Below are 56952 nucleotides of genomic sequence, written 5' to 3'. Positions count from 1 at the left end.
GGATGGAGGAAAGCCATTACAGTTGAAATGGCTCCTAACTGGCGTAATATATCTGATGTTCGGCCTTCCTCACATAGGAAGGAGGAGCAGGAAGATCACATTGCTCAAACACAGAATTCTCTATGCAGTAACCCACACAACCGCAATACTAACAGCAAGCTAAGTCTCTGAGTTTGGATCCATTTGTAACTGAAAAGGGATTCTGCAGTCAGTGGTGTAGCAAGGGGGGCACCAGGGTGGTTGCCCCAGGCACAAATTTGTTAGGGGCACAAAATTTTAGCACCCGGTGCTGCCTCAATACAGCCTTACCCTTCAGTCTCTGGGCTCCATTGAAAATGGCTTCTCCATGTTGAACCAGGAAGTGACCTCTCCAGACAACAGAATGACTCTTTTTTTCTTATCTCTGTGGCTGCCATCTCCTGGGTGATGCAGATGCCATAAAGCAGTTGGATGTGCATGTGTACATGCCCTTGGTCCTGAACGGGGCAACTGTGCCCCTGAAGGACCAGGTGCGCAGCCTGGGAGTCATTTTGGACTCACAGCTGTCCATGGAGATGCAGGTCAATTCTGTGTCCAGGGCAGCTGTCTACCAGCTCCACCTGGTACACAGGCTGAGACCCTATCTGGCTGCGGACTGTCTCACCAGAGTGGTGTATGCTCTAGTTATCTCCCGCTTGGACTACTGCAACGCGCTCTACATGGGGCTACCTTTGAAGGTGACCCGGAAAGTATAACTAATCCAGAATGTGGCTGCTACACTGGTGACTGGGAGCAGCCGCCAAGACCACATAAGACCGGTCTTGAAAGACCTAAATTGGCTCCCAGTACGTTTCCGAGCACAATTCAAAGTGTTGGTGCTGACCTTTAAAGCCCTAAACAGCCTCTGCCCAGTATACCTGAAGGAGCGTCTCCACCCCCATTGTTCTATCCAGACACTGAGGTCCAGCGCCGAGGGCCTTCTGGCGGTTCCCTCACTGCGAGAAGCCAAGTTACGGGGAAACAGGCAGAGGGCCTTCTCAGCAGTGGCGCCTGCTCTGTGGAATGCCCTTCCATCGGATGTCAAAGAAATAAACAACTATCTGATGTTTAGAAGACATCTGAATGGCTGGGGAAACCCAGCCAGATGGGCGGGGTGAAAATAATTGAAATATACTCAGAGTCGCAAAGTGATTTCATGCTCTTTATTCAGCTCATAGTGGTGAGGAGGAATGAATGAAAGTCCCCTCAAAGTATCTGCTTATATACATTATTTACACAATGGGCTGCACATGATTGGTTAATTCTGGAATTCTACTGTAAGCCAATCAGGTTGTGGATTCACTTATATCTGGAGCATGATTGGGTGGTTCCTGCCAACCAATCATACTGCTGCATTGTTCTTGGACCAATCAGACTGCTGCATTCTAAATCCTATTGTTCTAGGACCAATCAGACTGCTGCAATTTGGATCCTATTGTTCTAGGACCAATCAGACTGCTGCAGTTTGGATCCTAGTCAACTCAGTACATAACAATAATCAATTATTATTATTACTATTATTATTACTACTCTGTGTACCCTCCCTCCCACCGCTCCTTCCACGGAGCCCCGGGTGCTTGCAACCCATGCTACACCACTGTCTGCAAGTAGCAGCAGGATTGTGGGAGCCCAGCACTTTTAGTAGTATAACCCTCTTTAGAAAAACCGCTAAGGGATAGGGGACCCTCAAAATATTCTAACGAGGGCTGAGCGTGCTCCATGGTCCTAAGAAGTGCCTGCTGGATCAGGCCAATGGCTCATCTAGCCCAGCATCCTCTTCTCACAGTGTAGGAAACTTGCAGGCAGAAGCTGAGCACAAGAGCCTCTCCCCTCCTGTGGCTTCCAGCCACTGGAGTTCAGAAGAAAGGTCACAGAATCTGGAGTGTTTGTTGGTGGGGGAAGGATCAGAAAATCAGTGAGTAGGGGGAGGAGTGGGGGAACGGAATGGAGCATTGTGAAAGGGGGCATGGCTGGCTGGCTGGCTGGCACCTTGAACAGCAGCACTCCACTCTGTAACATTTTGTTTCTGCTCGCACCTTAAGTTCCAATCTAATGGGTACAGAGAAGCAACGTGAAACACTTGCCTTAAAAGATAACTGGCAGAGTAGCATTCCAGGAGATGTGTTCAGAATCAAGATAGGTTTTTGAGGTGTAAATCCCTGAATGGTCTAGGATCACAGTATCTGAAAACCTGCCTTCTCCTCCATAGAGCTTTTGTTCATTCATAGAGGGCATCATTTGAGCTCTTGCTCAAAGTGCTGCCCTCTTTAGAGGTCAGGTAGGTGGCTACTGGGCTTAGGGCGGCTTCCTCTGTAATAGTACCCCAATTATGAAGCATCCTTCCCAAGATTGCCCCCTTTCAAGATTGCATAGCGCTCGAGAGCAGCAGAAACAATCAATTCAGCTGCGCGGCTCTTTAGTATGTGTGAGGAGTAACTCAAGGTTACCCAGAACAGCTGTAATGGAGCCAGGCTTTTAAAAATTCTTCCCTATCCTGTCTTTGTGTCAGAACCAGCTCTGCCTAGATAGTCTCAGCAGCCTTGCAGGAGAAAGGGCTGGCCGTGTCACCAGACGGTGTGTCTTTATAATAAATCATCCATCATTGGTGCTTAGCTGGGAGCGCCCAATATGGCCAGAGATGAATGAACAGCACCACCAGTCGCAGCCGGGAGCCTGGCAGGCCTGAGCAGTTAGAGCCATGGAGATCATGGGGACCAGAATTGTTGGGTTCAACTCCCAGATTCTGCAAGATGGGGGGCCAAGAAGAAGCCACAAAATCTTTGGGTCCTGTCCATTTGGAGACCTATGCAAGAACATTTTTAGGGGGCAAGCCCAACCTCCCCTCCCCTGCTTAGCCTTGCAGAGCCAATACCCACCCCTGCTTTTCACACAGCCACTGTGGAAGTGTGTGTGTGTGTGATGGAGAGAGATCAGGCCCAATGTTGTTGCATGCCAGCGGAGAGGATGGCTTGAGATCCAGTGGATTCTGGGCTGGCTCTACCCTTGCCACACCCTTTATTTTGGCTTTCTGCTGGCTCTGACCACCCACCGGCTTGTTCAGCTTAGCAGGAGACTGAGGCAGAGGGTCATGACCACACTCTCCAACCTCTGCCCTCCCCAGCCTGGTGTAAGGGGTTTGGGGACTGCTTAGTCTGTGATAGCAAACACGGCTGGCCCAAGACATTTTGATGCTTGAACAAGGTGGCAACCACATTTCAGATACAGAAACTCTTATTGGTAGTGGAATTTTCATTTTGACCTCATGAGAGCAGCAGGCTAGATTAGGGGACATGGGCAGATTGTCTTCCAACACTTTGCCACCGCTCCTGGTCCCCACAAATCTGCCACCTGAGCCAGCCACTTCACGTCAGGGCCAAGAAGACACACACTTATTTTTATTGTATCTGCTGTTTAGTGCAAGTCTGCTAGGATGGGAAGCTTGTGTCCCAGCAAACAATGACATCAAAAATTGGCTGTGAGCACATAGGCAGGCACAGATTCCCACAATGGAGCTCAAGTTTCCAGACCTCAGGAAGGCTGGGGCAGTACTAATTGAGGCAGGTTAACAACACTCTGTTGTCTATTTTTGGTTGCCTGCTGAAAACCTTTATTTTTCAACAAGCAGAGGTCTTTTGCAGTCTGTTTCTGCACTGGAATTGTTCTTAAGATGTTCTGATTGTTTTATCACTTGCCTGTTTGCCACAATGGGAGGAAAGGTGGCATATAAATTTAATAAATCACATGCCATGCAAACACATCCCATCAAGCACCATCAGCTAATGTGGATGTGAAACACCGAACTGAAAGCGGTCATGTGTGGATGAACTTACACAAAAGCCCACACAGATCTGTGCTATCACCGGGGGGGGGGGCAGAATTGACACTCTGGCGTGTAGGACAGCCTTTATATTAGCAAAGCTGGAGATTCCTTCTGGGCGATGAACTGGGTAAAAGAGTCAAGTGAAGCCAAATTGCATCATAGCAGTTAGTCCCAGTGACCAGAGGGCGTGTAATTCCTTGTAAAATCAGGGGCTCTTGCTCCCTTCAATTCTTCTCAGGAGTTGCATAAGGGATCAGCCAAAAAAAAAGCAGGCTTATCTCTAGTGTATAAACAGAAAGTCAGCTGCCTACAAAGTTTTGCGGCCAATGTGAATAAACCAAGATAAGAAGCAAGGGGTGTATTGCTAAACCACACTGGCATTCCTTGTCCATGGTGCTGATTCAAAATAATAATCTTGAGCCATTAATTTCTATGTGCACCTTATGGGGTTGCTAGCCAGCTAGTTTACCTGAAACACCACGTGCAGTCAGGAAACCAGTTGTGTGTCTGAAAAGCCGGTGAACTCCAGGTCGTGTCACGTTCCACTCATGATGATCCACTGTATTCTGCTGAGCTCCACCCCATGGTCCATCAGGTGCTACCCTGATTGGGCACCTGATCCACTTGATTGCATTTCAGTTCCACTCCTGGGCTACTACATTCTATCCTGTCTTACTCCAATACCGCCACTTGGGAATGACACACAGAGATTGACAAGACTGCATAGGGTAACCATGTGGTAACAGCGGCAGGGCCAGCCCTACCATTAAGTAGAGTGAGGTGGCTGCTTCAGGCAGCAGATGCTGGGGAGCAGGCAACAGTGGTGAAGCATTGTAGGATGTGTAAAGCTGTGTGTGCCATACAACCTGCCTTGCATTTCTAAACTAGCCTGCTGCTGTCAGGTGCAGTGGGAGACACTGTCCATTTACCTGCACTGAAATAAAAGCCACCTACTCATCCAGTTGGCTTCTATGAACTGGGGGATGCTGCCATCTCCTTTTTGCTTCAGACAGCAAAATGTCCTGGTCTGGTTCTGAGCAGTGGCAACGGCGGGTTGGTTCTATTTCACACTGCAGGTTTGGCCTTTTAATAGAGCTGTGTGCTGTTTTTACTATCTGCATTGCAATAGATTTGTTTTTACATCTTTTTAATCCTACCAGAGATTAATTACTTTTCAACTAGTATCTTATGGTTTTAGCTATAGAGTGGAACCTCAGTTTTCGAGTGTCTTGGAAGCCAAACATTTCAGTTTTCAAATGCCGAAAATCTGGAAGTAATTGCTTCCATTTTCGAACGTGCCTTGGAATTCAAACAGCTTCCGAGGCATGTTTCTCAATTTTCTCCACTGAAATTCCTGGCCGCTCATTGTGCCTCAGTTGTCGAACATTTTGGAAGTCAAATGGTCTTCCGGAACAGATTACATTCAACAACCAAGTTTCCACTGTATCTGCATTTTATCCACGTGTGTTTTAATTTTTGTGAGCCTCCCTGAGTCCTGGTACTTGGGAAAAACTCTGGATGATGGTAATAATAATGATGATAGCCTTAAGAACATAAGGAACACAAGCGCCTTATACCGAGTCAGGTCCTTGGGTCCATCTGACTCAATAATGTCTACAGTGATGGGCAGAGTAGCTCAGTTGGTAGAACATGAGACTCCTAATAGGGTCAAGGGTTCAAGCCCCACTTGGGGCAAAAAAAATCCTGCATTGCAGGGGGGTTGGACTAGATGACCCTCGTGGTCCCTTCTAATTCTACGATTCTATGATTCCAGAAAGCTGACAGGGTTTCAGGCAGAAATCTCTCCTAGTTCTACCTGGAGATGCTGGGGATTGAACCTGCAGCCTTCTTCATTAGCCACGGCCCCTCTGATGATACGGTTCCTTTTCTGGATGGAGCCATTAAACCACACTTGTCTCCCACCCCCGTCCCCGTTTCTTTGCTAAGAAACTGAGGGTTAGAAGAAGCAACACCTCTCTGGAGCTGCTTTGCCATAGCCATCCATCAGCTTTTGCTCACTGGTGCCAAACAAGCCCTCCCAAAATGAAAGGCCTGTCTAGTCTGAACGGGGACACGGAAGGCATGACAGATCAGCAGAGGCTTTTAACCTTTCGGAAGGAGCCTCGCTTCTGCGGTGGGAGGTGCTCTCCGCAAGACAAATCAGTCTCCAAGTGAGACAAGACAAAAGGGCAGCTGGCCTGACATGGTGGCTTGACGGGAATGGCAATAAACACTGAAGGGAACGCAGCCCTCCCTTGTCACAAGCCTCTGTGGCTTGCCGTGGTGGCTGTAAGCCAGCGTAGGTTGGTTCCTCATTTCAAACGGAGGCATGGAAATGCAGGCCCTGTAGTCCTATATGGTGTCTGTGTCTTCTTGTGCAAGCGGACAGGATGCAGAAGGAACCGTTTCCTATGGTATTACCTGCCGCTGCAATGGTACTCTGGGCTCGCTTATCAAGATGCAGCCGTGGAGCTCGCAAGGTTGTTACTTGAGATGGCCACCTGTGTTGGCACAGAGGTGATGCTCCAGTGTATGTTTTGTGAGGGCAAAGGCGACATACGTGGTTCTCTTCCTCCCCGTTTCATCCTCCGAAGAAGCCTGTGAGGTAGGCTAAGCAGAACCTTGCAAGAACCCTCTGAGAGTTGCTGACCGCTCAAAGGCCACTCGGAGAGCTTTCACGCTGAGTGGGGATTTGAACCCAAGTCCTAGGCTCACCCTCTAACCATTATACCACACTGCCTCTCTGCTGCAATGACACTCTCTTGCTGTTTCTTTGTGAGCCAGAGGCAGTAACTTATTTTACATCAGATATGCCCATTTTTATTCTCTCTTCCTGCCCATTCCAAGCTCTCATATGTAGGTTTTGGCAAACAAATGCAAAAGCAATGGGATAGGCTGGTGGCTTTCCTTTGCAACAAGTTTTCCTGACATTGGGAATGCATCAAATCAGCACTGAGGAATCTTTTTTCTATTAAGGGTCGCAGTCCCTTGAGGGTCCCTCAAAAGGTGGTGGACTCTCCTTCATTGGAGATTTTTAAACAGATAGCCACCTGTTAGGGATTATTGAGCTGGGCAATAGGACTGTGGTGGGGGGCACTCTGAGTTCCTGAAGAGGAAGTTCTGGAATAGGTGGATTAATCACTTGATTCAATTCATACAAATACAGGAGAGGGAGAGAATGATTTTGATATTGGCAGAAGCTTTCAGCTCTCTTTGCACTCTCTCCAAATTCCAAGCCACCCCTCTGCTGCTAAACACATTTAGTTGTGCAACCAATCCCAACCCAATGTTGACTTATATTTGCCTATTTAACTATTTGTCCCTGCCTAATATTGACTTGAAAATCACCATGGTGGGTTAATGACAAGATGGATCGCAGCAAGGGTGACCCAAGGAAAAGGCCTGCCTCGGCCTTATTGACTTCAGACTAATTTTAGACTAATTATTGACCCCAGACTAATGTGGAAGGAGCAAGGCACCATCACTTTGTTAGTGATAATATAAAGGTGCACAGATCTCCATGCCCAGAAATGCAGAACAGTAAGTGAAGGGTTAAATGATAACTTCAGTCACAAGAGAATGTTTTGCTAACAGTAGCCCAGGCAAAGGAGCTGACCTCCACAGAGAGACTGAGCTAAGAAAGGTGTGTGTGTGTGTGTAGGGGGGCTGCATCAAGCCTATATTTATCCAACCGAAAGGCTGGCGCAAAGAAAAAAGGAAGCCACAAGGTATTTGGTGCATTGTCATCATGTTTAATCCAGGATTTAGTTCATAGCCAACCAGATTCTTTGGCCATCAAAATTCAGTTCTAACGCCATGCATTCCTCCACAAATACAAATGTGCCATTTTGCAAACCTACCTTTCTACAGTGCAGCCGGCGAGAATCCAGACGTTATTGCTTAGGTGCATGGGATCCCAGGTAGGGAATTGCGTGTGCTACGGGGACTCTGTACAACAAGGGTATCAAGAAAGAGTGTGTGTTTGTGTGTGTGTGTGTGTGTGTGTGTGTGTGTTCATAACCGGCCTCTCAGTCTACACAAGTTGGAGAGATGGTGGTGGGATAAAATGCTTTGATTTAGCATTAGCTTAAAGCCATGGTCCTGTAGCTGCAGCAAACTGGCCACATCCAAGCAGAAAGAGGCATGACAACTTAGGAGCCCCAGCAGTAAGCAGCTACACAAAATTCCTGGCGAAGTAGATGCTTCCCGTGATCTCACAAGTTTCCACATCAGTTTATCACATCTATTTATAGGTGAGTGAACATGTTTTGTTAAAAGTATCTGGTCATTTGCTTGCCCCATTCTCGCCAGTTTAGGTTGCAACCCCATAATACGTGCTTTCCTGGGAGTAAGCCCTGTTGAACTCAGAGGGGTTTACATCTGAGTAGGTAATGTCAAGCAGGAATCCTTAAAACATTTTTACAAGGGAAAAACCCCCAATGCTGTCATTTGTCGACAGTGCAAGAAACAAACACCATGTCCTTCAATACACTTGAGTGTCTTCCCTTTGACACTAAGGACTCTGAATACACCTTTGGAGAGCCGTACCAAGTCCACTAGAGTCAGCTTAGCAGCTGATATAAGAGACATTGTACTGTTGAGGGTGGGGGAGAGAAGGCTGTGTTATTGGAGCCAACGTCCCATTATGTAAGGAAAAGTAAACATAGAGATTATTATTATTAAGTCGTATGTAGTCTCTCATCCATGCTTGGTATACTGGGCTGGATCCAAAATAGTTAGTCACACTTTAGTTTCATTGGGTTTCAATGAGGCTAAAGTTAGCTTTCATGACTAACTTGTTCCACTGATTTCAACTGGATTAAAGCACAGCTACCCTAGGGCCCGTTCACATTTCCATTTTTCCTGTGCCTAGAAAGCACTGCTCTAAGCCATGGGTGTGATCAAGTAAATAATAATAATAATTAAAAAAACATGACCAAATGCATCACAGAGAACTCGGTTCTGCCTCCCTTGACATAAAGCCAGCCCCCCCCCCTAAAATAAACCCTGGCTTCGCCCATGGTCCAAGCAGTTTTCCATTTGCCTTGCTGCTTTCCCCAATAAAACCTACTCTGTACAGCTTTAATCCATGGAAAACCTGGTTGACATTTGCTCCGATTTAGCAGTAAAGAGCAGGTTTTCCCAGGGGGGAATCAGTAGGACAAGCAGAAGTGTGGAGGTGCCCTTGGTTGGGATCCAAACTCACTGCTCGCAAGGCTGCAGGTGTTGGGTATTTGGGGTTTGGCAAGCTGGATGACAATCTCAACAATCCCACTTGCAAACAATGAATATACCCTCTCAGATGGATTGAATGCACCGTGAATCTCAAGAATATGAGTGTCCTCCAAGACTATGGCTGAATGCCCAGGAACCAGCATGTGCTGAATGAGGCCTGAGATATCCCTAAGCCATTAGGAAAGGAAGGAAGCCATTAGGAAACAAGCAGTACTGTGCTGTGGAAAGTTCAGCACAAGGTGAATTTGTATTTGCATTTGTGCATGTGTGTGTATGTGCAAAAAATGACCATGGAAAACAACTCCCCACCTCAAGAAAACCCCTCGCATTTGAAATCACTTTACATTGTTTTTCAAAAAGAATTTGTTTTGGTTTATCCCAGAATTCTTCCATTATAGTCTGGAAACTTGGTGGTGGGTTCAGCCTTCTGAAAAAGCAAGGGAAACCTGCTTGATGTGGCTTATGTGAGCTATTCTCTCATTTACATCCCATGCCCTTTTAAAATGTGTTTTTGTGTGTGTGTGGGGGGGAGCTATTGGGTTGTTTTTATTATGTATTTTGTGGTTTTATATTTTGATTTTATTCTGTGAACCGCCCTGAGACCCCCCCAGGTATAGGGAAGTATATAAATTCTAATAATAATAATAATAATATTCTCAATACAGTAAGCCCACATTTTACATTCCAATTTTACATTACATTGTGCCCGAAGTCAAAATTGCATATACTCAAAACACATTAGGTGCAATGGCTGGTGAAATTGCCAAGGATTTTCCCTCCCCTGGATGCCCACCTCTCTCTCTATATATAGATATATAATGCAAAAAGCTGAATGTACACAAGTTTAAAGTGCGCAAGTTGTGGGCTTACTGTACATTACCGGGGCAATGTATCCACAGACCTGCCAAATAGGGTACTTGGAAAATACGACTGACGCAACATTCCTGTTTCTGTGTTTAAGGGACTACTTCTGTAAGTGAGCCAGTGCACTGAAAATGTTACACTGGAAGACACCCTGGTTGTGGTTTAGTGCCCTGGAATTATCAGTTCAATCCTGCTGTGCTCCTACTGCTCCAGAGCAGATTCCACCAGAATTTGAAAAGGTTCTTACCCCATGTTCTCTTTTTCTAGCCCTGCAAGCAATCACAGCACAATGGTAAAAAAGTATGCGAAATTAGAGGCTTGCTTGTTCAGACATGTATAAACATTGCTTGATTTCACTGGGCTCCTGGTGATTGAACTGACTTTGCTGAAGGGCGATACTGAAATTATGTCTGTGGACTTTGATCTGTGGCGGCTAATTCACACTTCAAAGGAGGTTTCAGGGTAGTGCGACTGATTCAGCTGCACTGGGCGCCTTCACCATCGAATGGAGAATGAGAGGCACGCGTGGGAATTTTAGCGTCGCACAGGGCACTGCTAAAATTTGAGAGCCCAATGCACACTTGCAAACCATCACTTGGTGTTGCAGAAATCCTGCAATGAGCATTGCATGTACGAATCAAAGCCAAAATTGTGGCTTCTTTCCTCAGCAGCTCTTTAAAGAGGATATGGTGCAGAAAATCAAATGCAGGTGGAAAGGTTCTCTGAGCAAACCCACTACCATTAAATAACAACTTTACATATGCCTGAAAGGAACAGGGGGAAATCCCATCACACAGAGTACCCTGGCTTCAAACACATGGCTGAAAGTTGTATTGGACTTCTGAAAGGGCAATGTTTTGGTGTATGTAAAGTAAAATGGTAAAGGACCCCTGGACGGTTAAGTCTAGTCAAAGGCAACTATGGGGTGCGGCGCTCATCTTGCTTCAGGCCAAGGGAGCCGGCGTTTGTCCAAAGACAGCTTTCTGGGTCATGTGGCCAGCATGACTAGACAGTTTCTGGCGCAATGGAACACCTTGACGGAAGCCAGAGTGCACAGAAACACCTTTTATGTTCCTGCTACAGTGGTAACTATTTATCTACTTGCACTGGCATGCTTTAGAACTGCCAGGTTGGCGGGAGCTGGGACAGAGCACTGGGAGCTTGCCCCATCATGCGGATTCAAACTGCTGACCTTCTGATTGGCAAGACCAAGAGGCTCAGTGGTTTAGACCACAGCGCCACCTGCGTATGTGGCAGGGAATGTATGACAACAGGAGGAAATGATGAACTGTTCCTGCTGGAGGACCACCAAACTAGAAGCATGTAACAACATAAACAGTGCACCAGCAAAAAGACCCCGATCTCTCTCTCTCTCCTTTTAATGGTGCCAGTGCCATCCTACTGGCTAGAGTATTGGACCTAAGCATGGAAGCCTCAGGCTCATCTACCACTTTTGCCATGGGTTGCAATGCTGGTTCCTTTTTGGCAAATCAAGGTATGGCCATTTCAAAGCATTTTGCATTCTGAAAGTGCTACAGAAATACTAAGAACGGCATTCTGATTACAACCGCAGTTCCTGATTTCCCACTTTGCAGATTGGAATGAGCTTTGAAATGGGGAAGATTGAGGATGCAATAGTCCAGGCTAATGGATTAGATCAAACAGAATGAGGATCAGCGTTTCGGTTTCCTGGAAGCAAAGAAATACCTATTGCTATGCTCCCATCAGGCTCAGGCCATTTTAGAAAAGGCAGAGGGGAAACTCTCAGCCAGGCCTGATTCATACATGGTGTGGGCTACAGACGAAAGTGTTTCCCTGTGTCCATGTTCTTTGTAAATGCAATGCCCATCATGCACTTACCATGAGCACTGGGTTATTTGCATGCAGTTAGCAGCTCAGGGACCCCTGACTTCTATGCCTATGGTGTGCTGAGCATGAATGGCTCAGTAGCACACAATGCATCTTAACAGGGCAGGGCACATGTGGCACATTGACACAGGCAAATGTTGTGCCTCGGAAACATTGGATTTGGCAGACGTGCTCCCTTCTCAACCATTTCACCCAGTGAGGAAAAATACCAGCTGAGTCAAACTGCAGATGCTGGACAATGAGGCTGTACTGATAACTCTCTCCATTGGCTGGGACTGAAGTCATCTTATCTTTCTTTCTTTTGTTGTTCTTTTTATATATATATATACAAAAGTACATTTACAAAGGACAAATAGCTGGAAGCATGCTGGAAAAGTGAGGGAAGATGGGATGGGTCAGGGTCTCTGAACTCCTCACATGAGCAATGCCGCGACATTCTCGGTGTAGGTCAGAAATGCATCCAGCTGAGGAAGTTCCCTGAGAAAATGGTCCACACGGCTGTCAGTCATGCAGTGGGGGTAGGCCACCACATGCTGGGGGAGGGGCGCAAATGGAGCTCAAGGAATAGCCGGGGAGCCAGGAACGAAGGCAGCACCTCACATCAAGGAGCCCACCCACCCACTCCGCATGTAACTATTGGTTTCCAGGAGCTCACTGTGGCTCAGGCTCTGCGGGGAAGACTTTGAGTACACGACAAACGAGAAGCCGCGTGGAACTGTCCCGCCTCTTTTTTCTTTTTCGGCGGGGGGCTGCCCCAATCCTGAGCGACAGCCACCTCCCAACACACATATATACACACACACACATAAATATACAGACAGCCCTGAAGGTTTTAAAACTGATACAGGGACAGACGGACGACAACACACTCAGGCGGCCTCTCCCTGCCCAGAGAAGGCCTTTTCACATGGGGGGGGGGGCGCATGCGACACAGAATTATCAGGGAGCATGTCTGAATGAGGGAGTGGTTTGGGCAGTGGGAGGGAGTGGTACGCCAAGATATAAAGAGTTCCCTTTGGGTCAGGCGAGCTGATGTCAACCAGCGTCTGTTGCCGTGGAAGTGTGACCCAGAGGCAAAGTGGGGGGGGGCAGAAAAGGGGCGTGAATTACAGCGGTGGAAATCTCCCTCACACTCAGCACCCATAAGAGCTGCCTGAAACGACCTTCGAAAGGGGTGGTGGAAAGCAAAAGCGGGCTTGAGCACATGTCCAAGCCCCGCTGGGGGCAAGCGAGAGATCACGCGGGTCCTGGCGCTCAAGCCAGTCCCTCCCCCCAGTCCTCTTCCCTTGTCCAAACCAAAGCCATATCCTCAGTCCATCTAGAAGATTCCATGAAATAGTGATTAGCCAGGTGCTCAGGGTTGGGATGGGCTGGAGAGTAAGGCAGGGCTGCCCCTGCCTTGATGCTGCTGACATCTCTGTTTTACTCTTCGGCCTTGCTTCGCGTGCCCATCCTGCCTTCAAATTTCTGTGAGTGCGTCGGCAGGCACCAGCCCTCGCTTTTTGCCACTCGTCACCTTGATGAAACCTTCGTTCTCCTTGGACTTCCCCACACCAACACAGATCTGGGAGGAGCAGAAGATGACGGAACGAAACGTAAGCAAACAGGTCAAGATTTTATAATGCAGAATGCAGCCGGAACAACAACAAAGTCAGTCCTTCCTTATTTATTAGGTGGTGCAGGAACTGGCATCCTCAAAATCTCAGGGTTTTTTTAATTGTATTCTTCTTTAAGAAAGCAAGTTTCTAGTCTCAATGGTTACAAAGAAAAGCTGGAGGCAAAAGGCTCACAACATACGGAGAGTGTGCATTGTGAAAACTCAGCTCCCTGAGTTATGACAGACAAAGTCCCCCTTGATATTCTTGTGGAAAAGCTGGTAAAATGTGGCCTGGACAAGGCAACTGTTAGGTGGCTGACTGGCCAAACCCAATGAGTGCTAACAAATGGTTCTTCAACATCCTGGGAAAAGGGGGCAAGTAGGGTTCTGCAGGGTAGCTAATGCTGCAGAAGACAGCATCAGGATTCTTGGTGACCTTAACAGATCGGAGAACTGGGCCCAAACTAGCAACATGAATTTCAATAAGGATAAATGCCTTAGGCAGGAAGAAACAGTTGCACAAATAGAAGATGGAGCACACAGTTTTACAGCAGTATGTGTGAAAAGGATCTGGGGTCTTAGTAAACCACAAGCTTAACATGAGTCAACAGTGTGATGATGCAGCAGCAAAAGAAAGCTAATGTTATTCTAGGCTTCATCAACAAAAGCTTAGTGTCCAGATCAAGGGGTGTAATAGTACCACTCTATTCGGCCTTCGTCAGACCACACCTGGAGTACTGTGTCCAGTTTGGGGCACCACAATCTGGATCATGTGGAGAGGAGGGCGACCAAGATTACCAAGGGTCTGGAAACCAAGCCTTATGAGGAATGGTTGAAGGAGCTGGGTAACAGGAGACTGACAGCCATCTTCAAAGATCTCATGGGCTGTCACATGGAAGATGGAGCAAGCTTGTTTTCTTCTGCTCTGGAGGCCAGAAGATTTCAACGGATCCAAGTTATTAGAAAGGAGATTCTGACTAAACAACTTTCTGATGATATGATCTGTTCAACAGTGGAATGGACTCCCTCAGGAGGTGGTGGACTGTCCTTCCTTGGAGGTTTGTAAGCAGAGGGTGGATGGTTACCTGTTATGGATGCTTGAGTTGAGATTCCTTTAGTTTAGATTGCAGGGGGCTGGTCTTGGGCGTCCCTTCCCACTCTAAGATTCTGCGATTCTCTCCCTTACAAATGAAACAAGCCTCCAATTTCATCCCTCAGCACCATAAAAATCCTTGCACAATCCAGCAGCGGTGCAGATAAAGGAATAACAACAAGGACGCAATTTCCCACTTCATTGACTTCATATACACGTTGAACATGGTGAACTGATTGTATCCTGCCAGCGATTATGCTGAGGCATTCGCTATCCATATATTCCCTTATAGGAATAAACAGAATTGATATTTCTACAGTGGCCCTTTATGACATAGAAGAGGTTCCCCCCCCCCAACCCCTTTGTCCCCGGTGGTGTGACTCGAGAGACCTTGTCGCATCTATTGTGATGACTATGTTCTTGGTTGATCACGTATACAATCCGCACAGGAGTCAACACCGCCAGTGGTTATCACTGTAACATTTGAGTTGAACACTCCTGTGCATTCCAAGTCCCCATCCCTCTTGAACTAACAAGGACCTGGTAATGATCTACTCTAAGCCACTCAATCCGCCTGCTTGATATGCCATCCTGCCGGTCTCAGTGGGCCAAGTGCCAGCAGACAGCATCTTCTGGTGCATCTTAATACACACCTCAGGCAAAGCACAGCAAAGTACGCAAATCTCAGGCGCGGAAGAAGCAGGTGGCTTCACACTCGGAGCAAAACGAATGAGACCCAGCAAATTCTGGGAGGAGGAGGAGGTGCAAGGGACTCTCTGGAGCTCCTCGCCTTCTCCTTCAGGGTCTGAAACTCGTCCTCCTCATTCTTCTTCTTCTTCTTCTTGGGGGTTTAATAGGGAACTCTTCTTCTGACTGGTTGCTTCTAAGGCACAGGTCAGCAAACTTTTTCAGCAGGAGGCTGGTCCACTGTCCCTCAGACCTTGTGATAGGTCGGACTATATTTTGAAGAAAAAAATGAACAAATTCCTATGCCCCACAAATAACCCAGAGATGCATTTTAAATAAAAGGACACATTCTACTCATGTAAAAACATGCAGATTCCCAGACCGTCTGCGGGCTGGATTTAGAAGGTGATTGGGCTGGATCCAGCCCCCAGGCCTTAGTTTGCCTACCCATGTTGTAAGGAGCTGTAGTTGTCAAAGGAGGCAAACTCTTTTCCTGTTGCTGGGCTCTGACTAAGTGCCTCTTATGGCTCACACTCAGAAGAGAGCACTGATAGTCGGGGGGGGGGGGAAATGTACATAGGATCCATACTAGACTCCACTTGAGACATCTAGCTCGCCTTCAAGTGACAGAAATGTGGCATTTTAGATTGAACTTTCGCATTTGCAAAAACACTGAGCTAGTCCTCTAGAAAGTGGAGGGGGGATTATAGGGCTGTTTTTGTTATGTATTTTGTGCTTTCTATATTGCAGTTTTATGTTGTGAACCTCCCTGAGACCTGCGGGTATAGGGCAATATACATATTTAACAAATAAGAATGATTATACAGTTCAGCAGCCAAAACATCCGAGTTCCAGGGCATTCAAGATCCAAAGTACGACTGTAATTGATGAAGTCTAGAAGAGCGTTAGCTTTTTTTTTTTTTGCTGCCACATCACACTGTTAACTCATGTTAAGCTTGTGGTCCACTAAGACCCCTAGATCCTTTTCACGTGTACCGCTAGTAAGCCAGAGGTGCTCGTGCCCTGTATGCTAGAGGGACTGCTTGGGGGGGGGGTGTCTCCTCCAAGGGCAGGCAATTTGGCAGAGATCCGGAAGCGAGAGAGATTGAGTGCTCCAGACGTACCCGATGGGAGAGAACCGTGACGTTAGTTGACTCCTGGCACACAGACTGGAATCATTACAATCTCTCCTGTTTTAAAATTGATAGCATTTCATATTGCTTTTGCAATATTTGGTTTCTGCAATGTTAGATGCACCGCGACAAATGACTGAGAAAAGTGACACCATCCCTGTCCTCAAGACAGCAAGTACCATTGCTCAGTTAACCAAAAGGCAACTCACTGTATTTACTCAAGTCTAATGCGCCATCGAATCTAATGCACACCTCAATTTTCAGTTACAGATAGGTAGCCGTGTTGGTCTGCCATAGTCAAAATAAAAAAATTCCTTCCAGTAGCACCTTAAAGACCAACTAAGTTAGTTCTTGGTATGAGCTTTCGTGTGCATGCACACTTCTTCAGATACTTCTTCAGATACTTCAGATATCTGAAGAAGTGTGCATGCACACGAAAGCTCATACCAAGAACTCAATTTTCAGAACCTTGAAACCAAAAAGAGTATTTGCTGGCGAATGCAATGTGCCATTGAATCTAATGGGCACCTTAATTATCGCAACGTAATTGGCCAAAAAAGGTGAGCATTAGATTCGAGTAAATACGGTAATATGAGTCAAAGTGCACACCCCTCAATCTTTCTCTACAACCCCTCTCTATAGCCCATCTGATAGCTCAGTCCGGCAGAGCATGAGACTCATAATCTCAGGGTCGTGGGTTTGAGTCCCATGTATGCAAAAGAAAGGAAGGGGCTGGCATAGCTGACCATGTAAACAGGCCAATTTGGTGACATGAACTAGGCCCTGAGGGAAAACACACATTAGCAGATATGTAGCTAATTTTGTATGAGATGCTATGCCTTGGAAAGATAAAATTCTGCAAGCTTACATGTGATTTTTGTTTTGTTTTAAAAAACTGCAAATAGCAGTCACTGGGGAGCCTGATCAAGACTGGAGCTGTGGCATACAGGGAGAGGAGCTTTAACACTTCCTGCCCTGCTGCAGTTCTGACCAATATCACCCCTCTGAAACCGCTCTTTACATTGGCCGCAAAGCTCCCATTGGAGGCAAGTTAATGTCATGTGCTTGGCATCGCAAATAGCTCCAGGCAGAATGCAGGATATCCCCCTAGAGCAGGATTGTCCAACTTCCAAGAGACTGCGATCTACTCCCACTATAAAAAAAACCTGGTGGTGATCTACTGGATTGATCACCTTTTTTTTTTTAGTAAGTCAAAATTGTTGAGCTTTTTGGGTGAGATCAAAGTTGTTTTTAGGGGGTGTGGGAGGGGTCCCAAGATCTACCACAGGCACCCCGCAATCTACCAGTAGATCACGATCTACCTGTTGGCCATCCCTGCCCTTGAGTTTTCTTCAAAACTACAAGGACTAGAATCTTGCTTTTTTAAAAACAAAAAACGACACTTGGGATTTTTAGATGTCTATAATGTACAGATACTTTATGGGCAAAGAAGACCCCATATAGGATGTTTGCTCCTACCTGATTTTCCTTAACGCTCAGCTGCCCCTGTTCCTTACTTCCATAGAAAGTCTTGCAGCATCTCCAGACTGTTTCACCCGGCCGGACCCGCTGCACAAAATTGGCTGGAAAGAAACCCACGCGGTCACCCATCTTCCCCTAGGATACAAAAAAGAAAAAGTGAGATATACATACCACCCAGCATTGCCTCTAAAGGCCCATTTGGCCTTCGTGGCTAAGAGAGCCTATTTGCAGCTCCAGCAGGTTCACTAATTACAGAGAGAGAGAGAGAGAGAGAGAGAGAGAGAGAGGGAGAGAGAGAGAGAGAGAGAGAGAGAGCTTTGAACCCGTGATCCAAATTCTGGTTGGGCTACTGAAGTGCATTCTACATAGAGATGCCCTGAAAGACAGTGGGGCCGTTGCAATGGGTGCAGATTGCAGCAACACTGGTCAGATTCATTTTGCCCCACTCCTATGTGATCTGCACTGCCTGCCAATTTGCTTCTGAACCCAATTCAAAGAGCTTATGCTTACATACAACTCCCTAAATGCATTCAGCCCCAAATATCTGGAGGAGATCTCCTCCTGTATAGATCTGCTTTGTTGCTGAAATCAGCCAGGGAGGTCCCATTAGCAGCATCCCTGCTCTCTGAGCTCCAGAAGGTGGCAGAGCATGAGAGGGCCTTCTCCATGGTGGCTCCCAGGTTGATGAATTCCCTCCTTTCCAAGGAGCAATATTGCATAGTCACAATACATAATTTAGTTACAGCTGAAGAAGAACCTCTTTGCCTCAGGCCTTCGGCGGGGAATGAAAGAGTAATTTGTCAGTTTAATGCTCCTCTCCCCTTTTAATTGTCATTGTAATGGTCTCATTCAACTCTCATTGCAATGTTGTTTGATTTAGGCAGATTGATAGTGGTGTTCTCAGTAGGGGTCCAATTGGGCAGGGCTGTGGGATCTGCCAGAGTTTCTCAGCAGGTGGGTGGAAATTTGCAAGGTTCAGCAGTGAGTTTGTTGTTTGCAATTCTCTGCCCTCTTACTCAATGGACAATTTCTGAGAGAAAAAGTTAAGTTACATTTCGCTTTCTTTTTTAAAAATGGTCATTTGTAATAATTGATACTTGGTTAATAAAACCATTTTTAGAAAATTCAGGGGGAGCAGGAAAGAGGTGTAATAGTCTGCCCTTCAAGCCATGAAAGGCTCACCTTTTTTTCTGATATGTGTCGGCTGGTTATGGGGTCGAGAGAAATACTACATCATGCATAGGCAAACTTGGCCCTCCAGATGTTTTGGGACTACAATTCCCATCATCCCTGACCACTGGTCCTGTTAGCTAGGGATCATGGGAGTTGTAGTCCCAAAACATCTGGAGGGCCGAGTTTGCCTATGCCTGGACTACATGCTCAGAGAGGCTTGCTCTCAATGCTGCAGGAACTCTTGCATTTCCAACCTCAGGTGGCATCAAACAGCAAGAGTAGATGGATAAAATTAGATACTTCCACAGTATCACACTGGGGCTTTCTGAAGAAGCACAGGAAAAGCAGCAGAGTCGGAGTGGACAGGGCAGCAGAGGGCAAGGCTCCATCTTCTGACTCTTTATGGGCAGCCCGAGGCTCTGGAAGTGTGAAGAAGGATGCTCTTGAAACCTGCCATGTTGCTATAGCAACAGGGACAAGGAACCCGATGTGTGTCTGGCTGCCTCAGAGGCCAAGGCCTTTCCCTGAGGGCCTATAAAGTGCGTGAGAGAGAGAGAGACAAAAAATTGGAGGGAGGGAGGTGTGTTAAGGACACTGTGGGCTTGTGGGTAGAGACAGGGGAACCCACAAAAAGCAGAACCTACAGAGCAAGATGTGCACATTTGCAACTGTGATCAATTGGGTCCTGAAGGAGAAAAGGGCAGAAGGCATGGTAGCAAAATAGATAAGAATAGGTTTGGGTTTTTTTTAATGGACATAGGAAGCACAGGTTCGAATCACTGTGCCCTCTCCCTTTATCTCTCAGGGATGTCCTTTATTTATGGAGAGAATATTTATATCCTGCTTTTTTATTATTTATTGCATTCATACCTCTCCCTCCCTCCAAGGAGCTCAAGACACACTTCTCCCCATCTCCGTTTTATCCTTCCAGAAACCCCATGAGGTAGGCTAGGCCGAGAGAGAGAGACTGGGCCTCATGGGTGAGTAGCGATTTGAACCCTGGTCTCCCAGGTTGTAGTCCGGGGCCCTAACCACTAAACCACACTGGTTCTTCACCCAAGAGGCCCCAGAGTGGTTTATGCAGTAAAACTGGAGAAAACAACTGGGATGCTTCAATTCTGCTCACCTTCCACCAGTCCTCATTGGAATCATCCATCAGCATGATTCGATCTCCAGGCCTGAGGAGAGACAGAGAAAGCCACAATTGAGCTCAATGACAGCTTGGGAGTGGGGAGGTGGCGGCAGATGACAGAAGGTCCCTGCTAAAGAGATGCCATCCTAGGGCCCAAAAGATGCCCACGGGCAGGGGAGGACTTCGGTGGCACCCTCTGCAAGGCCAGAATTAAGCACACACACACACCACTGCTTTTCACCTTCTGTTCTGCTCAATCCATAGTTGCGACACCCTGCAGCGCCCCCAAGCTTGGCACCCAGAGTAGCAGAACTGGTCACCCTACCCTAAACCCACCTCTGCTACTGGTAATACACATCACCCATCCGCAGCTGGCATCCTCACCAACTGCCATAATAATATTTAGCCTATAAACAGGACTTTCCCTTAAGCACTCAAAGCACTTCACTCACATCACCTAAAGGGGCAATCCTAACAAATGCACCAACTGATGTGTAGTAGGTTTCCTCCTGCTGGCCTCAACCAGCAGACAGAAATACCAGTGGTGTTCATGGGACTTCTTTGGCCAAGCTGCAGAAAAGCCACCACCAAAAGTTCTCCTCCCCCCCTAAATCTTAATTTTCTGCTCTCTTTTTTTTAAGTCAGGTGTTCAGTCTGCTCTTGTACACATATTATTGGTGAGCACTGCACGTTGTTTTCAGTCTTATTTTTTAAGGTTGGTTTCTGCAAGTCACATTGAGCTCACCTTTATGAAAAGAGCGGTGAATAAATAAATATAACAAATAAAAGGGGGGAGTCTCCAAAATGGCATTTTCTTTTTCTTTCTTTTAAAAAAATATTTATACATTTCTCACTGATTTTACAGTCATTTTGAAAACTGGCTTCCTTCCTCCACTGTCTACGGTTCCTTAAATTTATTTTTAATATCTTCTGCATATCCAAATTAACTTACTCATTTATCTTCTTTCAATATATACTGTCATGTAGCTGCAGGTTATTACAATAATCCTGCCAGTGTTTTTATCTGTTTACAATTTGTCTGTAAATATTCAATAAACCATTTCCATTCTTTTATAAACAGTTTTTTTCTTGATTTCTTATTCTTCTGGTAAGTTTCGCCTTTTTTGCATTTCCCATATGTTTTTGTATCCAGACCCAGCAAATGGATACAAAATGGCACTTTTAGTCCGCTAGCTACAGAGATCTGCTGATTCCTAGAGGGGCCTGGAACTGGTGTAGTGGGGGAAGTAAACAAAACCAAAACCGCCTCCATCTTCTGCCCTCGCAGGTGGATAGGGCTTCAGAGGCATATAGCGCAGGCCGTGGGGAACCTTTGACCCTCCAGTTATTGCAGAACTACAACTCCCATCAGTCCCAGCAGGCCTGGCCAATGGCCAGGAGTGATGGGAGTTGTAGTTCAGAAACACCTGAGGGCCAAGGGTTCTGCTGCTCCACCTCTCCCTTGATGCCACCCCACCTAGGACTGCTCTGTTAATAGACTGGCCAGTAATTATTGTTATTCCCAAATTGTGAGTGTGTCTCCACAAATTGTGGGTGTGTTTCCAAAGGCCAGCAAGCAAGTTCCGTTGGCCAAGGGGACCCACGATCCAAATAATCACCAGCTCCTGAACCAATGGGCTCTCAAGATGGGCCAAGGGCGAAGACTTACTTCAGGGGTAAATCGTTGATTTCCTGAGGCAAAAACTTGTAGAGAGCGACATAGGAGTACATGGGTGAGACCTCCTTTCGCGCACAGCCTTGAGTTGACTGTAGGAAGAAGAAAGAGCCGTAAGGAAAAACAGAGCCTGGAAATTTTAACCCAGGCTTCGGGCATTTTTTTATTTTTTTTTGGAACTAGGGCTACCAACATTTAAAAAAAAAAACAGTCTTTTTTTGCTCCTGTACCTTTGGAGAGCAGCATGAACTGAAGGTATAATCCTGCTTCTCTTCATGCTCTAAGAAGTAGCTCCTGCTCACAAGGTTGTGATCAGTTGGCAGCCCCTATTGCTTTGTGCCATTTTAAACAACAGACTCCATTCTAGAGCAAAGTTACTGTACATCATTCCTGTCCATTTTTCACTAGAGGCAGAGAAAAGAGCCCACCCTTAGGTGCCTTGCAAGACAGGTTCTGTTGTGGGTGGGTGGGTGCACTTTAGCCTTTTTTAGCATACGCAAAACTGGAAAAGGCTAAAAATACTTAAAAAACAATAATAATCCAGACCTTTCCCAGCCAATGTGAGGGAAGTGCAATACAATATCTGCAGCGGCTTTTCATCTGCCTTGCCAAATGTGCTTTAGCACAATGCGGTGGAAGAAGAATCTCACTATTTTCCATTTTCAGGGCTGGGTTAGGGCTTCAAAAAGGAATGGCACAGGGTGGGAGGGACATAGCAGGGAAGTGGCAGGATGCATCAGGAAGGGATGTTGACGACATGCGGATGAAGGAAGAATTCACCTGTTGCCCTGGGCTCTTTTCTTCCGATGTAGTGCCCTCACCCTCTGCTGGTGCTGAGAAAACTGAAACAAAATGAGAGGTGCGATATCAGGCTTTTGCAAGTTCTCAAGGAGTGTGTGAACTAGTACCAGACGGATTGGCTTTTCTCTATATCACCTGCAGGAGGTGCTGCCATGTACAACTGCTCTCTCCCACGCAAGGCTATGCTACGGGCATTGTAGACTACCTAGGATTCGGGGGGGGGGGGCACCAATCCAAAGTGACATTGGTTCCCATCAGAGTGTAAATGCCTAGGCCAGGGGTCAGCAAACTTTTTCAGCAGAGGGCTGGTCCACTGTCCCTCAGACCTTGTGGGAGACCAGACTATATATATATATAAATAACCCAGAGATGCATTTTAAATAAAAGCACACATTCTACTCATGTAAAAACATGCTGATTCCCGGACCGTCCGTGGGCCGGATTTAGAAGGCGACTGGGCCGGATCCAGCCCCCGGGCCTTAGTTTGCCTACCCATGGACTAGGCACACATTTAGGACCTGACTTCTGGTTTTCTCTCACCCAGTTTCTTCCTCCCCTGCGGCAGAACAGGGAGCTACCCAGAGAAATTGAGAATTCTAAAATTCCGGATTTGGGCATAGCTATATTTAGGCACCTGCAAAGCAAAAGTTAGAAGAGCTAAGATCCAGTACTCTTTCTAACATGGGCTTTGTTTGGGGTACAAAATGTAATTCATTTATCTTTTTATAGTGGCTTTTAAGCGCATGCATGCAATATTCACAACAGATGACATTGCAGAACAGTCCTAAGGCTCTCCCCACCCTACCTCCCAACGCAATATGGATTGAATTTTCCGTGGAACCAGCACTGACAGGGCAACTTTTTAATGTTTAAGAAGTGACATGAGCACATCATTTGTTTATTTTTTCACATGAGTTAGAAATAATAATACATTTTATTTATACCCCGCCCTCCCCAGCCAAGACTGGGCACAAGGCAGCTAACACCAGATATAAAACAATTGATTAAGATACAACTTAAAAACAAGATTAAAATATAGCATTAAAATGCAGCCTCATTTCAATAGAAACTCAAATCAAAAACTTTTTGGGGATGAAAACGTCAAATCTTCACCAACGCTAACTATTCAGACTGGTCCAGAAAGACCAGAAACTTTTGGCTTTGCTGCAGCCTTTTGCAGCTGACGCTTCCCCACATGCATTAAGCTCTATTTGTGTGGGTTAACTTCTGGTGAGGGCTAGTGAGATGGGAATTCTTATCTCTATCATTCCCATTAACCAAAAAACGGTGACTACTCACCATCATCAGGTTGACTTTCCTCTGTTGTCTTTCCAGCACCTTCCGGGTCCTCAGTCACTTCTTCCTTCTCATTCTAGGAGATGCACACACGCACAAACACACATGGACATGAGGGAGCAGAACTGAGTAGGAAACAGTTCCTTAATGGTGCAAGACCTATGCCTCTGTGTTCATGTGGCTGAGGTGACTTGCGTGGTTTGCCCCATTTAGAAGCCTTGGCTTGCAAGCTGTGGAAAATGCCCAGATAACTAAACAAAAGCTATTCGAGCACAGCACCTAAAAATCGTGGGCAATTATTAATTAGACTTGTAAAACACAGGTGACTTTTAAGCTGGGCAATCCACTTCTATTCTTTCCTAGAAACCCAAGTGGGGAGCACAGGCCATCATAAAAGGGTCAGAGCAAAACCATCCCCATTCTGTTGCCATCTTCCATCGTAAGAAGAAAGGAGAGTTCGGGGTGGTGTGGGGAGTATAACGCATTTCCCATAAAATTGTATTTAAAAGAATTCTTGGGAGGGTATAATTCTTGGTGGGTATAATTCAAAATGAATTTTGTTCCATTCTTTGTTCCTCCTCACTCCTGGCCCCACTAAAACCCAAGCCACAAATCATAAGGAGAACTGGAGTTTTCCCTACAAGTTTGAAGATTCTAGATCCTGGCTTGATACAACGATTGCGTGCATTGCTTTATTGATTTCTTATTGGCTTCCACCTGAAGGGCCAATCAGGGACTGCTAGTTATACCTGTTTTGTGTTAGCTCCTCCTCCTCCTCTTTCAGTGCACCATTCCTACCCCTCCCCTGCAATCCTTTCCACAACCATGCCCTGGAACTCAGACATGGGATTCCCACAACCCCTGGAATCTTCACCCATGACTTCTCCTGTCTACCCAAATGCATCTTTTGCACATGGCATGACCATACCAGGCTCCTGGTGGGGGACTCTGAGGTGCTGCTGAAGCTGGAGCGATTCATGTAGGCCAGTGACGTGCCATAGCGCAGGGTCTCGTAAATGGGGTCCACCTTTCCACTGGGGCCTGCTGGTGAAGGGAAGACCACTTCAGAGCTGGATTCTCAAAGCAGGAGGCAGGGGCAATGGCAGCTGCCTCATATCAAGTCAGTCTACCCCACTATTCTGAGTTTATCTGTCTGCTCCCACCCTCTCTTTCACACACCAGAATTTGTAAACTGCAGAACTGCAGGGTTCAGACCTTTCTATAGACCCACTCTGTCCTGCTCACCCTAATCCCAAATTCATGGGAAGAGGTGGTATCATCTTTGGGGGGGGGGATAAATGTCCTCTGCATTATATCAACATTGGAAGGCTAGGACTCAACCTGTAAAATAATTTGAGGCTCAGCGAAAGCAGCTTGACCCAATTTTACTTATTTTAACAGCACGGCGGGTTTGCAAGATTGCTCACGGTCAAGGAGATCTCCACCAACCAAGACTTATCCACTCCCCACTTCCAAGTTGCACCCACAAAAGGGTAGAGTTGGCTTCCATGAATCCCAAAGTATCCCACTGCCTCTATAAATCGCAACAGCCTGAAAGTCAAACGACTTCCCTTCCCTGTCCCCACCTCCGGAAGCTACCTAATAACTGAAGCATAACTTCTTCCTACTGTTGTGGATCTGGGAAGCCTCAAATCCAAAAGACCGTCTTTCCCCAAAGGCTGAGCTTCTGTCAGTCTTTTTGTTGTCCATTACCCACCAGCCCTCTGTGGACCAGTCCACTCCTACCTGTAGGGGGAGACTCCTTGGGGGCTGCTGGCGGGGGCTGCGGCTCATGCACCAGCATCGGGGAGCTGAGATTGCGTCGGAAAGAGGTTGCCTGCTGAGGAGCAGAAGTGGGAAGAATGTGAGCGGATTCTGTGAATATACCAGACTGTGGGCACATTCTGCCTTCCATGAGCGGAGGGGGTTAGGCAAGGCAGACAGGGAACCATTTTGCCCTATTGGCTATTAGTAGCCTGCGAACCATGTGACTTTTCCAGCATCCAGCCGCTCAGAGAGAGTGCAAGGCTAGATGAAGGGCAGCACAGAACTCCGCACATGAGCTGTCAAAAATGGGGTTTTCCCAGTTTCACACTATCCCTCCCAGAAGCTGGTCTGTGGAGTCCTCCAGTGGTAGGCTACTCGCCCAAGTAGGCTATTTGCTGCTGTGAACTTCTCAGTGCGCATGAGAGCTACGAGAAGTTGAGAAATGGGAGCAGGCTCCAAGTTGACAGCAAATCTGCAATTGCTGTGTGGCTGGCTCAGTTGGTTAGAACATGGTGCTGATAGCGGTAAGGTTGCAGGTTCGATCCCTGTATGGGACAGCTGCATATTCCTGCGTTGCAGAGGGTTGGCCTAGGTGATCCTCAGGGTCCCTTCCAACTCCACAATCCTATTATTCAAATGCCAAAGCGATACCGAAGCTTCCTTGCCTTGCCTTCTTTTTGTGGCAATTGCTAAGCCACACAGTGTGGGGCCTTGTGCCTTGTCTCGGTTGATGGGTTAGGTCACAAAGGGAGTGCAGTGCTTCTTCTCCCTTCAGCGGGGCTGACGAGGCAGCTCAGAAACTGCAGCTGTCTCTGTCTCTTTCCATTGGGTGCTGACTCGTGCAAGCCACTTACCGTCTTGCCAGGACACTGCTGGTGGGAAACCTCTTCTGAACACCACAAATGAACGCTGGCTTTGCATGTCTTGCATCGGAGGCCTTGCTTGGAGTTCCCTGTGAGGCAAAACAAACGCACAGAGATATTTTGGTGTAGGAATGATCGCGGGGCAGCCTGCGGGCAGCCTCAGCTGTCTGCACACGTGACCTTGGGGTGCGGAGCACACTCCCCCCACAGATAAAGCCATAGCTGTCTGAACATCTTGCCCTCTATCTAACCCTTTGCTCTCTTAGTGGTCTGCCCTGCCCTGTCTGTGACCTTTGTCTGCTTCGTCATACATTGTGCAAGGGGAAAATGACGCGGTGGAAACAGGTGCCAAAATAACTTTGTACCAACCCACGATCTCGGGATTGGAAGATGTGTAAAGGTCACAGTCCAAATGTATCTGACTGGTTTTGCATATTGTGCCAATAAAAGGAGCTTCCGCAGAGCTAGCTGGCAACTTGCTTGTGCACAGCTCACCTGCATTACCAACACCTGCCTCATGTCCTTCACTTCATTTTGGGGCTTGGGCTAGATGACCCTCCAGGTCCCTTGTACAATTCTGTGGCTATCAGCAGATATGAGTCCTCATGACTCACAACGGCTATATACTGTACCTTCAGGATCAGAGGCACCATGTCTCTGAATGCCAGTTGCTGGGGGAGAACAGAGGGAGAGGGATTTTGCGCTCATGCTCTGCTCATGGGTTTCCAAGAAGCAGCTGGTTGGTCCCTGTGGGATGCTAGACTAGGTGGTCCTTTGGTCTGATCCAATAGGGATCTTCTTATGTTCACAAGGTCCTGTGCAGGTGGTGTGTGTGTGTGTGTGTGTGTGTGTGTGTGTGTGTGTGTGTGTAATATGAACTGGGGAGAGAAAATTCCCACATGAAAGGAGACAAAGGGAGGAAGGGGCATAGCTCAGTGGTGCAGCACATGTTCTGAATGCAGAAGATCCCAAGTTCAATCCCAGGCAGGCCTGGAAGAAACCCTGGAGAGATGCTGTCAGCTGTTGCCAAAACAACTGGGCTTAGATGGGCCAATGGTCTGAGGCGGTATAATGCGGCTTCCTAGGATCCCAATTAGCCAGCGCCAGGCGCATTTTGCGACTGGGGATTGTCAGAATGCGAGCACTTTGAGAAGTCTGGCTGCCATGTACGGCAACTGAGACTCAAGAATAAAACTGCTGCTGCTGGTGCTGAAGGCAAAGGAGGAGAAATGTGTTTCCTCGTGACTCCAAAGTAGGATCCTGCTGCACAGCAAAGTGCCGTTTCCCCGGTCGCAGCCCAAGTCACCCTTGTAAAAAAAGGACTCAGTGGCAACTAGACTTTCTATTTTTGCACCCGTAACCCAGGAGCCATGAGGCGAATAGCTTTTCTATCCTCGTTCTAACACTGCCTGATAGAAAGCACCACCTATTGTACAAAGAGATGCAGCTGTTTCCCACACTTCGCTTCCTCCTGCAATAAGATGCTTCAATGTTAACCAGGTCAGTTTCGTTGTGAGAACTGGAGGCGTTTTTGAAATACTTGCTCATTTACGAACAGAGATGTCGAGGAACTGGCAGGAGGCAGCAGGCACCTATGTAATATGTGGCATGGCCACCACTGAGCACCTCCTGCCCCAATTCCCCCTCTAGCAGCTTCTCGCCAGCCAGCTGCAGAATCTGGGATGTCTCCTTCACTGGCTGCATCCCAGCTGCGAAAGCCTCCGCTCCCAAACAGATGAGTTACGCTAGCACCCGGCAGCCACTGAGGCTCATTTGCGCCAGCATCTTCCAGCGTCAAATAACTAATGCTTATTAAGGATGCAAAAGCTAGGGCCGAAAAGGTCATCTCCACATCTAGCCATAATGAAACATTTGAAGACAGCCACGGATGCCGGTGGTAAAGGGCAGAAGAGAAAGATGACAAGAGTCGAGGGTACCTCTGTGTGTGTGTGTGTGTGTAGACGCACATGTATTAGCCAGAACTGCAAAGCGCAAGTCAGGACCCGAGAGCAAGAGGCCTTCAAATACGTACCTACGATAAGCTGGTGGCAGATTTCGCAAGGGTTGTGCTTCTTGAAGATGTACTCTTGGAAGCTGTGCGTCTTAATGGGCTTGAGGGGGGCCAGAGCCCTGGGGGTCACTCTGGGAGAGTGCTCTGCCTCCGTGAGGGCCGGTGGCGGAGACGGCGGCGGCAGGGAATCTGGGGGGCTGAGGAGCACGTCGGAGGGGAGCTTGAACTCGCTGTTGGAGCGCAGGAAGAAGTTCTCAACGCTCTTGCTCCGCAGGATGGTTTTGAGAGAGAGGGAGCGCTTGAAACGCTGCAGCTAAAGGGCAGGTGGGAGAGAGGGTGGGGAAAAGAGGAGAAAATAAGAAAAGCTACGTTTTGCAGGGAGGGGGACTTTTCACACAAGTAGAAAGTTTGCCAAGCTTTCTCAGGGCCATTACTAGACCTCTCAAGCCTTGAGAACAAACAACCGTATTGGGAAACGACTATGAGAAGTGCTCAAAATGCGTAATATATTCATTTTTTAGATTGATTTAAAAGCCGTTTCTAACCTGCTTAATACTCAAAAAGCTCTCTAAGCAGTATGTACCAATACAATACAAAAGCACCATGGAAACAGATACAAACAAAAAAAAAAGTATTATAAAAACAAACTTTCAGTAATAACAGGGGGAGTATCTCATCTTGCAGGTCAGGGAAAGCACATACGAAAAAGGTGTCTGAAGCCAGCAGATGTATGAGGCTTCATATATGGCAGAGGGAAGGAAATTCAAGTGGGAAGGGGCAAAATACCTAATAAAAACAAAAACAACCCAATAGCCACCCCCAACACATTTTAAAAGGGCATAGGATGTAAATCGGATCAACCAAAGGCCTGGTTAAAAAGGAACGTTTTTGCCTGGTGCCTAAAGGTATAAAATGAAGGCAGCAGGCAAACTTCCCTGGGGAGAGCATTCCACAGACGGGGAGCTACTGCAGAGAAGGCTCTGTTCTCATGTTGCCACCCTCCGGACCTCTGGAGCAGGAGGCACACTACGAAGGGCCTCAGAAGATGTTCTCCGGGTCTGGGTAGGTTCATATGGAAAGAGGCGGTCCTAGCTCTGTAGTCTTTATAATATGCCTAACAAAAATTGCCAGCAAATGCCCATTATATTTCCCAAAACTGAGGCTCAGAGGCAAGTGTTCAGTGGCGCTCGGTGGGTTTATAGCTGGGTTGACATTTGAACTGTGGATGCCTTGACTTATATTGTGACAAAGGTACCAACTTGAATAAAATGTATGTGAATGAAAATATCAAATGCTGTGGAACAGTGCTCATGTATTATTGTTGTCATTTGATCTTTCCATTCACATACATTCATTTGAAATAAGATGGGTTTATGAAGCAATTCTACATCTTCCCACCACACTGACAAAGAAGTCTACGAAACAGAAGTCAATATCCGGAATCACTGTTCAGTGTTGGACATCATATGTGCTGAATACACAAAGCTTCACAGCTTGTCTTTCATCGTACAAAGTCTGGTACCTCGTTTCATTTAAAGATTTTCCGAGACTTTGAGACTAAAGATTTCATTTTGGACTTGTTATGGTTTGAAGGAATTCTATAAAAGATTGTCTATTGCGTATGTACATGGTCATCGTGTTGCCTAGACATTGCTGATGTTCTCTTTGCAACACAGGGGTTTGTTTCACCAATTTAACCCTGTTCAACCTAGATGAGAACCAGGAGACACGTGTCCTGGATTTACAAAAAATATCCCGTTATGAACGTCTCCAAATTAGATTGTGGGGAGGAAGGGGCAGGGGGAGTCGAAGGCAAGGAAGGAGGGGGATACTTAACCCTGCAGGCCATCTCTCTCCTAAAAGCCATCCTTCTCCCTACGCCGCTTTTCCCTACCATGGAAAGGCGAAGGCTGTTAACTTGCTGCAAGGAGGATTTTGTATGCTTTTCCTGCCTGCCTCAGCATGGCAATAATGAAGCAAGGAAGACACAGACAAGAGACAACAATTAAGCACACTCGGGCCAGTTTGTGGGCCTGGAGGAACAGGCCAGCTCATCGCAGCAACAGCCCGTTGCTTATTGCTGTGGGCAGGAGTTCCGACACAGATGCTGCAATGTCTGGGCTCTGGCGCACTCCATGCGCTCTGCTTTTTCTCATCATCTATTCCCAACCAGTAATGGCAGATCAGCCAGCAAGTTGACTCAGCTAAGTCTGTTACACAACAGCTGGCTAATGGCTGTGCTGGAGTCCAGGGCTGGCAAAAAGGTAACAGAGGGTATCTTGGCTATATTGCCACCTCATGTTGAGCAAAGGACATGCTCAATCCGGAAGCCCAGCGCTCGTTTTTCAGTGCATAGGTATTAATAGTGCTGAACCCAGAATCAAAGCTATTAGCTACAGCCCACACTTCTGTGGTTTGGGAAAGGGCCATCGCTCAGGGTAGAGCATCTTGTTTTGCATGCAGGAGGGTCCCAGGTTCACTCCCGGGCGTCTCTAGAAAAGACTGGAGCTGCCGACCAGTGCAGACAACACTAAGGTTGATGTGCTAGTGGTCTGACTCAGTATATTCCTATGTACCCGCTTAGCACCATTAAGCAGTTTACAGTCTTCATTGATATTATGTATGCTGTCCCTCTGTGGCAGGCTCACTACTGTTAGGCTTATTTTAAACCATTTATTTTCTCCTTTTATCCAGTGTTTTCATCTTGTGAACTGCTCTGAGATCTTCGGTCGAAGGGCAGTATATGAATGTAATAAATAATAATAATTTTACAGACTGGGGAAGGAGCCCAAGATGGAAGAGTGTGTCCCTGGCTGTGCAAGAAACCCATGGCAGAGGTAGGATTTGAACTCAGACCCAAGTCCAGATTTCTCCCCAGTGATCCACGCGGCTACAGCTGGTGCTGCTGATTTATTGCCAATCTAATGGCATATGCCTTGCATCTAAAAGGAGGGGAGGGAGGAATAAAACAGCGTGGCAATAGTTGTGCCAGGAAGGAAAAGTTAGCTGATTAGCTGCCGACAACGCAGGAAAAGAAGCATTAAGGAAGGCTGGCAATTAGAGGGCAGCTTAGCAGGAGTATTTTTAGGGTCGGGAACCAGCTGAGTGAATAGAGCTGCGAAAGCGAATTCAGGTTTCCAGAGGGAGGGAGGGAGGCTGCCCCAGCTGCAAGGTGCTTCATTACGCCCTAGAAGCCAAGACGCCTGGTGGGGCAGAAGAGGTGGCGCGCCCCAGCACCTGCTACCCTTCTCTGCGGCTCAGGGCCATGCAGAGGTCTGGCAGATGGGAGGCAGCTGCACGCAGCCCAGAAAGCGGTTTGCAGCGCAGGGCTGGAGTGCAAAGGCAGGTCGGAATCTCGCAGGGAACTTTGGCTGAATGTTGTTGCCGCTGCTGCTGCTTCCGCCGCCGCCACCAGCAGCCAAACTAAACACTTTCCTGCCGTGGGCACAAATCCTAGGGACTTTTGCTCCGTTTTGGAATGGTGGGAAAGGAGTTGTGTCGATGGGGGAGGGAGCAGAATTACTTCCACACTTCATGTTATCCTAAGGGGCCCGAGGGTGAGAAGAAGAAAGGCACCCCCCCAAGCAGGTTTGCCTGCAGCCTCCTGGAATGGTGTAGCCCCAGGCAAGTGCCTACACTGCTTAATGGGTTAGGCTGGCCCTGGAGACAGACCCAGGAAGGGGGGGGGAGAGAGAGAGAGAGCGCAGAGCGCTGCTGCATTTATGTAGCAGATAACTGCTTAGCTGCTCCAGGCACCTTTTCCAGCTTCTGTTCCAGAGGGAAAAGAATCCATTTGCCACATAAACTGGCCACCATCCAAGCGCACATAACATCTTCTCCAGTTTCACTCCTTTAAAAACAAGAGAAGCCCCCAAAACTGTTTATATAGCAATGGAAATGTGCAAAGCACTTAAAAAATCTGCGTGAGAAGGAACCCTGTGAAAACAGGGTGTCACTATTATCAGGGCTGCGTGTGCATGCGTTGCACTAGAGAAATATGAAACATTGGCTTGGATTCGATTACCTGTTCTATATTTGTTTGATTCTTTTAAATGTATCATTCTGCAGTGCTCATTCTGCTTTTGCTAGTGACGACGAGACCTGCCCCAATGCAGCCACTTCTCTGACTTTGGAGATTTCAACTGGTATTGCCAATACACTTCAAAGTGCATTTTCACAATCATAAGGGCAATTTAATAATAATAATAATAAGGTTGGATTTTGCACCCGGTACCAAATTCTGCACCTATTCTGATCTCCCATGGAATTGAAACATACACACGGGATTGATTTTTATTCCTGTTTTACGAATGGGCCATTGAGGCTGCAAAATCGTTATGGCTTGCCCCTAGGTACATGCTATGGGTGGTATGAAGAGTCACAGCAAGCCTGCAGGGTCTCTTAACTTCTGATTTTTACCAGAATCCTGCAAAACACACAGACAAGCAGGGCAGGGAGACGGTGCCTTGCTTCAGCATGCAACTAAATGATAACATCACTTATTACAGTCAGGGGCACGGGGGCAGGATGAACCAAGTGGCAGCTAAACCACAACTGATTCTTTGAAACAGTCCAAAGCCTTTTGCAGATGTAGGACTTGAACCCAGGAGGGTTTTGTTATGTACTGAAGTTCTCACCCTGGGCCAGCAGGGGGGTACTTTTCACTCAGGTCCACATATGCAAGAAAGGGATTGAAAGTGACGTTCAGTGATTAAATAGTTACAGAAAATGGTTTCTGTTGCGTTCTAGTGGAGCTTTATATAAGCAGGCTGGCTGAACCCTTCAGTTCAGTTCTGTTCTGGCCTGTGAATAAACAAGAGCTGTTTGAAGAATCGCTGTGTCGTCTGATATGTTCACCCACAACTTAACAGGTTTGGTGTGACTTGGCGCCTGGCTTGCCTGGAGCACAGCATATTCTGTCATAGCCCATATCAAGATACTACTGTTGAAAAATGGCAATGATGACGGTGCCCTTAAGCATGTGCAGAGTGTAACTTTGGAATCACTGAGTATCAATCCTGAATAACTGCTACTGAATAAATATGGAGACAGGCAATAGTGTTGTTGTTGTTGTTTAAGAGAGCCAGAAGAGTCTGAGAAATCACATCCCAGGAAATCACAGCCCCAAGCATGAGCCAGCAGCAAAAGCAGGATCCCCTTTAAACCATATTTGTTTAAAAAACAAAGTTTGGGAAGATCAAGCCCCAAAAAGGGATGCACACAACCAACACAGGTTTAAAGCCTGCATGGAACTCTGGGTCTGGGATGTCTTTGAGAAGGAGGCACTCCGCACCTCCTCAGAGGCACTCTGTTTCTATTGCTGCTTTGCTTGGCTTTCAAAGCAGGCCGTGGGACTGAGCCCTGAAGCCCAGTATGTGAAAACAAGAGAGCAAAGAAAGTACAGAGAAGCATAAAGCACTGGGGAAGGAGTGGCGGGGGGTCAAGGTGAGAGAGAAGGGGAGAGAGTGCCTGCTCACCATACCGGGGCTGCCTTTCTGCTGCATCGGCAGGGGACCCAGCTGGCTCTGCAGTCTGAGCTTAAAAGCTTTCAGCTCCACTTATGGCTGATGAGCCAGGCCCATTGGAGCGAGAGCGCTGGAGAAAAAGAGACACTGCCGCCATGCTCCCAAGCCGGGCACTGCTAATGGAAGCCGCAACACCTCACATGGTCCCAGGGAGCAGCAGCTCCTGTCGGCTGAGCGACAAGGGCGTTTGCAAAAGGCGGCTGGGAGCTGGTTGCTGAAATGCACCTTGGTGCTTGCCCCATGAGCACGTGGGCTGCAAGGAGCCCAGCCTGCTGATGGGCCAGCCTCTGAGACATGGCTGTTTGTACTTTTTAACCTTCGCCATGTGCCCAAGTGCTGTACAGAACAGGGGCATAGCAGGGGTTGCTGGGGTGATGGCACTGGGTGCAGTTTCCGGGGGGGGGGGTAGAGACACTGCACTTTTGGCTCCTCATGCCGCCTTACGAGCCAAGTGTGACCCTGACCCTGCTTGACTTAGGTGAGGGCATAAGCAAGGGCTGGGCTGGCGCAGCGGGCTCCATTCACCCTCTGCGCCCCACTTTGGGCACCAGCAGATCACGCTACACCACTGGCACAGAGAAATGGAATTGTTCCTTGCTGAAGGACTTACAATTCTATATTAGGCAGAAAAGGAGGAGGTTAGGAGAGAGGACAGGGTTGGTGTCAGGCAACTTGTGGCCCATGGTCTAATTTAAGGTTACCAGACATCCCCGTTTCCCGGTGACAGTCCCCGGATTTACACATCAGTCCCCATACAAAATCCATTGAAGTTGAAAAGCGTCCCTGGATTCATTGAAAAAAAAATCTGGTAACCTTAGTAATTGCATGTAGCCTTCCAGAAGCTGTGCAATCTCTCTTGCTCTCCAGATCACCACTTAAGAGTAGCTGCAATGTGTGAACTCCACCCACTTTGGCTCTAGCTCCACCCACTTTTGGTGCTGGTCCGCCCATGGGCATAGCCAGGATTTTTGTTGGGGGGGGCAGAACCTCAGTTTGCCATGTATTTTTATTGATTGGGGGGGGGGGCAGCTGCCCCTCCCTGCCTATACCCATGGCTCTGCCTACCCTCAGCTGATCCCCTAAGGTGATAGAAGAAAAAAAACCCCACTCCTCATGTAGGGAGCTTTGGGCCACAGCAAAGATGCAGGCAAGGTGAGCTCTGTTGTCCAACTGTACCTTTAAGAATGCTGCTCCTTTGCACATGCAATTAACTTATGGAATTCCCTGCTGCAAGAGATATAGGCAGCCAGGTCTAACCATGGCTATTCGCCACACTGGAAAGGGTGGGGGAGGAAGAGGACATTCCTGGATGAAATCAGAAGTTGGGAAGGCTTCTATAAATCCATGATTGTCCCAGAACATATGACGGGTCTGTTCTTTGTGGGAAGCCATGTTCAGGGTGGGGAAAAGCGAAGAGGCTTCAGTATAAAGGACTGGAAACTTGAATAAGCCGTGAAAAGGTTACCTCTTGAATCTCTTTCCAAGGCTGCGTCCTGGAATGCACAGATAGCGATGGAGGGAGCAGCAGCGCCAGGCATGTCCACAGCCTCTCTTTCTCCCCACTGGGAAGACCTACACCACAGATTTAATGCACATGACTTCCCCCAAAGGACCCTGGGAACTAATCTGCGAAGGATGCTGGGAAGACTAACTCTGTGACAGGGAAACTGCAGTTTTCAGAATTCTCTCTCTGTGTGTGGGGTGGGGAGTAATGTACTTTAAATGTGCTTTTGGGGTGTGTTTTAAATGTATGTTGCGGATCTGTCCATCTGAAACAGAGTGCCAGCCCCCACACATATAAGACTAAGGCTAATGTTTCTGGCATCGGTGCCTTTCATTTATAAAACAAAGCACCAGCTGGAGACATGCTCCGACTTTGTGGAAAATCTGTGGAAAAGCTGAAAAGAGGCCCAGCTTCAAAGCCTGGATTCAATCCCATGTGTTCTGTTCCAAAGAAAAGAGCTCTGCAAAGGATACACCGCTCAGCTCCCACTCTTCAGAAACATCACACGCCCTCTCCCCGCGCAGGGAAGGCAGATCAAGGTCGCCTCTGTACTACCCATTTTTCCCAGCATACATCCCAATTTGCTTGCAGGAAAGTTCTCCGATGTCTGCTGTTTATTGAGTACTCGTTTTGATTCCCACCTGCTCCAACCAGGAGGCTATACAATGCATTCAGCAAATGATATTCCCACAAATTTTGTGTGTGTTTCCCCACCACTTTCCTTACTGCACAAGGCCCAACTGTGTAAACCTGAATTTGCCAGGATGCAAATTGACATCGCACCTCCAAAAATGGCAGCATTCTGTGTTACTGTAGAGCTATAGTAACACTCCTTTGCTGTCAAGGACTTGAAAATTTGAGAACCTGCTCTGAGTCAAATGACCTGAGCAGTTCCTTAGGCTTTTAGTTTCAGTTCTTACAGAAGGTGTTAAGATGTTTTTCTGAATAAAACTCTCTCTTAAAAAAACAAAACTATTCCCCATTCTTGGTGCCTGTTATTGGACACAAACATTACAGTCTGGAAGCGGCTGCTAAGTCCACCAGCTGTTTAGACAGGAGGAACTGTAGCCTCTTGGGCAGAAGCAAGAGAAAGGTTTGGTTGTGTACACACCATACATTTAAAGCACTTTCCCACCCCAATAACCCTGGAAACTGTAGTTTGCCTCTCACAGAGCTCCAATTCCCAGCATCCTTGACAAACTACACTTCACGTGATTCTCTGGGGTGTGCTTGCATGCTTTAAAAGCACACAGCCTTGAAGGTTTTCCTCCAGATGTATGGCTGCTAGAGAAAAGCTACAAGTAAGTGAAGAAGCACAAGGTGGAATTTGAGTAACAGAACACGACTGGAAGCCACCATGAGGACTAGAGACTTGTTTTTTATTTTTGTTTCCCCAAAAGAAAGCACTAGACCCTAGGATCTGGCAGAAGAGGCTGCATGCTACACAGAACTGCAGCCTATTGGTAGGGAATAATATGGGCAAACTGGCCTCTCCCACACCATCCCTAGGACTGGCACAAATTTACTTCTGCCTTTCACCCAGCGCCTGCATTATGCATGTCTAAGCTCAGGAGAAGAAAACAGCTTCCCTGCTCCTGCTTCAGCTTCCTAAACAGGAGGCCCCACCATTTCTCCCTTATTCACCCTCTGCAACCATCCTAGGATCCTGCCAAGACACAGCTAAAAAACCTAATATTTCTTGACGTATGGCTCCAGCCCCTACGAGCTATTTTTAACCCGGCTGCTGTGAAAACAGCTTGGCATATAAAAGTCTCATGGGAGATTCAGCTCCCACCCTTTCAAAACATATAAAAAAAGCCTCCTCCCCCATATTTATGAAGCCATATACAATGTTTAACTTCCTGCTGTGCTCACCTCCCCACCGTCACCCGGTTATGTCTCCCACACAGAGCTCAAACATAGACTCACATCTTTGGGGATGTTTTCAACTACTCTTCCCCCCCCTCCACTTCTCCTCTGACATCCACAGTTGCCAAAGCCTGCTGCTTCCCGGTGCCTGCCATTGCCTACCAATGCGCAATGTTCAGGATGCGCAAATAATCACACAGGATTCCATGCCCATTCGGGGTTGATCTTTGCCCTGCTCCTCTGCCAGCCTTCTGCCTCAATGTTCTGCCTCTTTCCCCTGCCAGTTCAACAAGGACATGGCTAAAAACATCCCCCCCACCATTTCTTCACACATCTCATCCTTACAGATGGCTTGTTGTCCGCACCAGGGTATCACGTGGAACCAAAGTTGGTCCTGTTTTGATTAATTTAGCATCATCCACTGCAAAGAACTGCAATCTCGCACATTTCTCCCTCTGAATTTGAATGTCCCTGATCTGGGGATAATCCGGTAAGTTGTGTGTGTGTGCATGCGGGAGGGGGACGACTCCGACTCCAAATTGCTGCACACTTTGGGAAGTAGACACTTTGCATCAGTATTTCCCCCCCCCTCCCCTTATGGGTGGCTCAATCCTTTGATTTATGCTAGCCATATTTCAATATCTCAAGGGCTGTTACGTTGAGGATGGAGCAACCTTGCTTTCTCTTGCTCTGGAGGCTAGGACACGATCCAATGGCTTCGAGTTACAAGAAAGATTCCAGCTAAATATCAGGAGAACTTTCTGACACTAAGAGCTGTTTGACAGCAAACAGCCTCCCTCAAGGGGTGGAGGGAGGGCCCCTGAGTGCATCTTGCCTGAGAGTCCCTCCAGTTTTCCCCACTATCTGTATCCTTTCCTAACTGCAGACCCTTCTCTAGGCCAAGGATGGAATTCTTTCTATCCACTGTATGCAAAACTGTAGCTCCAAACTCAAACTCCTCCCCACCGTCTGAAAAAGCCCTTTGGACAGAGATGGCAAGACTGACGTATATGGCTATGCAAAATTCCAAACCTCTGAATTCCCAAACCAGTTCCCCAAAGAAAATATGGCCAAGGGACCCTGGGGAAGAGGAAGACACACCTTGCTCACTCGCATCAAACTTTTAAGGACCACCAGGTGGGACCTCACAAATGGTTTGCAGGAAAGTGAGCTCTTTCTGTTCAAAAACTGCCAGCCCAAAACGGCAGGGGCAAAGCCATAGTGGGTGGGGGTGGATCTTGAGGAGGAAAACAGCCAACAAAGAGTTTCCTTACGCACTCTGCTCAAAATTGCTGCCTAGTGAGCTTGCTTTTCATTAAAACAAACCACCACCTAGGGTTTTGTTATGTTTATTTGCATGCAACATCTAATTTGCCCCTCACTTTCCCCACCCTGGGTTCATATTCGGTCCTATTTGCTTTCTCCCTTTTTGTTGCTTGCTTAAGATTGCTGAGAATAGCTTTCCTTTACTAAAATGGCAAGTTTCTCGACCTCATGATGGGAGGTACATGACTGAAAACATTTTTGGAAGGCGCTGCATAAAGGTTCCAGTGTATCGGAACAGTGGCTATCTATGCTTCCCTCCTTGGTCTCTGCCTTGTGTGCCATGCCTGTTACTGACCCATAGCCTCCCCTGCTATCATCTTCTATGGGCCCACAAACTCCAAACTGCAAGCCTTTCTAGATTACTGCATTTGTAGCATAACAAGTCCGGCAGGAGAGTGCCCAGATGTCTCTTCAAGGCACAGCTCTCTTCATGGGTGTGGTGCTGATGCTGAGGAATCTTACTTCCCTCAGAGTCGCATTTCAACATACAGTGGTGCCTCGCAAGACGAAATTAATTCGTTCCGTGAATTTTTTCGTCTAGTGAATTTTTTGTCTTGCGAAGCACGGTTTCCAATAGGAATGCATTGAAAATCAATTAATGCGTTCCTATGGTCAAAAAAAGTCCAAACAAAGCCAAATTTGGTACAACAAGAGTTTATTAAGTGCTCTTTAAAGTCACACATACTGTAAAGAGCATTTCAAAATTCAAACCCAGAATTTTTTTTAAAAAGCAGCAGAGTGGCCCAATGGTCACAGAAAATCATAAAAATGCAGAAAAAAACCCACAAGCTTCCAGATTCTTGCAAACCCCTCCCCAACTGTTCCCCCAGCCACCCAGCACACAGAAATTCAAATCCAGAATTTTTTTTAAAAAACAGCAGAGTGGCCCAATGGTCACAGAAAATCATAAAAATGCAGAAAAAACACACACAAGCTTCCAGATTCTTGCAAACCCCTTCCCAACACCAAGTCCTTGAATTCCAAACACCCCAACCCAAAATCCAAAACCCCCCAAAAAAGTTTTAAAAGCTTAACTTACCAAATGGCTGCAAAGGAAGTTTTGGGAAAGCTTCAAAAATCACCAAAGTCTTTAAAAACCTCAAAAAAAGGCTACTATGTACACTGCGTTCTATGAGTTGCTCCTCGAAGTCAAGTCGCAACTGTATTAACGGTGTTAAGAAAAAGGAAACAAACTTGCAAGACGTTTTCGTCTTGCGAAGCAAGCCCATAGGGAAATTCGTCTTGCGAAGCAGCTCAAAAACGGAAAACCCTTTCGTCTAGCGAGTTTTCCGTCTTGCGACGCATTCGTCTTGCGGGGCACCACTGTATTCCTGCCAGGGAAGCACACTTATTTCCCGGCAACTGTTTTGTCAGATGCAACAATGCACAACATGGCAGGTGCCTCAGTGTGCAGGGCCCCTCTTGCCCAGCCCATTTGGTGAGGCTAAGCATGGGGTCCGCAAACTTTTTCAGCAGGGGGCCAGTCCACTGTCCCTCAGACCTTGTGGAGGGCCGGACTATATTGGGGGGGAATGAATGAATTCCTATGCCCCACAAATAACCCAGAGATGCATTTTAAATATAAGGACACATTCTACTCATGTAAAAACATCAGGCAGGCCCCACAAATAACCCAGAGATGCATTTTAAATATAAGGACACATTCTACTCATGTAAAAACACGCTGATTCCCAGACGGTCCGCGGGCCGGATTTAGAAGACAATTGGGCCGGATCCGGCACCCTACCCATGGGCTACGCTTTTAAAAATTATAATTCCTATAGTTTCTACACTAGAAACCTGCAACTAACGGGCCCAGCTTTCTAAAGGATTCCATTTGACAACCAACTCACTCTACAAAAGCAAGCTTAGCATCTAAACAAACAAACAATTAAACAAAAAACCACGGAGGGAGCAGGTGCAATTTCAGATGGCAGATAACCACCCAGTGCCCCTTTGCCACAGCTCCTGCGTTCGTGGCACTGGCCAAATGGTTACTGTTTTCCACTTCACGTCCAGATCCTCCGTGTAGCTGCAAGTGCCCAGGTTAAATTCCTTCCCATTCTCTTGAAGGGCTCTGACTCCTACAAGGAGGAGTCCTTTTGCTTGCAAATGGTAGCAAACAAATTGCATAGAAAGTGGCTACTTTTGCAGTGTGCCGACCACAACATAAAAGGTGGCTGGATTTTGTTGACTCCTAAGGTAATTGACCGTGATCCAGAACCAGCTGGTGATTTCTGATTTCACGTGTCTAAAAGGCCTGCTGTGATCAATTGGGTGGTTCACTTTGCGGAAGAAATTGCTTACAGCTGCGCAGACTTGGACATTACTGTCAGTGTCAGTCCCGGCAGCAACTAGGACTGGGCCTGCTGCTGCTGCTGTCTGACGGGTGGCGTTCAACATCAGGCGCAGTTTGGGGACTGAATCAGGCTTGGTCGCCAGGATGGAGGACCCATATCAAGAGTGGGATTGGGGAAGGTGGCTCCGATTCTGCTTTGTAATCTCTTCATGGCTTTTGTTATCACATACCATAATGTCCTCTTGGACCAGCTTGTAGGATAGGCATTTATTTACATTGGTTCCACTCCTACCTAAAGAGTCATGTCTAGAGAGCAGCATTGAGATACAGTGGTACCTAGGGTTACAGCTGCTTCAGGATACAGACGTTTCATGTTATAGACTCTGCTTACCCAGAAATAGTACCTCAGGTTAAGAACTTTACCTCAGGAAAGAAAGGGGGGAAAGAAAAAGAACTTTACCTCAGGATGAGAACAGAAATTGCGCGGTAGCAGAGGGAGGCGCCATTAGCTAAAGTGGTACCTCAGGTTAAGAACAGTTTCAGGTTAAGAACGGACCTCCAGAACGAATTAAGTTCTTAACCCGAGGTACCACTGGTACCTCCGGTTACGAACACTTTGGGTTACGAACTCTGCTAACCCAGAAATAGCAGCTCCTGGTTACGAACTTTGCCTCAGGGTGCAAATGGAAATTGTGCACCAGAGGCGCGTGTGCAGCAGAAGACATCATTATCAAAAGCGTGCCTCAGTATAAGAACGGTTTCAGCTTAAGAACGGGCCTCCGGAACGAATTAAGTTTGTAACCAGAGGTACCACTGTACTGTGTTTCATCCTCATGTTCTTTGTCCTATGGTGTACCACAAGGTACAGTCTTGTCTTCATTGCTGTTTCAGCCCCCTGGCTGCAGTCATTAGGAGTTAGGAGGCAAAGTGGAAGGGATCATTGGTTTGATCTTGTTTTTATTTTTAATCATGGATTTTGCATTCTTTTTTATATTGTGATTTAATGTTGTGAACCACCCTGAGATGTACAGATGAATGGCAGTATAAACAATTACTTACTTACCGGTACTTACTTACTTACTTAATAAATAAATAAATAAATAAATAAAGTCATCTGGCAATCTAGGAGTAGCTGTACTCAACAGGCTCCCCCCCTCTCTAAAATTGCAGGATGACAGTATAGGATGTAGACCCTTCATGCACTTGTATAATGAAATTTGGAACTCATTTATACAAAATAGTAAAGGTAAAGGGACCCCTGACCATTAGGTCTAGTCGTGGCCGACTCTGGGGTTGCATGCTCTTCTTGCTCTATAGGCCGAGAGAGCAGGCGTTTGTCCACAGACAGCTTCCAGGTCATGTGGCCAGCATGACTAAGCCGCTTCTGGTGATCCAGAGCAGCGCACGGAAACGCTGTTTACCTTCCCGCCGGAGCAGTACCTATTTATCTACTTGCACTTTGATGTGCTTTCGAACTGCTAGGTTGGCAGGAGCAGGGGCTGAGCAACGGGAGCTCACCCCGTCGCGGGGATTCGAACCGCCGACCTTCCGATCAGCAAGTCCTAGGCTCTGTGGTTTAACCCACAGCGCCACCCGCATCCCTTTATACAAAATACATTAGGCTAAAAATTGTAATGACAGTCATACCTTGGAAGTCAAACAGAATCCATTCCGGAAGTCCGTTTGACTTCCAAAACCTTCAGAAACCAAAGTGCAGCTTTGGATGCTGGAAGTTCCTGCAGCCAATCAGAAGCCACGTTGGATGTTTGGGTTCCAAAGAACGTTTGCAAACCGGAACACTCACTTCTGGGTTTGCGGTGTTCAGGAGCCAAAATGTCCAAGTACCAAGGTGTTTAGGTTCCAAGGTACGACTGTAAATGCATTTTTGTAGACATTGGTGAGTTGGGGAACTTCATTGCAACCTCAGAAGTAGTGTGCATTTTAAAGGGGAGCTGTGGTTTGGTTTTGCATATTGGCCAAGAAGTGTGGATTAGGGTAGTTTCTCATTAATATGCCAACAAAGTTGAATCCCAGGGCGTTTGGGATCCAAGGTACGACTGCATTAACTGGTAACATTTACTATAATGATGTACTCTAACCTTTTCTCTTTCACTTTTTTTTTAAACAGCCACATTTTATGTGCTGTATTTAAATTTAAAAAAATAAAAATAAAAAGGATTGCAGTACAGAAGCACAGCTGAATCTGGCCCTGTTCCTAGATTCCCAAGCGGTAGCCAGGAGCGCTTCCCCCCATTTCTGTCTTATATCCAGGTTGCACTGTATTTCTTTTCTTTGAGAACCTGACCCGGTCATTTATATCCTGGCCACCTCCTGGCTAGATTACTGCATTATGTTGTTTGTAGGGCTGCCCTTGAAGACAGCATGGAAACTTCCATTGGTTCGATGTGCAGCTCCCAGGGTTCTGAGCGGAACTAGTCAACCAGATTCAGATCATATGACACTGATCTTATACGCCAGGTGGGCTGGCTGCCAGCTTGCTTCCAAGGTGCTGGTTTTGACCTTTAAAGCCCTCCATGCAGGCTTTGACAAAACCACTGCCAGGGTAATTATGGGGAGAGGCCCTCCCTGCTCTGAAAAGACAGGGAGGAAGCTGAGCCAGTAGCTCTGCAAGGGAAGGCATGCTCCGTTCCTCTTATCTGTGCTGAATCGATGGGAGCTAGCGGGAAAAGGGAGAGGGAATAGAAGGTGGAGCCAGATTCTCCTTTTTGGGTCTGAAATGCTCACAGCGACTAAGGAAAGTCAGAGCAGAAAGCGCTCTTTCTAACTGCGAAAGATGAAACACCTCAATAAAGCCCAAAGAAATATAAATACGAGGAAAAGGAATAAGCAGAAGCTGGGTGCTCCTCTCCTTTTCTTTGGTGGGAACTGCACTTTCCCTTTGGCCCATCATTTTTAATTTCCAACCACCCTTCCTGTAAGGTCCAACACATGGAAGAAATGCAATGCAAAGCTGACGAGGAGAGAGTGAAAGCGGGCACAACCTAGACGAGCAAAGGTGGGGAATTCACAGCACCCATGCCTGCCCCACCACCCACTCCCTGATTCACTAACCTACTGAGTGATCAGCACATGACCTTCGACCTCTCCAGCATCACTCAGCGGCCCACACCATGGCTGAACAGAGGTTTGAACACAGTTCTCTCAGACTCCGCTCTATTTACACTTGCTCTTAAAGGTAAAGGGACCCTTGACCATTAGGTCTAGTTGTGGCCGACTCTGGGGTTGCGGCGCTCATCTCGCTTTATTGGCCAAGGGAACCGGCGTACAGCTTCCGGGTCATGTGGCCAGCATGACTAAGCTGCTTCTGGTGAACCAGAGCAGTGCACGGAAACGCCGTTTACTTCCCGCCAGAGTGGTACCTATTTATCTACTTGCACTTTGATGTGCTTTGGAACTGCTAGGTTGGCAGGAGCAGGGACTGAGCTATGGGAGCTCACCCTGTTGCGGGGATTCGAACCGCAGACCTTCTGATCGGCAAGTCCTAGGCTCTGCAGTTTAACCCACAGCGCCACCCCTTACACTTGCTCTTAAGGGATCTAAACAACACGAGCCTTTTTCATTTTCTGTTTCTCCCTACCCCATGTTTTTTGTTAAATTTGCAAACACACACACACACGGATCTAAATTTCCCAATGCTGGTTTTAATACTCTTTCAGACCCTGCTATCAGATCTAAAATCAGGGATGGGGAACTTGTAGTCTAACAACATTTGGAGGGCCACAACTTCCATCAGCCTTCAGGACCATCAGTTACATTGGCTAGGGCTGAAGACAGCTGGAGTCCGGCAACATCTAAAGGTTCCCCATCCTTGGCTTAAATTAAGCCAGTGCTCACTAGAGCTTATCAGCAGAATCTGTCTTGAATGCAGGAGGTCTCAAGTGCAACACTTGGCATCTTCAGGTTAAAGAAAGGAGAGCTAAAAAAAAAAAAGACCTCAGGGTACCAGATGTGTTCGACCAATGTGTTCGACTCTGCAAACGGCAGTTTCATATGTTCATGATAGGGGAGAGTACCTCTGAGCATGAACAGAGTTTATTTCTGCCATCACTAAGCAGCCAAACCAGTCTGGGAATTATTCTGGCTGCAAGCTTTTAGAGTCTAGGAAGTGATTCTGCTACAATCACTAGCTCCAGCACCTCTCCTTTCAGAGAAATCCAAGGCCAATTCCTTGTGAACTTTAAAGCCTTTTATTTATAAATTTACGGTACTTCCAACCTTGAATAGGGGCAGGGGAAGCACAGATCAGCCAAAACATCTCTCACTGTGTCTGTTCTGTTTGATTCTTTGCTTTGCTTAAGGGGCTGCGGAGAAGGCCGCAGAAAGATATTCCTTACGCATTGTAAAGATGCCGGACAATCCTTGATATACACAACCTTGATGTAGGTCCCTTTTCTTTCCAAAGACACTTTGACATCAAATCAGATCAAGGAGAAACAGAAGGGTTTGCTTGTTCCTCTGTCTCTTAAAACACACACATACACACAAAATGCCACAACTTAAAATAAGGCAGCCTAGAAATTGCCTTTAAAAATACAACACAAAACCAACCGGGTTTGCTCAAAAACACACTATAAGATCAGGCAAGCCGAGAGCTCCAGAGATGGGGCAAGCCAGAGAAATCTCTTCTAGTTCTCCACATGTGCTCAGAAGCTTTGAGGTGGTTAATCGTGGCTTTCTTTCCACTCCCATTTGCCTTCTGCCCCTCATTTACCCCCCTCTTTCCTATTTTCTCCCTGCCACAGCTCCCTTAGAAGGCACTGCAACCTGAATCCACAGCAGGCTGCCTGCTCAAGGCTGGGCTTGGTGAGCAAAAGGTCTTAAAAAGGAAGAGAAAAAAATGATTGAGACAAGGAGGGGAAGCTGGAAGGGCATCTGTAGTTTGTTATTGTTCCTGATTATTACTGAGCTAGTGCAGCAAATTGAAGAGGCGCTGGCAAGGCTGCTTTCAATGATCCCAAATTAACAGGAATAGTCCCGTATATAAATATATGCTCCTAGGAAGAGAAGAGACATGGTCCATAAATTTTATCCCTGTTTTGTTTTGCCTTTGGTGGAGACACAGGGGATGCCTCCAGTTTCAGCCCCCTTTCCTTGGCATCTACAGGCAAACTAATGCCTGGGGCCAGATCCAGCCCAATCGCCTTTTAAATCTGGCCCATGTACAGTCCGGGAATCAGCATGTTTTACATGACTAGAATGTGTCCTTTTATTTAAAATGCATCTCTGGGTTATTTGTGGGGCATAGGAATTTGTTCATTCTCCCCCCCCAAAAAAAAATAGTCCGGCCCCCCACAAGGTCTGAGGGACAGTGGACCGGCCCCCTGCTGAAAAAGTTTGCTGACCCCTGGGTCTAGACGTTAGATCTCTGAAAGGGAGCAGAGCAGATGCATGTTCAATATTTACACACGCATGTAAACGTACTCACACAGGTGTAAGGAGCCAGCCAGCTGCTTCCATTTCACCTCCCTCCTTTCACTCCCACGACCAGATAAGAAATGAGCGCAGGGATCATGGGAGTTGTAGGCCAAAAACATCTGGAGGGCTGAGTTTGAGGAAGTCTGGTCAATAGGGTAACTAATGTTTATGGTCACATCCTGCTCCAGAAGTCAGCACAGAAGAGAGTGTTGTTGTCTACACGGACAGGCAAAGAAGAGCCTTCTGGAATGCACAGTCTTTGATGGGAGGAAGATCTGAGGCAGAGACTGGTCGCGTAAGAACCAGGGTGTCAGAAGTGCACGAAGAGGGTGCCCCCGTCTTCATGGTGGGAGCAGCTCTTCCATGACTCCTGAGTAAAAGAGCTGTGGGAATCCAGATTGTGGACTCCATACAGGGACCAGAAGATGATCAGGCCCACAGTGAGGTGCGGACTGAACTATAGAAACTGAATTGTGAAACCCTCTTGCAGAGTCCCCAACTGGCGTGTTGTGTTTGTGGACAGGCCTATGCACCGCAAAGGAGGCTGTGCAGAAGACCATCTTGGTGGTACTATACCCTCCCGTCTCCCATGTTAATTAACAGGGACAGGAAGCGTTATTTGCATTCTTCCACCACAGGTGCCAAAAAGGTCAGGAGTCAAGCTTGGCCTGAGGAGAGGAGGAGAATTACTCTTGCCATCACCACTGAGCAACTGCAGCATCCTCTCGCCCCCCCCCCCAACCACATGTGGGGCTGGGTGTGCTTGTGCGTGCCTGTGTGAATCCACAGTGTGAGGGGAAGGGGTCAGGATTACAAGCTGGGACACAATTTGCCTCAGGCATGAAACAGCCTCCTCAACACACATCTACGGTAATTGAATGATGCACTAGGGCTGAAGTAGAGCTCTGTTCTCTTTTAGACCCCAATACTGGTAAAGAACTCCAGAGGAGCCCTGGTGGGTCAGGCCAGCATCCTGTGCTCCCAGGGGCCAACTAAATGCCCAAGGGAAGACCACAAGCAGGACCTCAGCACATCAACAACCTCCCTGCTTGCAAGACCCAGAAGCTGGTATTTAGAGGTGTGGCAGAAACGATTTGCAGAATCCTATTTCAGGTGCACAGAGCAGAGGTTTTTGTATTCCCCTCTGCAACACTCCACCTTTCTCCAAACATACTTATCTCTGTCTTTTAAACTTGAGCATTAAAAAAACCAAGCTTTAAAAAAACACGTGTGATTTGGCTCCAGGTAAAAGCCTCATGATTCCCCCCCCCCCCCCAGCCTGTACTTTCTGTCCCTGATTAGTATCAAAACTGCTCTCCATCTCTTTGACTAGGTAGAAAAAGACCTTTGGAAAGGCTCCCGGTGGCAGCTGATTGGCCACTCCAGGCTAGCTCACGCCCCCACCGAAGCACGACTCTTCTGCTGCACAACGTTTATTTCTACATTCATTGCATTCATTTCCCACCTTTGCTCCGCGGAAAAGAGGAGGGTCAGCCAGTCTGACCACACCTAGCCCCCTAAGTTCCCCTGGAGGCACACAGGGCCAGCCCTACTGATGGGCAGAGTGAGACGGCTGCCTCAGAGGTGCAGATGCTGGAAGGCAGGGAGCAGAAGAGAGGTGCTGGAGGCAGGGCTACTGTGTGTCTGTGTGTGTTGTGGGGCTTGCACACGGTGCCCCCCTAAGCTAGTGTGGTGAAGAACGCCTGTCCTGTCACTATTACCGAGGTAAGATTCCACTGCCTTCTGCACATGTCGTGTCTCGCTTGAACCCAAGTCTCTCTCCCTCCCCATTCTCTGGACAATTTATACAATCCATGGAATCAAGTGGTAAAGCTCTCTTTGGACTGTTCCACTGCTGGTTGCCGCTGGATGGGTTGGCCCACCACCCAAGGCACCCACCCACCCAAATATCCTTGTCCAGAGAAAACCAGCCTGTTGAGGAGAAGGCTAGGATGATCCATATACATTTTGTGTGTGTGTGTGTGTGTGTGTGTGTGTTCTGGGAGTCCCCACCACACACACACACACAGGGGAGCCTTCAAAATACACAATATCCTACTTCATCACCAACCTGGAGTGGTACAGTCCAGAACAAGGCTCAGCACTATGAGGCAGTATAAAGAGATCAAGAGGCGGTATGACAGCCAGTGTAGTGTAGTGGTTAGAGAGGACTAGACTAGGACCTGAGAGGCCACAGTTCGATCCCCACTCAGCCATGGAGACTTTGAACCAGTTGCTCACTCTCTCAGTCTAACCAACCTCCTATGGTTGTTGTGAGGATAAAATGGGAGGGTGGTGGTGAAGTATGCATGCCACCTTTAACTCCTTGGGGGGGGGGAGGCAGGATACAAAGGTAGATAAATAAACAAACAAATAAATAAATAGCGTCATTTCCCCACCCCCCACCCCAAAAATGGCCCACCAGTGATCTACCTCGCAGATTCTGAGCATGGAGCAGCAGCAGTGAGACGAGATCAAGGTTTACAAATTAATTACAAGTTTAATGAGAAATGATTAATAACAAAGAGGAACAACAGCCACTTGGTACACAGACTTGCGAGCCATCTGGGAGTGCTTCACCCACGCAAGGAACCTGCGGAACACTGCGTTTCGACCTCCCCCATCTCTCCCCACACTTAACTTCCGAGAAAGTGAACTGCAGGGCAAAGCAGCACCATGTCCTGTTGTGCTTGCATAAGACAAATGCACACACACACACACTGAGCTGGGACTTGTCAGGGGTGGATAAAAAAAAAACCTCTGCAGCACCACAGCTTGTCCTCCCTCGATTTCAAATCTACTTGGGATATTAGATGAATTAGAAGCCAACGTCACAGCACTGACATCAGCAGAGATGCTGTCATCAGAGCAGGCGGGAGATCTAGCCTGTGTATTCACACAACACAGATTTTCCCTCCTCCTCGGCCCATGAAGACGTTAATATCAAATGGGAGCGGGGGTGGAATGCACATGATTAGAGTTAAAATAAGAAGCCTGCCCCCCCCCCCAATTTCTTATGCCTTAGCCTAGATTGTGTCATGCAACACATGAGGTTCTGGTCTGCATTTGCAAGTACAGTGGTACCTTGGGTTAAGAACTTAATTTGTTCTGGAGGTTCTGAAACTGTTCTTATCCTGAGGTACCACTTTAGCTAATGGGGCCTCCCGCTGCTGCCGCACGGCCAGAGCACGATTTCTGTTCTCATCCTGAAGCAAAGTTCTTAACCAGAGGTACTATTTCTGGGTGAACGGAGTCTGTAACCTGAAGTGTCTGTAACCCGAGGTACCACTGTATCCATCAGTGCCTGCCCCTACCATAACCAGCCGAGATCCTGCTGTCTGGGGTGAAATATGTCACCAGCTAAGAACTCTTGATTCTGCCCCCATTCTGATTCTTAGGGTGTATGTACAGCTTCAGCATTCTCCAGGGGTGTATGGAAGTCCCTAAATCTATGATCAGTAATTGCAAGAATGGAGAAAGCAGCAGTCCTCTGAACATGCACAGAGTGCTTTTTTTTTTGTTCAAACCACAATGGAGAGGAAGGAGGGAGGCAGGCTCTAGGAAATGAGTGACAAGATGCAGGTGAGCCAGTGCCAGACACTTGCCCTTTCAACAACTGGTTCCTCAAGTGCCTGTTATCTTTTCAGAGCCAAAGGCTTCCAGCTTTAGAAAAACATAGAAACCACAACACTTTCCGTGGAGGAAAGTCATTATAGCAAACTGAGCCTCCATAAACAGGATCAGCATTCCTTGGAATTACAGATGCTGGGAGAGAAGCACCAAGAGAAGGCCCTTTAGTGCTCTATCCTGGAGCTACTTAGAAGCATCCAGTGGGCTGGATTCTGGACCAGGATCCTGCGCAGAATTCTGGACTAGATGCACTTTGCTCTGGTTCAGCCAGGCAATTAAAATACTGTATATAAATCTACATTTAGCAAAGCAATTCCCCCCCTTCCTTCTCCACCCCTCCTCTCCAAAATTGGGTCCCAAGACACTCTCCCCCCTCTAGGCTTTCAGCTGCGAAAGAACACAACCATTATAACAGCAAAGCCTGCAATTAAAGAATGTGCTAATAAGTCACACTACTGCAGTGGAACACACACACAGACCCACCAGGCTAAATTGCTGGTTTCCAAATCCCACCCCTCTCCCGCCATCATTAAGATGTTATTATGATTCCCACGCTAGTAACCTTTTGGAACGCACTCCCCCTCCAATACACACACTGACACACGTGTGTGTGTGTGTGTGTGTGTGTCTGCGTGTGTGTGAAACATCCCTCCCTCTCCACCCACCCCCCTTGAAAACATACAAGCCTAAGTTAGGTATTGGCCAATATCCTAGATTTTCACAGAGGTATAGATAGATATACACTGCATTTTTTTTCAGCCATTTACCTTTTCAATGACTGAGGTCGATGGAGAAGAGCGGGGCATGAAGTCTATTTACAACACTGATTATATGGGGGGGTGCAGAACCCAGCTAATATGACAGGTTCGGGTTGTATGGCATTTTAAAGTGCCATGTACTGTATCTATAGATATGAAATCGCACGGCTTCCTATTCTGCCGTTTGATCTAGGAATTGATTCGGCATATAAGACACAGACAAGAGGTAACTTAAGATCCCCCCCCCCGAATAGAATCGTTCCTTACTGGGAAGCCAAGAACACACGTATCTACACACACACACACACGCCGCTCGACATCCAGAGAGGGAAATCGGTCACAAGACTGGGAGGAATCCGGTGGTTTGACTCCCCACCTCCGGGTCCCCACTGATCCCACAGCACCGTAACCCTACAGTGCCCTATGCAAAGAGCGAGTGCACCGCATAGGAGAGAGAGAGGGGGGGGATGTCCACGCGGGGAAACCAACTCAGCCCCACACTGCGGTTGTGGAGCAAACGTAAAGGCGCGCTTTGGCGGGTGAGGAGGGGGCGGCCACGGACTCCTCGTTTACTGCAGGGAAAGGGAGGCACGAGCGGTTAAGGGAGATGGAGAGGAGACGCAAAGAGACACATATACACACGCTCGAGTCTAGGGGAGAAATTGTTTGCAAACCAAAGCGATGGGCAGGTGGGTGGTGTGGAGATGCTCACATCTTCCAAGAGGGAAGAGAGAGAGACACACGCACAACACAGCAGACAACACAAAACCAAACAGCGTCCCCAACCCGCTCGATCCCGGGCGGGAGGCAGCTCTAACCAAGGAGGATCAGATTTGCGCTTTCTAAAGAGAAGAGCAGAGAGGCGGCAAGAGAGAAAGTCTGCGCCACGGCTCGCGCGGAGGGAAGCCTTGGGTACCTTCGTCTCGTGGAGGCTGGGAGCGGTGCCCGGAGTCTGCTGCGGATCGCTGTTGTGCTGCTGCGGGTCATTTTCCTTCTCCGTGATCTCGGTCATGGTACAGAGGCGGCTGCTCCGGCCGTTGGGCGACCGGACCTGGGTCCGGGGTCCGGAGGAGGAGGAGGAGGAATGGACGAGGAGCAGATGCAACTTCGGGTTGTCTTCTCCTGCTCTCCACGAAGCGACCTTTTTCTTTCCTGTGCCTGGCTGGGAAGTCTTAATTCTTGGTTCTCTGAATTAAATTTTGTTTTTAACCCCGGTTAGAATTATTTGGGGTTCTCTCCACCCACCCCGCTTCCTCGTATAAGGACGAAAGAAATGACCCAGTTATTAAAGAGGAAAGAAAAGGGGGGGAAAAACACCTCCCGCTAAACTCTTCTGAATGGGGAGCGGAGGGTCTGTTCTGCCATTGGAGACCTCCCCTTTTATGCAGATTAAAACAAGCGAATTCGCATCTTCTTCTGCCACCCACCTCCCGGGCTCTGCAACAGAAACTGAGCGAAGGCTGCCAAATGCTGGTCTCGCTCCTGCTGCCGCTTCCTCCAAGTTTGATTTCAGGAGCGCCTTGACTCCTCCCCATTTCTTGTATTATTGTGATCGCGCAAAGCCCGCCCACCCCACTCCTCCTTTTTACGAGTGGTTCATTAACCTCGCCTTTTTCTTTTGATATGCTAATACAGCACGTAGGAGGGCGCTTTCCCATTGGCCCCTCCGGCGAGAGGGCAGGCGAGAGAGGCTGGGCGCCTCCACCAATGGGTGGGTCCTCGCTGAAAAGTTACGCGCGTATTTGCGAGAGAAGGAATGAAGCTGCCTTGGGTGTTTGCAGGTCAACACCAATCAGATTTCCTCAATTTCACGCACTATGTTTCAGCGCTGGTGCCTGGAAGCTAAACAAAGGATGGGAGCGCCTTCTTCCTCAGCTGTCTAGACCTGGACTTTGCCAAGTGGAATATCCGAAGAGTCCTGCTGGATCACGCCACGAGTCCAAGTAATCCTGTTCCCCTTGGTAGCCAACAGAAGCCTTAGTTTATCTCCAGCATTTGCCTGGAATACTGCCTCTTATTGACCTTCATTTGCTATCATACCTGCTGCACTCTGCTGCCAAAATTATTCACCTCTCCTGCCTTTGTTTTTTTAAAATAGATATTTATTAAAGTTTCAACATATTACAAAAATAAGCAAAAAAAGAAAGAAGAAATAAAGGGAAAAAATGAAAAATGAAAATACAAGATAAAAACAATTAAAAAACAGATTAGTCTTTCCATGTCTTATCTTTCATTTGCTTGTTTCCCCGACCTCCTCGCACCTTTCCCTCTTTGATTTTATCTTAATCCCTTATCTTAAAATATAATAAGACTCTGATGCTTCACCCTTTCACGGGTTTCCTGACCACTCCGAGATCAAGCATGAGCTCCTTGTCCCTCTCTCCAGGGGCCTCTCTCAGATGCATTCTTGCTTGTGTCCTAGCTGCCTCCAACTCTCTGTTCAAAGGTCTCTTGCTCCCTCAAAAGGGCTCACCCTCTCTTCCCTTGCTGCCCTGTGCGCTTGGAAGTGCCTCCCAGGAAACCTTTGATGCTTCCTTCAAATCCCTCCTCAAAAGCCACCTTTCCCAGGAAGCCTTTGGCACAACCTCCCCAATTTCCCTACGCGTGTGGTGCTGTGGGTTAAACCACAGAGCCTAGGACTTGCCGATCAGAAGGTTGGTGGTTCGAATCCCTGCTACTGGGTGAGCTCCCGTTGCTCGGTCCCTGCTCCTGCCAACCTAGCAGTTCGAAAGCACGTCAAAGTGCAAGTAGATAAATAGGTACCGCTCTGGCGGGAAGGTAAACGCCATTTCCGTGTGCTGCTCTGGTTTGCCAGAAGCGGTTTAGTCATGCTGGCCACATGACCTGGAAGCTGTACGCCAGCTCCCTCGGCCAATAAAGCAAGATGAGCGCTGCAACCCCACAGTCTGCCACGACTCGACCTAATGGTCAGGGGTCCCTTTACCTGTACTCACCCCAATTTCCCTACCATGTGCTGTAACTCAGCCTGCAAGGATACTTTTGGAAGACCTGTGTGTTGAGCATTCATTTTGATTTGTTTGCAGGGAAGCCTAGATGATGTGATCTCAAACAAGTGTCACCTTGCACTTTCCAGTGCGTTGCCCAGTTACTCTCCTTTCTGCAAAAGGTCTGATATTTTGGGAAAGTGGGTTTGTTGCACAAGACCTCCCAGTCAGCTACAACTTCGCAACCTGCACATTTCAGGAATACTTTCTGTAGATTTCAAAATGCTGCTTTCTCCTTTAGAGTTGACCTAAGCCTAAGCACGTGCAACTAAAAACAAATGCACACTGCATCTCTGTTGTCCCCTGCTTCCCTGCTTCTAAGCTCCTTCAGGTAGGGACCTGTCATCTTGGATCCATACAAGCAAAGAAAGAAGGAAATGATTTGCACCTCCCTTTTCCCTTTCATACAGCAATGCCCAAGGCGCCATACAATCAAATGTAGTAACAAGCACAAGTTACATAGCGCAGGTATTATAACCAATATACCTTTACACACAATCCAGGGGAAAAAATTGTTTCCCTCAAAGAATTTTGGGCCCTGTAGTTTACCCCTCACAGAGTTATAATTCCCAGAAACCACTGAATCACAGAACTGTAGAGTTGTAAGGGACCCCTGAGGGTCATCTAGTCCAACCCCCTTCAATGCCGGAATCTCAACTAGATTATACATGACGGATGGCCACCCAGCCTTTGCTTAAACACCACCTCTCGTCGGAGTCTGTTCCACTATCAAACAGCTCTTACTGACAAAGTTCTTCCTAATGTTTAGTTGGAATCTCCTTCCTTATAACTTGGATCACGTCCTTATACCCTTACAGTGCCCAGAATTCTTTGAGGGGTGGCGGGATTGTGCTTCATATGTGCTTTAAAGGTATAGTGTGTACATAGCCTAAGACAGCAGCAAATGTCACAGTTTGGAAGATCTTATCCAAGAAGAAGCTCCGCTAAAACCATAGGCTCCTTTGATGGTGAGGAAAGACTGTCTGGGAGGAGATCAAGCAGGCATTCAGGGGAAAGGCAGTAGATTATCCACCAATGGCTTCTAGGCAGTCTCCCATCCAGGTCCTGTCCAGGCAGATACCTGCTTAGCTTTAGCAATGCAACAACACACTTCCAGGCCATTCTCTAGGTCCTGTAGCAGACAAATGCAGTAGCTGGGAAAGCCAGCAACAGGAAATTTTCTGGAGCCTACTCAAGACAAGTGTTCCAGAGCAAGGGAGAGGATGCAGAAGAGTCCTAAGTCTTTGAGATGCTGCAAGGAGAATAACAGGGATGCTATGACATTGCTTAACCTCTGCCCTTGGGTCTCTCTCTCATTACTGTTGGCTGTGAGGCATGTGCCCCCCTCCCTTCAGCCTACTCAATGACTAGTGAGAATAAATGCTCCCTTGGGGAAGATGCAGGGATGAAGGTCAGAGAGAGGGGGGGAGTGAGGGGGGGCTGATGCCTGGAATAACATATGTCTGGCAGAGTTAATGCACAAGGACGGTGGTAGCTGTATGAGTAAAATGTGGTGGGTAGCACATAAAAAGGTGGGGTGAAGTCATCAGGCGGATGGGATGAACAGCCAAAAGGTTTTTTCCCCTTTTTTTAATTGTGGGGGAAGAAAGCCATAAATTATCTTCACTCTGTTGAGGTTTCTTCTTTTTTCTTCTTTTTTAAGGAAGATGAGTGTGTGGGAAGGAAATGAGCTATTGTCTTCACCAGTGTCCTTGCAATGAGCACCACCATCACCAAAGCACCCTGACCCCCTCCCCTCCATCTTTTCCACCCCCACCTAGCGCACACTCTCCTGCTCTCTCTCCTGGGTAAATTACAGCAGCTGTTCAAAGAGAAAATTATCCCCAGCCCTATCTACAAGGAGAAGAGAAATCCCAAGTGCTGAGATCATTGTTTGCTAAAAGGAGCCAATTTCTTGATCAGATAAGAGGGGGTTGTTTTGAAAAACTAGGATGCGGAAGGAAAGATTAAAAAAACAACAACATGCCAATCTGGAAAAGCGGATCAGAAGGCGGCGGCGATAGCAAAAGCAAAAGGAAACCTTTGCTTTTGTCACATCAAGCAACTTGTGGCGTGATGGAAGGCTAGATTTGCTTTCAAGTTGAATTTGTTGGGGAGGGGTGCTCAACTTGTTCAATGCCTGTTCAAGCACACAATGAAAGGTTCCCCATTTCTTCTTTCAGAGTGACAAGGTGGGTGTGAGTCAGACTTAGCTCTTTATACAATTGGTGCTCTAAGGAACCATTAGATTGCTCTTTGCGGAAGACCTTCTTTGAATGCAAGTACCACCAGAGTTACTTGCAACAGGGGGGAGGAATGGATCCTAGGAACCCTAAGATCACATCACCTGGTAACAAAAGGAAAATATCCAGAGCTGTGTGAAGCAACCAGATTTTGCTGAAATTTGTAGGCTGTTATGCATTAATATGGGAATACACTGAGGGCCTTCTGGCGGTTCCCTAACTGTGAGAAGTGAAGTTACAAGGAACCAGGCAGAGGGCCTTCTCAGTAGTGCCCGGCTCTGTGGAACACCCTCTCGTCAGATGTCAAGGAGATAAATAACCACAACTTTTATAAGACATCTTGTCCTGAATCCATGGCCCTACCTGACAGCCAATCAGTATGTCAAGACCAAAGTCCAATCTGCAGGTCAAGCCACACAAGCAAAATCCAAAGGTCAGGAAACACAGTCCAGGGGCAATCCAAGTAGCCAAGTCTGAAGTCCAGCAGTCAGAATACAGTCCAGAATCAAAGCCAAAGCACAGTCCCATAGAGATCCAGGAACATCCAAGCTGAGGTCCCTCAACATGGGCAGCTGAGCAGACCCAGCCCGTCAGCTCTGCTTCCCTTTTGTACTTTGCAGGCTGATTGCAGCACCTGGGCTTGACGAGGCAGGTGACCCTCACCTGTTCTAAGCCTGCTCCAGCTGAGGAATCACATCCCTCCTCCAGAGCTAGCGAGCCCCACCTGGCCAGCTGTGGGCCTTTGTCTGCCTCAGCCTTCTAGAGGGCCACTCCTGCTGCTCCTTACACCTCACAGCCCATGTTCATAGGGACAGGGCCCCCTCTGGCTCTGGTGATGGAT

The 56952-nt window shown here is 47.5% G+C and overlaps 1 protein-coding gene across 2 annotated transcripts; it reads right to left on the bottom strand.

Moving 5' to 3' along the window:
• Window positions 1-12029: 12029 nt before the first annotated feature.
• STAC2 (SH3 and cysteine rich domain 2) lies at window positions 12030-52373 on the bottom strand. Of its 2 annotated transcripts, none has more exons than XM_081168751.1 (11): window positions 51780-52373; window positions 28538-28829; window positions 26497-26594; window positions 25622-25715; window positions 24804-24919; window positions 23879-23951; window positions 22559-22620; window positions 21773-21870; window positions 20098-20149; window positions 17796-17933; window positions 12030-13370 (listed from the first exon to the last, which is right to left on the bottom strand). In XM_081168751.1, the coding sequence occupies exons 1-11, from the start codon at window positions 51873-51875 to the stop codon at window positions 13266-13268; spliced, it is 1224 nt and encodes a 407-aa protein (XP_081024877.1). In that variant the 5' UTR covers window positions 51876-52373; the 3' UTR covers window positions 12030-13265. The 2 variants fall into 2 exon arrangements, with proteins under 2 accessions (XP_081024877.1, XP_081024878.1); XM_081168752.1 differs by having other exon boundaries at window positions 25622-25712.
• Between the last annotated feature and the right edge of the window lie 4579 nt (window positions 52374-56952).

The sequence above is a fragment of the Podarcis bocagei genome (genome assembly GCF_964188305.1).
Source record: "Podarcis bocagei genome assembly, chromosome: 13".
Lineage (NCBI taxonomy): Eukaryota > Metazoa > Chordata > Lepidosauria > Squamata > Lacertidae > Podarcis > Podarcis bocagei.
Note: the sequence above shows the minus strand (reverse complement) of the source record. Positions and strands in the feature narration are given on the sequence as shown.

What these genes read in the sequence shown, in the direction of transcription:
- STAC2 (XM_081168751.1), bottom strand. Translation starts at nt 51,875, where the DNA reads ATGACCGAGATCACGGAGAAGGAAAATGACCCGCAGCAGCACAACAGC. An exon ending in CTGCCACCAGCTTATCGTAG is followed by an intron (nt 26,595 to 28,537) that starts GTACGTATTTGA and finishes TTTGCCTCACAG; the next exon opens with GGAACTCCAAGCAAGGCCTC. An exon ending in GGAAAGTCAACCTGATGATG is followed by an intron (nt 22,621 to 23,878) that starts GTGAGTAGTCAC and finishes ATTTTGTTTCAG; the next exon opens with TTTTCTCAGCACCAGCAGAG.